The sequence below is a fragment of the Pyrus communis genome, chromosome 17, assembly GCF_963583255.1.
Source record: "Pyrus communis chromosome 17, drPyrComm1.1, whole genome shotgun sequence".
NCBI lineage: Eukaryota > Viridiplantae > Streptophyta > Magnoliopsida > Rosales > Rosaceae > Pyrus > Pyrus communis.
Window position 1 is genome coordinate 16581210 of NC_084819.1, and position 72089 is coordinate 16653298.

Sequence of the window (72089 nt, forward strand, 5' to 3'; positions counted from 1 at the left end):
CGGGTGTTTGATTAGCTTGGATCTGCTTCCTACGTTAATTAGGAAATGATGCATCTTTGTCCTTCGGCTTTGTGCTTTGTTTGGGCTTTGCCTTGGGTTTTTTTTGACAAGCAACGATAGATTGGTATTTCATTGATTATCTCAAACAATACATAAGTGCCAATTAATTATAAAACTTCAGTGACCAAGGAAATAATTTGGTATTTCATTGATCATCTCAAACAATACATAAGTGCCAATTAATTATAAAACTTCAGTGACCAAGGAAATAATCTGGAGGTGAATTTGCTCAAACAAGACAACAATAATAAATCCTTAAACAACTATCACACGTACGAAAACTTCACAAGCCACACATACAAACTGTCATAAGACAATAGGTATAATAAACTTGTATCGACCACTGCAAAAGACCACCGCCGAATAACGAGACCACATAAAGTCATTCCACAAACGAGACCACATAAGATCATTGTAGGTGGACGAGACCACATAACACATGAACACATGGCCCAATGCGAAAACCATATCCAGTCATCATTGCAACACGGCCACAACACTCGCTGGGCGAAACAACAGAACTAACTAAGCAAAACTAATTAAACGAAGCTAAAACAAACTAAACCAAACCACTCCATACTACTTCGAGAACAGAAACCACATGTCGGCTAACTCCGATTGAGGGTTACGAAACTCTGACGAAAGCCACATGAAATGGCACAAAATAGGTATGCACCATCAACAATTCAAAACAATGTGGCAGAGCCGCAACCATTGAAACTTAAGCCGGAGATTCCAAATCTGAAATTCGCAAGCGAGGGGCTGCTACAAGTGGTGCATCATCCAGATTAGCATGCCCAAGGCTATGCAACACTAACTTATGCTCGGCGCAAGGGCGCTGCGACAGGTTTGGGCGCAGAAGGCGTGGCAACCACAAAAAACCTCGATGGAAGTATCACAACACCGAATCAGATAGACGGAAGTGGTTTAGGCGCAGAAGGCGGAGTGACAAATTTGGGCACAGAAGGCGCGGCAACCACAGAAAACCTCAATGGAAGTATCACAACACCGAATCAGATAGACGGAAGTGGTTCCGACCCACCAACAGTCCCAATCCAAACCCTAAACCCAAATCAAGAAGGAGACATTGAGAAGCGCATAACCTGGATCTGGGTAAGAGACACGAAGCCCTAGGATTGCAGTACACAAAATGTTGGGAGGGAAAAAACAGGGAGGGAGAAATGAAATCCTGTTGAAACTGAGATGGGAAAAGGGGATGGCGAAGCGGATGGGAGGAGAAGGAAAGGTGGGTGAAGAAAGGAAGGAAGGAGAAGCTAGGGGGAGATAGGATGGGCTGCCACTGGCCCCAAGCCATGGCAAGGGCCCGGCGGATATGGCGACTGCAACTTAGGGTTTTCTTGGGAGGGAAAAGGGTGAGAGGAAAGGCCGGCCGGACTTTCTCGGCTGCAATAATATTGTTCAGTTTTGCTTTATCTTTATATTTTTTTAACTTTCAATTAGACTTGGCCGATTCTGACACGACACGAAAAAGACATAAAAATAGTTGATTTCAGATCAACATGATAACTAATCGGATCATTATTAGGTGACCCATTAATAACAGGTTCTTAACAGGTATACACGTAAGTAACCCATTAAGAAAAAATTATTTTGATAATTTTAAAGTTTAATTACAAAAAGATTTATTATAAAATACAATAGCCATATTAATATATATACAATATGTTCTATAAAAGTTAAAAAAAAGTTTTAATCATTATTTATTCTTATTATGAGAGTTTATTATTATCAATACTAGGATAAATTTTACTTAACATGTTGTCCAAAATTAAAATAAACTAGTATAATATTTGTATAGGCAAGAACTAAAAAGACATACATACAAGTATGAAAAATGTGAAAAAATATATAAACACTCGTGATTCATCATTATTCCTCTACGAGTAGATAATGGTTACACTTACATTATCGTTTAGATTTTTAAAATCCTCCAAACCCTCATGAATAATGTTTTTTATTTGAGGGCAAAATTAATAAAATTAATAATAATTATTTTAGAAGTGTAAAAATGTAAAAAAAATAATATATATATATATACACACACACACACACACAATCATTCATAGTGACAAGCTTTACAACTTTCATGTAGGGATCAGCTTCGAAATCCAACATTATAATCCATAAACCTTAAATTTATATTTAACCGTCGATTGTTATTTACGCTTTATTCTTCTTACTGAATTTCATTTTTAAAATTTTCTTTTTTGAAAACATGATCATTTGGTGGATGTAAGAAGATGAATGGTTCAGATTTTTGATATCACGTTTCGATATTTACGGTTAATTGAAATATGAGTTGATATCATATAATTTGTAGAAACTTTATAAACATCAAGCAATATTTTTACTAACTGTAAAACTCTGAATATAATATCAATGATCCAAACCGCCGTTCATCTTCCTGCATCATCTAATTGATCATGTTTTCAAAAAAGAAAACCTGAAAAAACAAAATTTGATAAGAACAATGAAGCGTAAATGTAAACAACAATCAACGGTTAAATTTTGATCTATGATTTATATGATTATAGTGGCGAATTTCGAAGTTAAGCTCTTTATGAAAGTCGTAAAGTTTGTCATTACAAGTGTTTATATATATTTTCTGACACACCCCGATCTAGATCAGGGCATGCTGCCCGTCACGTGGAAGTGACGTAACCATGTGCACAAAGCGGAAGCTAATAAAATAGTAATGTAAATAGTACGAATAAATAAAAACTGGTTTTACATCAAGTAATAATAAGTGCAACGTAAGTGCGACGCCTAGTTCAGAGCATAAAGCCTAAAGCAGTCCAAATGAAAATGACGCAACCAAAGTACACCCGAAGGTGGCCCTACGCTGGTGATCGTCTATCAGAAATGCCGAGAAGGTCCTCTGGGAAACCACCAAACCTGCTAGTCAACTAGAACCCGGAGGGGCGCAAAACAAAAGCGTGAGTGGGCAAAAACAAAGCTTTTCAAAAACCATTTAACAAATAAGTTCTAACCCCTCGCCGTAAAACTTGTATACTTCCCAGAAAATAGACATATATATATATATATATATAACAATCATGTTCGAGAATATGCCATGCCATAACCTCAGAATGAAATGCAAGTGACCAGGTATAAATCATATCAATAACTTATAATCTGGCAGCCGGAGTCACCTAACATGACCTGTACGGCTGCATCTAGAGCTCAAATCTCAATCTCACTGACTAGACCTGCACACGAGTCGGAACTACCTAAAGTGGTCTATACGACAGGTCTGGGTGTAATACATATAAACGCTCTAGTGCTACGATCACGTGAAGGCTGTGCGAATAATCGCGGGTCACCTACGAGTCAGAACCACCTAAAGTGGTCTGTACGACAGGACTGTGCACCTAACTTGGATCCAAGATGAGCGTGTGGTGCGGGAGGTGAACATCACGTGAAGGACTGTGCCCTACTCTGGGCGGGAGCACTAACACCGGGGGTGCAAGTTATGAGCTCTCTATGCATCTCAATTCACTACTGAATGTAAACATGAATAACACTTACCTGGCACTTACCTGTGCGTCCGCAGCACCAATATGCATATATATATAACCAACTAATAATGCATAAACAACGATAATATAATGCATGGCATATGACAAAATAACAATTCCAATCAATTTCTGGAAAAATATAAGTATATAGGTATATACGGAAAACCAAAAGCCCACTCACTGGTATGTGGAAGGGTCGTAACCCCCCTACCTCGAGTGACCACGCTCGTCCTCGGGATAGGTATCACCTATATGCGAAACAACTACAAAAACGTTAATTTTAAAGCACATAACCAACCTTTAGAAATAACTTCTCATACAATGCTCAAATGGGGTGTATGAATACACCAACGTGATCTACTCAACCTCAGAAACATCCCCATATTTTTAAAACAATTTTTCACCGTCGCACGCGCCCCCACGCGCCGGCCACGCGCAGGCACGTGCCTGGCACGCTGACGGCGTCAGGAATATTCCGTCAAATTTAACAGATTCCGTCAACGGCATCAGGAATATTCCGTCAAACTTGACGGAATATTCCGTCGTCTTCTCCGACGCCGGAAAATCGGGAAAATTTCAAACTTTGATATCTTCTTCGTTTTTCAACCAAATTTCACAAAATTGGTACCAAAATGAAGCTTAGAACTAGAGGAACACAATCATACTACTTTCAAGGGCTAAAATCCACAAAATCTCACCTGAAAAATCAACCCAACTCCGGCCAACTTCGAAACTAGTGATCCCGACGTCCAAAACCTTCAAACGAACCACCCCGAGCCTCCTCGGGACCTCACCAAGCTACCTACAAGCTTGAAATTCCCTAAAACGTGAGAAATCACGTGTGCATGAACAGTACCAAAATCGGGCATCGTGGGTTAGACGTGAAAACGAAGGTGTTCTTACCTGAAATGGGTATGGTTGGACTCCTACAAGCCTCACGAGTTTGAATATGTGCTTGGATTCTTCAATCTGTGGAGGTTTGATGGGTTTGGGTGTGTGTCCGTACGTGTATGGCGAATGGGATGGGAAAGGGGACTCGGGACAGGTGCAGGGAAAGGAGGAAACAATGAGGGTGAGTGTGGGGAGGAGTGTGTGGTGCAAAACCAGCCACACCAAGCCAAAAAGAACAACTACACAACGAAAAATCACGCTAGGGGCAAAATCGTCTTTTCACGTTACGTTTTTAGAATTTCTCGGGACGGGCTGTCACATTTTCTATATTTTTTACACTTCTACATTAATTAAAAAACTATTAAAGACTTTATTTAATTAATTAAGCTATTAATTAATTTATACCCATTTTGTTTCAGAAGCAATGGATGCTAGAGATTCAGATTCAGTAAACCTTAGTGATGAGGAGTCCGTGGAGATTATAATGGGAACATAACGAGATATTGGAAGCGAAAATATAGACAATACAAATACGAGTCTTGCAAAGAAAAATGCTAGAACAATCAATTTAGGTCAGCAAAAATGTACTTAAAAGAAAAATGTGTTTTTATGTTTTGGATGTGACAATATAGTATGTATATACTTATCTAGTATTATGCTTTTCATTTGATTATTTATTGGTTTAAAATATATTTTCCCTAACTAGTAACAGGTCGGGTCATATTACCTGTTAATATTATCGGGTCAATTTCAGATCGGATCATTTTACCCGTTTATTTTAACGGATGTTACACGACACAACCCGTTAAGATATCGGGTATGACATGAAAACGACAAGAACACGGAAAACACGACGCGAATGCCAGGTCTACTTTCGATGCTGAACAATTTATCTTTTGGTCTTTCTTATACAAAATGATATCTTAACAAGGAATGGTATTCATTTTCACTTTAAGTGAGAGGTTTTAGGTTCGATTTTTGCCAAATGCGAATTTAAATCATATTATTGCTAGCCTATTGTGAGGCTAAATCCACCCCCCCTCCCCTATAGTGTAGATAGTATCGATTGTTTTGAAAGGAAAAAAAAAAAAAAACAAGGGGTGAAAAATAAATTTGGGTTATAAATCTACACTAGCAATAATAATTTAGTACGTATACAACTTATCATATATCAAAGTTGAATCTAAAGTATTGAAAGTAATATGTAGCTGTAGTTCACTGCTACATAACAAATCTTCAGATTTATGAGTGGTATCAACTGGTCTTATTGTGCCAATTTGATCGCAATTGCATGCTCAAATTTCGCAACTATCCGACATTGAAATATGAGAGAAAATGAAGACCAGGGGGCATTACCTAATTTTAGTTGTTCGAATTTTATTAATTTCAAATTAAAAAGGGTTAAGGGAAAGGACCTGGCTTTTATTGTAACATCCCGTCCCGAAACTAAAGAAACGTACATTTAAATTTACGTTATTACCCCTAGTTCGTTCGTGTACAATTAGTTTTGTGTTGTGTGATGTGGTGGGACCACACACACTCATACACTCTCTTTTCTCCCGGGATTCTCTCCCTCATTCCCTCACTCTTTGTCTCTCTGTCTCTCTCTCTCTCTCTCTCTTCCTCCCCGAGTTCACCTTCTTCTTCTTCCTCTACACACGGACACACATACAAACCTAATCAAATCTTCACCAAACAAGAAACCAAGACCACCATCGTGTTCGTGGAGCTGAGAGGAGTTCAAAGGTGCCATTTTCAGGTAAGGATATCGTTGTTTTCACGTCGTTTCAACGAGGTCCGATTATTGCACTGTTCATGCAAACCTAATCTAGCTTGTTTTAGGAGATTCTAAGCTTGTAGATGTGTTTGTGAGGTCCCAAGGAGCCTCGGAGTGGTTCGTTGGGTGAATTTGGACGTCGGGATCGTCCTGTACGAAGTTGGCCGATTCTTGAAGTTGAAGACAGGTATGATCTAGCAATTTTTAGGCCTTAAAACTAGTCTAACGTTGTTCTACTAGTCCTAGGCTTCATTTTGGTATAAAGAACGTGAAATTTGGTTGAAAAACGAAGGAGAAAACAAGGTTTGAAAATTACCCAGTTTTCCGGCGCCGTCGCCGGCGCCGGAGGTTCGCCGGAGAAGAAAGAGGAATATTCCGTTAAGTCTAACGGAATATTCCTAACGGCAGTGGACGGAATCTGGTTAGATTTGACGGAATATTCCGTCAGTTAACGGAATATTCCTGACGGCGTCTGTTGACACCGTCAGTGTGCAGTGCACGTGGGCCGCGCGTGGGGGCGCGTAGGTCCGTGCGGGGTCAGGCGCGTGGGGGCGCGTGCGTGGTCCAAAAATTTTTCTAAAAATATGGGTGTGATCCTGAGGTTGTGTAGATCACATTGGTATATTCATTTGTCCAATTTGAGCAATGTATGAGAAGTTATTACGAGAAGTTGCTTAGGTGCTTTTAAATTAATGTTTTCGTAACTTTGTCGCGTATAGGTGATTCGTTTTCCGAGGACGAGCGTACACACTCGAGGCAGGGGGGCTACGACCCTTCTAATTATCAGTGAGTGGGCTTTTGTTTTCCGTATATACCTATATACATATTAATTCCCAGAAATTAAATAGAAAAGGTTATTGTTTTATGCCATGCATTATATGAATATTGTTTACGCATCATTACATGTATTATTGGTGACATACATACATATATACATGTGTATTTGGTGCTGTGGATGCACAGGTAAGTGCCAGGTAAGCGGTATTCAGGTGGTTATACATTCCTGTTTATTATGCAATAGTAGTTGAAATGCTTAGAGAGCTCATAATCTGCACCCCCGGTGTTAGTGCTCCCGTCCAGGGCCAGGGCACAGCCTTCACGTGTATGTTCACCAGCACCGCATGCTCGTCTTGGATCCAAGTTAGGTGCAAGCCTGTCGTAGAGATCACATTAGGTGGTTCCGACTTGTAGGTGACCCGCGATTTATCGCACAGCTTCACGTGATCGTAGCACTAGAGCATACATATATATTACACCCAGCTTGTCGTGCAGACCACGTTAGGTGGTTCCGACTCGTGTGCAGATTCAGTGATTGAGTTGAGCGTGGAGCTCTAGGTGCAGCGGTACATGTCACGTTAGGTGACTCCCGGCTGCCAGATTATATGTTGTTGATGTGATTTACGCTTGAGCATTTACATTTATTATGAGATTCTATTGTGGCATATTCTCAAGCATGAATAGCATATTGTGAGCATGAATGGCATATCATGGGACATGATTGACATATCTATACATACGTATATATGTTCATTTTCTGGGAAGTATACAGGTTTTACGGCGAGGGGTTAGAACGTATTTTGCTAAAGAGTTTTCAAAGAACTTTGTTTTTGCCCACTCACGCTTTTGTTTTTGCGCCCCTCCAGGTTCTAGTGGTCTAGAAGGTTCGGTGGTTTTCCCCAGAGGGCGTCCCGGCAATTTCTGACAGACACTCACCATTGTAGGGTCACCTTCGGGTGTACATATGTCGTATCTTTTCCTTTTGGACTGTTGTAGACTTGCTCTGAATTGTGTCTCACATACACTAGTACTTTGTATGTTATTAGGTTTTTAATTATTCGTACTTTTATATTACCTTCTTAATTAGCTTCCGCACGCGCACATGGTTACGTCACCTTCGTGTGACGGCCAGCACGCCCTGATCTCGGTCGCGGTGTGTCATTTATGCCCTCTCATTTTCCATACATTTTTATCCCCTCCTATTTGTGCAGTCACGGTTAAGTTACGTTAACATTTTATATCACTATTGTTTTTTGTCTTATTATCTCTATAAAAAAATCAATATAAAATGTTAACGTGGTTTAACTTTGACCGTAGAAAATAGAAGGGCATGAGAGTGTATGAGAACTGGGAGGGCAGAGCAACCGGTTCCTAAAGGAAAACTTAAAGTGGAGTACAAATTCAACGAAAATTTAGGCGCATGACTAGTCTATTGGCATTTTGCTTCATTTATAAGTGAGAGTGAGTTCGATACACATGGATGGTGAGTATGTAGAATATTATTGAGTTAAATGTCTAGTTATGATTACATCATTGTGTGACTTAGCCTATTGTCTCCTCTTCCAAAAAGAAAATGTTTGGCCATAAATAAAAAGAAGGCCTGGTGTGAGCCTTCCTATTTTATTTACGCAAAAGTCGCACGACTTTGACCTACCAACTTTGAAGCCCAAACCAAGGCTAAGACGACCATCTCACTTCTCTCCAACTTGTTCGAGGCTTCGGACATAAATCTCTTTGAAATGTGTTTGCCACACATACGACCAGGGCCTGGTATATCTTGCCCCCTTAAATGTACATGTATGCGTTATCTGACACACTAAGGTCACTACTGAGGTAGTGCTAACCGCCTCAAGACACAATTGAAGGCCACCTACCAAGAATTATAGTCACTGTCATCACCTAATGACTGATCTACCCTGCTTCAGCTTAGCGATATGATCGAGGTTGCTCTTTCTCCCCAGCCTATAAATTAAATAGAGGCTTTCAAGCTCAAGATCTTCGTCAAATTCAATCTCTATGATTAAACAAAATCTTGAATGATTCTTCAATCAACCCAACTGTTTTTCAACACAAACCCATTTGATCTTTAGCAAAACTTTCTTAGCTCTTCAACTACAATCTCAAAGTCTTCCTTCAAAGAAAACACCACCTATACGATCCCTGATATTTAAAACTTTTACAGCTCTGCCATCCCATAGTATGATTCAATTGCTCTGCAATTCATAACACCCTGACTTCTTCTCTGAGACGCATGTTTTGTACTAAGTCATATCAGACACCAGCGATCTTGGTGAATTTCTCTAGCATTACCTCACCTTTATGGGCCTGATCTTGCTAGAGTTTTACTACTTTCTTTATACTTTCAGTTAATTTACATTTCAAGTTATGTAGCTCAATCCATCTGCCTAAATTTTACTTTTGTGAACATTTGTTATGAAATTATATACATTTTGATTCTCGTTCTAGTTTTTATTTCGCTTTCATTTACTTTTTAGGCTAGCATACACAAAGTTATACTAAATTTTAAGTCCTCGTTCGCTCGAGGCACATAAAGAATTTGACTAAACCAACATCCCACTCGGTGCTCAATCATTTAGTTAAGAAATCAGATTAACACACAACTTACACACACACACTCAAACAAAATTTTGTCTGATGGCAGCTCTGGCATGCATATTCTCTATTCTCTCATTCTCTCGAACTGTCTCGTGGCATTGAGATAAAAAGCAACATTCGGAGCAAATATGTGTTAAACCTCGTGCCTAAACATCGTCTGAATTTTGGGCCCCCAGAAAATCCTCTTCTTTTAGAGTACCATGACTTTCATTTTTCCAATTGCAGCCTTCAATTTTCCCACCTTCTAGAATGCCATTAAATTTGACCCCAAAACAAAAAGGTGCTGTAATCAAAAGTCTCAGTTTCCATTTCTTTTATTGACTTTCCTCTATTCCAATCGAGTATGTCCAATATACTTAACACGCTTTGGCGTATATACCTTCATATAACCAACCTCAACGCCAAGTCGTCTCTCCATAAACAAAAGATCACAGGTGTTCATCGACATCCAACATTTCTCCGATCATGAAAGAAGCAGAAGCCGGCGAACGATTATTAGCATACGCTGATCCATCTCCGTCAGCGTATTCTAATCGCGACCTAATAGCGTCCGATAATCCAGCTGCTGCGATCATCAGCCCTCACTTCTGTAGTTCCCATTCTATGGATCTTGCAATTGTCAGAAAAGTTTTAACGATACGTGAAGGCAACTTTGTAGTCGCCGATATCACTGGTAACATGATTTTTAAAGTACGAGGATCTCTTTTTTTCAGCCTTCATGACCGCCGAGTCTTGCTTGACACTGCCGGGTATCCTATTATTACTCTAAGAAAAAAGGTATGGCCTTCTATTAAGGGTAATTTGTTATATCATACATGTCCTAGATTCGCAAATCAAATCCATATACCAACTATATTTGCTTCTCGATTTAAATGATGTATAGATTACTTGTTGAGAGTGAATCTCACATTGGAAAAATTAGAGATCTTGTATGTACTTATAAATAATTGAGTTATTTCATATATTACCAATTGATTTCATGATAGAACCCAACTTTTGTCATGGTATCAGAACGAATTGTCCTTCGTGTGAAGCACAATAGCCACACGTACTCCACGTCTCGCTATTTGTGTTGTGCGTGTAATTCGCCACATAAGGAGACATGTTTAGGATGAATCTCACATCTTAACCTTATTTGCTTATATGCAATTGGACTACTCTCTATGTTGCCAATTAGTTTTATAGTGAAACCATAACTTTTCTCGTTAGCAAAGAATCTGAAAGAGAAGATGTCGAAAGTTTGTTCTTTTTACTGAAGTTGACTTACTGAATTGCCAATTAGTTTTATAATGAAACCATAACTTTCCTCGTTAGCGAAGAATTTGAACGAGAAGATATCGAAAGTTTGTTCTTTTTACTGAAGTCGACTTACTGATTCATAAGTTTTATGGTGTATATATAGTTGACGAGTGCACACGACAGATGGCAAGTTTATAGAGGGGATAGCAAAGAAACCAGGGATCTCATCTTCAGTGCTAAGAAATCTTCAGTCGTCCAATTTAAGACCACATTGGATGTTTTCTTAGCACATAACATTACAGAGGATGCACCAGACTTCAAGGTCAAAGGAAGTTGGCATGAACAATCCTGTTTCATATACGGGGGAAACTCCTCCACCATCGTCGCCCAAGTAATTAAGATTGATTTCATTAATTTTTGTTATGATACGTTAGTATTTTAATTAATGCAATGTTAATTTGGCAATCATATACTTAATTATTTCCTGCAATCACTTTGTAGATGCATAAGAAGCACACAGTTCAAAGCGTGCTGTTTGGAAAGGACAATTTCATGGTGACAGTATATCCCGGGATTGACCAAGCATTCATCGTCGCGCTTATTGTGATTCTTGATGAGATTAACTGGTAATCAAAATTGAGGTGATAGTTAATTTGGATCTAGGATCTACTTCCTATGTTAATTATGAACGATGCATCTTTGTCTTTTGCATTTTTTTTTTCTGGTGAGAGGAAGTTTAGGGGAAGGGAACGCTACGCCACCTCAGGATCAGGACATACTATAAGCCTTTTTAAGGACTTATAAAGTGGTTTTAGGCCTTTTTTTTTTTTCTTCATAGAATGTCCACAAGAGGAATTGCTAGCAATCTAGATCATGATTTAGAGAAGAGAATGATCCTTACCAACTCAACCACTCATTGTCATTGCACCCTCGTTGGTAGCAATACTTTGGCTTATGTACATGTTGTCTATCACAAATTTTGTTTTCTACTAACCAGATGTGGTTTTTCAATTTTCGATTGGTGCGCATAGCATTTTCAAAATGCCATTATTTATGAAATCTAGCTCTTGTAAATTTCATTCTTCTAATTGTGAGAGGTTAGTGGCTAAAACGTGTTAAGCGACTAGTTTCCATTAGTTGCCAGCTCCTTCCTAAGTTAACACTTCAAGAGCCTTAAGAAAGAGTCGGAGCAAAACTAGCCCCTTGAAGAGCCCTGACCTATTTTAACCTAAGCTAAATATGTCATATTAGAAATTAAATTTTATCATTTGGAGGTAAATAACGCTTTTTTCTAAGTTACTTTGCATGCCTTAGATATGCTGTAATATCAAAATACTACAAACTAATTTCCCAATTTATCCTTTGAATGGCTAGAGCATTTTTTAGCACGTTAGGAATTTTTGCCGTTTTGAAATTGAATTTTGGTAACATATAATTGCAAACTGCATTTGCTTGCTGGGTTTTCCTTTAAAATTTGAAACACCAACTCATATTATCAAGAATGAAAATAAAAAACTAACGTGATGTTCTGAAGAAGAAGAAAACAAGGTGACACTGACACCCCATTTCTACAATAAACCAGTGACGTTGTATGTAATAGTTAAGAAATTTAATTGCAAGTGGTCTTTTATAACAATGGTGGAAATGTGTTCTGTCATTTCATGACGGTGTGAATTTAAATTTCGTTAGTGACTATTCTAACATTTAACTTATTAACACGATCCATTGACCCAAAAAAAAAAAAAAGTAAAGAAATTTAATTAAAAATTTGAAATGTAGAGATGTTTGGTCTAAACCACAGCTTGATCAGGGTGGTTTGTCTGAGGGATAAGGCTGACGCGGTATCACATTGCATCATCTTCTAACCTGATAAGGCTACGTGGAATTACGCTGCTAAGGATTGAATTTGGTTGGATTATAGGCTGGATCCAGGATTCTAGTCGTTGTAGGATTCGACGAAGCCTTTAAAAACAAAATTAGTTCCTAAATTAATTAAAACCCGCTCATTACATTCTAAAACTAGATTCGAAGTTATTTTATTTTTTAAATAAAAAATTTGTAGAGTTAATTTAAATGATAAATTAGATCTTAGATTCACAATGTATATACAATGTTAAGAACTTACCAGCAAGAAATTACTCTCTAAAATGTGTGACTTTAATTTTCAAAAAATTGGATAAAATGGCTCTGTTTTTTTTTTGTTTTACACCAAAATAAAAAATAAAAAATAAAAAAAGAAGGAACAATTGGCGACAAATCATAGTTATTCATTCATTCCGGGTCCGGAGAAGTTACGAGAAATTTCACCGTGCCAATGACCACAATCAAGCAGATACTATCAAATTCACCAGAGTGTGCAAGTCATGGAGGTCTCTGATCCGAAGCTCTAAATTCATTCACACCTACCTACGCGGTTCAATCATCCAACCGCAGCGATGGAAATTACAAGTTGCTAGGGTTTGTTCAGTTTTTTGGGTGTTGGGCCCAAAACTTGGTTTTCGATATTTTGCTTTACTTTGGAGGTCCACTTCTGTGTTGCGTGGATATAATAATTGGGCCTCTCTCTTGTAATTATGTTTTTTAACTTACCTTCTATCAAAAAAATAACAGCCAGAACAACGGCGACGAGGGATGACACGGTTGGCACCCCTTCGAATTCGATAAGTATTTCAACCTTATGAAACCCTGCCCAAAATAATATACCAGGCCCAGAATGCGTGTGTCCTCCCTATATACAAACCCAGCCCAAAATAAATATACCCGGCCCAGAATGTGTGTGTATATATATAGGGGACTCTCCCCCAACCCTAATCCCCGACTGAAAACCCTAATTACTCTTTGTTTCTTCCGTCCAAAGTTAGAGCAAAAAATAAGGCACCCGAGTTGGAGTTCAAAAGACAAATATGGAACACGAGACGTTTACTCGTTGCATTTCGATAACAGCCCTTGATTCGGTGAGTATTCCAAACTTACTCACCCATTTTTAGCGTACATGCAAATTAAAACACAAGAAGAAGAAGACAAAAAACAAGAGATTACAGCTGCTGCTACTTCTACTTCATCCCAACCCCAGCATAGAGATCGTCGCGTCTGATTGGTCGGAACATGGAACGGGCTGTATGCCTCGAAGATGGCAAATTTACCACACTAATTTGGAACCCTTATGTGAGAAAGGTTGTAATATTGCCTCCGCCTGCCTTAGTTAGAAGGAGGAAAACTCAACACCCATGGGTGGCAAGTTATGCCTTCGGCTATGATTCGCGTAACAATGACTATAAGGTTTTCAGATGTCTGGCTTGTGATATCTTTGGTACCGCCTCGTGTAAATTTGAGATTTATTCTCTAGCCAGGGGTTCATGGAAGAGGCTTTTAGTGCTCCTGTTCTTCCTGAAAAATTCTTCCCTCGACCTTATACCCGTGATGGTGAAAATGCTTTTGTCCGCGGTGCTCTGCATTGGATTCAGAAAAACGGCGTCCAGCATTTCATTGTGTCGTTTGATCTGTCTACAGAAGTATTTGTCGAGATAAAGATGCCTGAACCAGACTCAAAGAAAATGCGACTCAAAGTTCTCAGAACCTTGTAGTCCTTGGTACGCGAATCACCACAGCAAAAGGCATAATTTACCAGCTGAATAATTCGACGGACTGAATGTACACATAAAGTACATGAATATATGCTATGGCACCAACTCCTGTAAAATAATCCGTCAAGTGAAAGAGGCATGAATACCCATCGATTCGAAAGCTTTTCAATTATCTTCTAAAGGCATCGTAATTTCTCATGTCAATCACATAATGTTAAGTGTAAATTTTTCTCTATAACATATTGTGATTGCCATGAAACGTTACAATTGCAGTATACCTTATTTTTCAAGACTTCAAGTAATTTTTTTTGGGTGAAGAGGTAGGGCGTGGACATCCCTATCCTTATTTAATCGTAGTCCTATCAAAAGGAATTGGATTCCATCCGAATCCAAATTGTTGGAATTATAAGAATTCTCATATCTTAACTATTTATCGTGTATTGTACAGTTAGAAATCATTTAATTTTTTATTTAAAATTAAACACAAATAATATATGACAAAAACTGATCACATGATATATAATAAACGGTTAGAATGTGAGAATCCCTATAATTTCTCCCCAAATGGATACAAAGGGGATCCTCTTCCCTATCAAAATTAAGTAAATAAATACATTAAAAAGACCAGCCTGTCCCGTTGAAATTTCTATTTAGCTGGCAATTATTGACTGACAAATGTCAAAGGCGAGTTTCACGTGTTCATGATTTGAAACCGATCAAAATATTAATACGAAAAATTCCCCTTTCGATTAGTCTTATATATACAGGCCTTTTAATAAGGGGAATTCTCATTTTTCTAAAAAAATTGAGAGATCCTCTTGATTGTTGGATTTAACTTTAATGAAATTGTGTGGTTGAGATTGTGTGGCTTGTGATTTAATTTCAACTGCATAATTTCATTAAAGTCAATCTAACGGTCAAGAGGGTGTCTCCACTTTTTTAGAAAAATAGGGATCCCTCTTGTTAAAGGATTCCTATATATATAAAACAACAATCACACTATTGAGGTGATAGCTGATGTCAGGGCCGGCCCTAAGAATTTGGGGGCCCTAGGCGAGCCTTTGAAATGGGGTCCTAGAGTTCTTTGACTCCCGACCTTTTGTACATTGACATGTGTAAAAAAAATTCACTAAATACATGAAAACTCTATTTCTACATCAAATATCATTAAAAATTAATATCAAAAGAAAAAAGATATACAAACATTATTCAAATATTAGTATATTACTCGTTTCGCATTTTTAGATGCAAATGCACTTATTAAGTTTACATAATCTAATTTTTCAACCAATTCAAACCGAAAGAGAAGTCTCTACCAAGTACGCCAAATTCCAATCATTTTTCTATTGTTACAATGATACTTATTACATTCAATAAATAAATGAATTGTTAGATTACAGAGACAACATCTTACAACTAGGCAAAATACTAGAGTGAAGAGGATAGTAATTTTCGTATACGCGCCTAGCGGACAAAACGGATTTGAATAATTTATTATATATTATATAAACTAATTAATTTGAACATTTAATAATGTCATTTTTCAAAAAGGTGAGAGTTTTAGCCCTTTAGGTACATAATAATGATATATGTGGTGTGATCTTAAAATAGGGTAATAAAACCCCATAAAAATAAACAAAGTGATATTTATGAGAGAAGCCAAAAAGTAAAAATAAGATGGTGGGGACTATTTAAGGGGGAGAAAACGTGCAGATATAAAATAAAAAAAAAGATGGTGGGACTATCTTAAGTAAAATCATGCAATTAAAATGATGTTGGGAATAGGTTTGTCTTCTTTCTCGCACGAGGTTGACCCTGCAACAAAAGATTTTCAAATTCCGGCTTTTACATATAAGCCCGCATAGCTCCCATCCATCCTCGTCCAGACCCACCTAACTTCGCCTAAAAATTAGGGGCCCTTCCGAAGTGGGGGCCCTAGGCGGGCGCCTACTTCGGCTACCCTTAGGGTCGACTTTGGCTGATGTTACAGTGTTTCATTTAATTTTCGTTGGATGTGGCTCTAATTTCTTGAATTCGTAGCAAATAAGAAGTTTTTTTTAGTATCATTAACTTGTTATAGACTAGTCATACGTGAATAAGAAATGATATATTTCTTAGGGTCTTAATCGGTAGATCTGTAACAACAATCACACTGTTGAGGTCAAAAGTCTAAGAACCCAAGGACTAGTGTAGGTTCGAATTTTGTCCATGATCTCTACTTACTCCAATAAAATAATCCTGATAAATATTATAATTATCATAATCAGGATTATATAATTATTATTATTAGAATTATTAATTGGCAGCAAAGATTTGCTAAGCAAAATCCACACACAAAAATTTTAAAAGGGCTGATGATCTCAAGGTTTTTTGTTATAAAAAAAATCCCACCGGGTGGAAATATATGTAAATTAAGCAGAAGCATCTCATGATATGAATCCATGCAAAATAAAAGAAGAAAACCTGAGAGGCTCTTGTGTTTTAAGTCACGACAAATTTACTCACAATTCGTTAATCATAATCCATAAAAGACAAAATCACTTTAGAAAAATTGTATATGATTTTATCAGCTTAATTTACACTAAAAATTCGAATCTTAAAACTTAAATTTAGAATGTAGCTATTCACGCTTTATCCTTATACGCTCCTATACTTCTGCAATGAGAAGTGTGTGAGCGTAACAAACACTTACAAAGTACATATGTTACATGCACCGCATAAAAGTGAATCAAGAAAGAACGACACTTTAGTACACATGTTATATGCACCACGTGAATGTGAATTGAGAAAGCACAAATTACGCTCATCCTAATTTTATTCAATACAGATTATTGAGAATGTTGAGTTGAGAAAGCACAAATTACACTCATTCTAATTTTATTCGATACAGACTGTTAAGAATGAATCTCATATTGATAGGTGGAGGGATCTTATATAAACTTAATTAACTTGGCTATACCCCATATTACCAGTTGAATTTGTAATGGAACTTTGACTTTCTTCCCGACTTTTCAATGAAATAAAATGAATATTGGAATATATATATATATATATATATATATATATATTTAAATAAAAGGATACATTGTTGACGAAGAGAAAATAAGAAAAGAGACAAAGCCGGCCCCCACAGAGACTATCGTACTAGTGATTCTTCTCCTTAATTCTATCCACAAACACAAAAAGGTCCCATTATTCCCTCATGACTTTTCTTACCTAATTATCATCACCACTCACCATTTGCCCACTAAACCCAAATAAATAAATAAATAAATCATATAACCAATATTAAAATAATAAATTAACTTATTTTTATAATAAAATGGTTTCTATATAATCGCTTTTCCCCTTTATATCTTTTTTCGAATCATCTCCACATTAAGGTTCTTTAATTCTTATTTGAGTTTTTATTTTCGATAATGATAAGATAAATATACTAAATTTATGTTATTAGAAAAAATTTGAATTTGGTCGAGAAACATAGCTAAATTCAAGTCTGCATTATTTTTTTTATTTATCCAATTTGAAGTACGGTGGAATGACATTCATCGTTACTTGTAACTAAGAGATTTGAACCTGGTCAAGAAATTTAGCTAAATTCAGGTTTGCATTATTCTTTTATTTATCCAACTTGAATCACGGTCGAACTACATTATTGTTAGTCTATTTTAAGGCTTATATCATCATTTGATATAAAAAATAAAAACAACGTTGCTAAAATTATTTTCTTTTAAATAAAAGTGAACATAAAAAAGGTTAAAACAAAAAATATGAAAGGGAAAAAAGGAGAGAAAAAAAGAGGAAAAAGGACTTTTCCAAGGTCCGACGTGTACAAAAATACAGTATAGCGACCGTATGTGGCGAGCTTTGCGGTTATGCCGAAGCGGCTGTTGGCGCGTTTATTACACGTGGCGCGTGGGCTGGTGGAATTGAACTAGTTCGGAGGACAAGCATGCTAAACTTGGCAACAGCTTGGGAATATATACAAATACAACAAACAAAGAATCCAAAATTCGATTTCTTTCAGTGAGTGAAAAATCCGAAAGCTTTCTTTTTTTCTTGTTAGGGTTTCCAGATTTTGCACCCATCCAAACAAGAAATAATCATGGCGGGGGAATTTTCCGGGAAAGTGAGTTGTGGGTTTTCATTTTAGTTGCGGATTCCGTTACAAACAGAGGGAAAGTTTCTTTCTTTTGCTTCTGCTCCACCGAAAGGTCAGAGAGAGAGAGAGAGAGAAGTCTAGAGACAGAGAGAAAGATGATAGCAGCGACGTCCTCGTTAACGTCGTCTTCGGCGAGTGTGGCTGTGGACAAGGCGACGAGCGATCTTCTGATAAGTCCTGATTGGACTATGAACATAGACATCTGCGATTCCGTCAATTCTCATCATTGGTATGTGTATATGTGTATATACATGTATATATTCAAAGCTTTTGCCTTTCCAATCTTTTGGGTTTTGTTTGTTTCTTCTTGTTTTGGTTTTTTGAGTTGACTTTGCATTTCATTCAGCCTAGGGTTTCTCTGATTGATTGGAAATTTATCAGTTCGATGTTATCTGTGTAATACCAATAAAATAATAATAATAATAATAAAGGGTCCATGATGTTTTTTCTTCTTTTTTTTTTTGCCGTTAGAATTTGCAATTTTTTGTGTGTATTTATGTATGAGAGAAATAGAGGAAGAGATTGATGTTGAAGTTTTTGAATCATTTTATTGTTTAATTGTTGAAACTGATGGAGTATGTCAATTATTTGGAAATTCGAAGAGGCGGAAAGTACTCTTTCAATAAGGACATCTAAATTTCAACATATATGCAGATTTCTGGTGCAAACAATGTTTAACGCTTTGCTATATTAATTACTTCCCCTGTTGCTGGATTTTTTGCCTTTGTGGGGACAGAAACAAATTAAAGGGGCTTCTGTGCTTTTTACGGAATTATATTCATGGTTTTAGTCTTACCAAATACAATTGATTCATGTTCTTTTAAGTTGTAGTTTGTTCTAGTTTTTCCTTATCTTTTTTGTAGAACAAAATTCTTATTTTGTGGTTGTTCATTGATCGGTGTGTGTTAAATTTCTCAGGCAGGCAAAAGATGTCGTAAAAGCTGTTAAGAAAAGGTTGCAGCATAAGAGCCCCAAAGTTCAATTTCTAGCCTTGACGGTATTTTCTATAGGAAGCCTTTTTATCTTCTTCCAATTTTTTTTTCGTCAGACATGGTAACGTTTCCTTACTTATGGCTAATGATGTGCTAATCTACTTTTGTAGCTTTTGGAGACAATGGTGAAGAACTGTGGGGATTATGTCCATGTTCAAATTGCAGAGAGAAATATACTAGGAGAGATGGTTAAAATTGTGAGAAAGAGGGTAAGTCTTGAATGTGTTGTTGGCAGTGTATTTTTGGGCTAGAGAGAAAAATTTTGGTTATGTTTTTTTCTGTTTCTTTTTTGTTAAGCTGTCATTGGAGCCTTTCGTTTTCATCAATGATAAATAATCTTGAGTCTAGGGAGGGCATTCATGTCTTCAAATATATTGCACCGGAAATCTGGAACTATTTTAGAATATCTATTAAAAAGACATATGGCCTTTAAAATGGTTTTTCTGAGGACTTTGTTACCCTGGGTTTTCATTCGCACTTCCTTTCAGGTTTGCGGTCTTTGTTGAAAGCTATTAACCTGTTTATTCTGTTATACCTTAGACACACCAATCTGTATTTTTGAGGGTGTCATTTTGTATAATCCTGCAAGTGGGTTTCTTTTTAATGTATCTTTGGTATTAGAATGATTAGTGCTCAAATGGAAAGTTCTTTCTGGTTTTCAAGGCCTCTCTACGTCTTAGATAAGCTTTGTTCTTGTGGATTTGAATACAAATTTTGAGTTTGATGACATGTTGGCAATGTCTCAATTTAGAGTATTCACACTTTTATGACATTTCTTCTCATGACTTCTTTACTGCATCTTTTGTAGTGTGTGTTTATGCGGTACATCAAAGCCTTTTCGTTTTGTTTAAGCATTGTTGGTTGTTGAAACTTTTTTACCCAAACGATGGACGTATTCTTTTTGTTATTCTGTTTCGCCTATTATCCATTGTTTAATTTTACTCTTAACAAGTCCTGTTAGTTTTTCTTTGGTTAAGTATTTCAATCTCACTTTGAAACATATGTATGGAATTTTAGGCAGATATGCAGGTTCGAGAAAAAATCTTGATATTGCTGGACTCTTGGCAAGAGGCATTTGGTGGTCCTGCAGGAAAACATCCTCAGTACTACTGGGCATGCGAGGAACTAAGGGTATACATTTAGCGATCTGGCTCGGATTTTTTAATTTATGATTGTCGTCTTTCAAGTTTGGTATTGACAATCGAGGTGCAATACCAAATCAAGAGTGCATATAATCAGATACACATCAATTGTAGTACACAATATATTAGAACCTCTCAAGTTCTATTTCCGAGTCATCTTTAATGGATGTACCCTCCGTCTTTTTGCAGTTATTTCTGTTAGGTTGGAAATAGTGGCTGTTGTGTAAAGAATGATTCTTTTGTATATGACAACCTGAAGAGATATTAATGAATTAATAAAGTGTACTGCATGAATGACAGCGCTCCGGTGTAGAATTTCCCAAGCATGCATCAGAAGCAGCTCCAATATTTACACCACCTGTTACACATACAACATTGCGGCATGCTCAATCTGGATATGGAATACCTAGCAATTCCTCAAGAAGGCTTGATGAAACAATGGCTACAGAAATGGAGAATCTAAGGTGAGTTTGACTCTACTTTTGATTACCTATTAGCCCTTACCGTTTCCCCAGTTCTGCATTTGTGAGTGCTCTTGTTAAGGAATTCTGTAAGATCTATCTTCTGCTCATTCCTCTGCTTGATTTTTCTTTTTAATAATTTTAGTTTGTCAAGCCTGGATTCTATGAGGAATGTTATGGAGCTCTTAGATGACATGCTGCAAGCTGTGAACCCTAGTGACCGTTTGGTATGAGGAACTATGGCGTTTTCAACTTATTCCTCACAACTTATGGGTAAAGAGATTTACCTTTTGTTTCTTTGTTTGAAGGCCATAAAAGATGAAGTGATAGACGAGCTTGTCAATGGATGTCGTACCAACCAGAAAAAACTAATCCATATGCTAACTACAACTGGGTGAGTTAACAGTTTCAACATCACTTCTATTTTCTAATTAACCAGCGCATAAAACATACTCAAGCAGTGAATATTTAACGTTACACATTTTTGGTAATATCCAGAGATGAAGAACTTCTTGCTCGGGGTCTCGATTTGAACGATAGAATGCAAAATCTGCTTGCAAAACATGATGCTATAGTTTCTGGTTTGCCTGTGCCAACTCAAGCTACAAGCTTTAGTCCCCAACCGACTGAAAAGTCTCCGTCAAGTTCCAAGCAGGCTGAAGTAAAAGAGTCCAGCACAAGTGACTCTAGTCCAAGACCTAATGCCAATATATCTGCACCAGTTGGTAACATGGCCAGGTTCCAGATTGATGAAGACGAAGAAGAGGAAGATGAATTTGCACAGCTAGCTCGAAGGTTTGTGCATGACTGGCCATCTTTCTCTGCTTTCTGTTTCTTTTTCATAGGTCATAGAACTGCTTTTTCTTATGTCAACGGTTTCAACCATTGCTGGCCCCCCATTTATTTCTTCCGTTTTGTGATTTAATGATAACTTGCATAAAGAACTTTTGGTATACCTAGTATCAATCTTAATCTCATAGTTTGGTGAAAGTTCATTCACAAGTGTTGCACTTATTCTATGGATGCAGGCATTTTAAACCACGGTCCGTGCCTCCTCAAAACACATCTGGTGGAAATAATGACAATTTGGCGTTGGTGAGCACCAGTAGCACAATAGATCCATCTTCCTCAGCAGCTACAACATCCACTCCAAGCAATGTGTTAGTTCTGGCTGATCCGCCTGCACCAGTTAAGACTACAAAAGAGCAGGACATGATCGACCTTCTGAGTATCACTTTATCAACAACTGCTGCCTCCCCTGACACCACCCCTCATGCTGCACCATCTAACCCTCACACCACGCAAGACCCTCACAAAGTTCCAGCATCTAATGGCAACACACATCAGGCGCCTGTTGCCCCCACCGTACAAGGAAATCCCTATCCTTCCCAGCCTTATCCTGGAAATCCAGGGATGGGGTCCTATAACAGCTATGTTGTTCCATGGGCACAAGCACAACCTCAATCTCAACTCCAACAGCCACAGTTCCAACCTCATTCACAATTTCAACCTCAGCCTCAATTCCAGTCACAATTTCAACCTCAATATCCTCAATACACGTCTGCCTACCCTCCCCCACCATGGGCAGCTTCACCGGGATATTCTAACCAAAATCATTTTTCCACCAATAATACATCGACTCCTCGTGCCAACGCCACCACATCTTATACGCCAGCACAATCAGCTAGACCTTTGCAGCACTTCAATTCGTTCCCTACAAGGGGAATGAATGGGATAGATACCAACGGAGGTTCAGTGAGCCCCGGTCCTAGGAGCCCTGCCCCTGCAGCAGGACAAAAGCCCTACATTCCCTCGTACCGATTATTTGAAGATCTGAATGTGTTTGGCAATGCAGATGGAAAGTTCAAGATGACAAACAGCAATGCATCATCTAGCTTGTCAGGAGCTGCCGGCCAAGGTATGGTAGGTGGGAGGAAGTGAAATACTGTCGTACAGATTACGAACCGGGATGCAGCTTTGTGAATATACCTTGTATATCGGTTGGTATCTGCGTCTTCTCCCAGTTTGTGATGCATTCGAATTTCGTTAGATTGGTGCGCTTTATAGATTTGCTGTTGCCATTAGTCAGCAGAATCATTCGACTCAAAGACTTTGTAGCATTTTTCTTCATAAACCAAGGCTTTTCGTTATATTGAAATGAAGTCGAAATGTTTATAGCAGGACAGTTCCAATCTATATGGTGACGATGATGGTGCAGCTAGGCGTATTTTGCGCATTCAGAATTTCAGATTCTCCGCTTCAATTTTTACTTTCGTTACTTTCGAGCAGAGGTGTTAAGGGAGAACTCACCTTGCACGTCTTAGCACTCTAATGTTAAGGCGTTAAGGGAGAACTCACCTTGCGACGCCTTAGCACTCTAATGTTAAGGCGTAAAGAGCACAATTTTGCATGTACCATTTTCGCAACTGAAAAATTAAGCAGGAGGGTACTTAACAAGGTTGTTGGTTTAGGCTTAGGAAAACCATCATAAAACCTACTTCTCGTTTTGTAAATTAGTTTTGACAATGCATGCTACCGGAATCTACTGTCTCAGATCGGTTTGTCTCAGTTCGGTTTTCGCTCCCACGATGGTTAAAACGGGCAGCCTAAGCCCTTTCAATGCTATGAGGGCTAAGTGAAGGGCTATTAGGCTATCTCTAACCGAATGGGCTATGTTTAGCCTCCATCCAGATTATAACCCTACAAAAAATTATTTTTTAATAAATAATATCATACTATATTTATATACCATCTCTACTCATTCCGAATTTTACTAATTACCAATTTACTAAATTTTATAAATATGACATCAACATCAGAATCAGATTGCTAGCGTCACCACTATTTAATTAATACGTCAATCATTTTAATCACTTCTAACAATCCGGCCATTTCCCAAGAAAAAGTGACAGCAGAACTCGGTAACAATTTTTGGCTAGGGACACAAATAGGTACATTCATTATGGCAAAAGTACCTGGCGACTAGAGTCGGAATAAAACACAAAGGAAATGCCTGATGAATTATTTACAACTTCAACATAAGACCGTGACGAGCCATCGAGAGATTATCGAGTTCAATGTATTTCACGAGATAATTACCCGCGTCACCATCTAAGATTACGATCAATTAATACGCGTCGTTTTTACAAATCGAACAAAGGGAAAGGAAAAAAAAAAGAAAAAGAAATGAACACACCAAAATGAGGAGATAAAAAATGGAAGGGATATTTACAAGCAATTACCCTATATAACACATTATTTTCCAGAGCCCCCAATAAATATGCAGGAATTTGTTCCCCACAACTGTGACCCACTACACCGGAGGCTAACGAATATTATATATAGCATACACAAGCGGTAGACAGCAGCCTACCGGTGCTTCAAGATCCACCCGTTGACGTTGAAGAGGAATCGGGGCAGAGGAATGTTATATCACACAATGGTCCAGATGCCCCGAGTGATCTGCAACGGCACGATTGCATTTGAAGTCAATCCATATGCATTGCCTTCCAAGATGAAAGAATGCTCATCTAGCATGAGAGTTGTCGTCAGCATAAATGGATGCGCAAGCATCTGCGGCACCAGCTGCAAGCAGCACTTCATAGGGATGGAAGGCTAGGCTACTAACAGGACCAATCTTTTGGGCCATAAAGGAAGGGTAGTATCTTATTGTGCCCAATTGTTCGCCCTCCAAGCTGAAGACTTTTATGAGCTGTTTGGCCGAGCCACTGGCAATGATTGGGGCATGCCTGTGAACAGCTAAAGCTGTCAGTGAACCGCGGTGAGCTTCAATCGTAAGGTAGGCATCCCTGTCGTTTCTGATATCAAGGAACTGAATGTCACCAGCTTGAGACGCACTTACAATCTGGATGAAGAGAAGAATTTCATCTAAGTCTCACTTTCAATCGGAATAACTTCAAAAACAAATATCAAACAAGGGTCTCCCCACTTACCTTGCCAGGATCAAGCCCAGGTTGAAAGCCAATCCCCACAACTCTTTCCACCTTCTGAGTGTGTGGCCGGGTTGAACAGACAAGCCTAAGATTTACAAACACACAAATAAAACAGCTCAAAGCAATAGCATACACAAATCATCAATATCACAGCAAGAAATCCAAGTTTAGTGAGGAGCTGAACTCAAACCCAGTAGCATGCTAATATGGTTATTTTTTACGTACGGATTGGAGAGACAAATGTATAGTGACAGAAACAGATACAAAAAGTGTATCCTTTGCCACACGTATAATAGGCCTCTTTTGGTCGCTAGGATTGGATTGGAATGGATAACCCACTATATTCAAGACATTTTGGAGGAAGAGATGGAAAAAAAATTGTGTCCATCTTGAAGGTAGAAATGGATTACTCATTAAGGAAACTCATCCATTCCAATCCCACCTACCCACCCCCCAAAAAAATGGCAGGATTATAAGGAATAAGTTTACTTCATCTTCATGTTCCATCCCCTACATGAAAAATCATCCGCCTCTACCTTCAAATACCTTGAATATAGTGAGTCATCCATTCCAATCCAATCCTAAAGACTACACAAGGCCATAAAAGAAATTGTCCATCTAGGTCTGCAAATCTAACTATTTGCAACTTATCATTTGCAGTTAATTGCAACGCTTTGAGAAGTAATACGTCATAAATTTGCCTGAGAAGACACAAAGAGCTTACATTTCAGGAGTTCGCACATCATAAAGCCTGACAGAACCATCCACAAAACCAGCTGCAAAGTGACCAACGTGAACCTGAGAAGCAGACTACACAGACAATGCAGGATCCAGTCATTATTACACCATTCATTTTCAAGATACAACATATTAGACAGTCTCAATAGCCAAATCCACACGGACTATGTCTGTAATTGATACAACTACAGCTGTAAATTGAATAGATGTTGAAAGTATGTTGAGGTGGTAAGAACTCACCAGTGCTGAGATGCTACAATCTGAAGAAGAAGGAATAGAATTAATAAGCTGCTCTTTATCCAGATCCCAAAGCATAATGGATGATAATTCGCCAGAAGCATACTAGCAAATGGAGGGATGAAGAAGCAATCAAAACAGTATTCACAACAAAGAACAAGAATCACAAAAATTGAAACAGAACTTGTTCTATAGCACTAACGCATTACATCCTAAAGAAAATAAGTACCAGATATCCAGATTGTTGTTGCCAATCCACAACAGCATTCAAACTTCGCACGCCAGGTTTATGACCTTGAATTGAAGAAAATGCAGTGACAAGCTTCTGCTTACCCTTCAAAGTGTAATCTTTCCAAATTCGAATGTGTCCATCACCTAATTATATGACCGCAGAAAAGGGGCAAATTAATTAGAAAGGTTCAATAATAGCTCCCTTCCTGACGAAGAAGCTAGTCTTTCTGTAGTATAGAATATTACCTGAAGCAGCAAGAAGCAAGCTGTCATCAAGCTCATTCACAAGGCAGAGCTTGGCGATTCCTTTGTCAGGAAAATCATGGTTATCGAAGCTGTTGAGAAGGGTAGCCTCCTTCTGCTCTTGGTAGTTCCATACCCTATGAAGAAATAACCACCAAAACATTAACACACCATCAAATTTATACTAGACTAAAGAGTCGGAGAATGAGGGTAATCAATATATTCTACCAACATGAACCAAATTCACTCATACATGAACCCATATTCATCCAATAGCTACCCAAAACCCAAACAGCACCTGATAGTTTGACAAAGAGGGTGGCATAGGCCATTTTTTATTTTTCAAACAAGGTACCAACACCCCATCATTCATAAAAAATCAAAAGCATACCTATTAACTATCACACAAAACAAAACTAAAAAACAGGACCATTGTACACAAAGGGCATTGAGCTGTGCCCCAATAAGGTAAAAGGGAACTGAAATCCATCACACACAGGACAAGAAAACAGGCATCCGTTCCAAATTCCACAAGTCATAATAACTTAATGACTATTTCTAGCACAGTTTTTCTGTCTCTGAAAGTTTATCATGACGAACAAAGAAAACATAGAATGAATATTAGCCACACAGTACATATAAATATTAAACAAAGAAATTTTGAAAAAGTGATAACCCACGCACCTGATTCGCTCTTTCTCGTCTGCCGCAACCACAATAGGAGAAAATGGATTCAGCAAGATTGTTTTTGTACCCGTCTCAAATTTGGTGTCCCAGCTAGCAATTTGATTATTAAGCTTGCTCACAGCTGACCACGAACATGGAAGATACATTAATTCCATCAAACAGCCTAAAAAATGGTAAACAAAAATAATAGTTAAAGAGTGAGAAGAAGAATTAGACAAGAAAACCAACACGAGTGCTGGCATTTAGCAATGTGCTCCAAGGCAAATTTTTCTCTCTCCTCTCTTCTACTAAGTACTTCTTTACTGTCATCTGCCACAATGAGAAGCGGCTTGGAAAAGTGCCCGCAACTCCAATTGTAGATGGTTGATTGAGGAAGAAAACTGCGTTCCGAGGCTCCAGAAGTTCCTGCAGAACCTAAAAGTGGATCCGCTAATCCAGAATCTGGACTCATTATATGAGGCCTGAGCTCTAAAGAGTATACTCTCCGCATTCCAGCTAAGTAATTGGGCCGAGGAGGGCTGACAGGAGGAGTTCGGAATGGCATATGACCTGTCAAAAATCGGTTACTAAATAACAAGATTGAAAGTGCAAAGATAGATTAAACTAACCACCAACACCATACATCAAAACATCAAGTGGAGCTGAATATCGGGTTAAATAATAACTTCCAAGTTATTTTTCCCCCTGACATTCAGCTCCTTTTGATGTTTTAATCATACCAATGTTGGTCCCTGCAATTAATAAAAAGACAATGACTGGGAGAAACAGTAAGTAATTCTCAAATCATAACCTCCATTCATATCAAACCATGAAGAAGATCGAGCTAATCCAGAAAAACTGGGAATTGGAGTTGCTGTAATGGATTCACCAGGTCGAACACTGTTACCAGTGGACTTCATGGGTTTGGCCACCACTTGTTCAATCCCTATAATGGCCAAAACCCGCCTACCAAGGCTTGCAATGCGTGGAGATGGATCCTTGGCTAGAGTACACATAGCCAATACACACAGAGAGTAAATTGCATTGTCCAGGGGTTCAGGTGTTGAGTGGTTGACAACACCATTGCTCACTCCATCATTTAATATTCCAGAATCAGAATGATGAGATGAATCGTCAGACAATGGTGATCCATGCATAATTCCAGAACTCGCTAGAGGGCTGCTGGTGGAGACTCTTCCATCTCGGCCCAATGAGTTGTCATTGGTCCCTCTCAAAAGTGGACCAATTTGAGATGAAACAACGTTACCTTTCATATGAGCCAAAGAGGGCAAGGAATTCAAAACAGAATTAGATTGTGGTTTCCAATATGCAGCAGCAATTGACTTGAGGTGCTTGTTATGGCCAAAGGCAAAGCGTCCCAGTGCTGTAAAGATGAATATACAACTTTACACAATCAAAATTCCTACAAGAAATCTCTTCATGACTAATCAAATTTCAGGGTCCCGTAAAAGAATCCTGCTAATGTTTTGAATGGGGGGAAAGATAGTAAGGAAAAACACTAGGGTATGTACTGGTGACAGACAATCTAGTGCATATTTATAATAAAAGTCCAACCAAACGAATATGATTAACTGAATATCAGATGACTAATCACATACCAACAGCAACTTCGGCCCTGACCAGAGGGCTCCCATCTGAAGCAACACTTAGTAGACTTCTAACAATACTAATTTCAGCACTAATCTTTTCATCATCATCATATTCTTCTTCTCCACCAACGCCATTGCCTGAACCCACATCAAGCAGGGTACCCAGTGCGAAAACAGCAGAAGCCCTAACCTGAAATAGAAGAATCTCATTGACTACGTTACAGAACCCAAAAATGTCATTGGTTCATAAAAAAGTCTATACGGTAAAACTTTACCTCTGGTTGGGGCTCAGAAAGTAGAGAAGCACATATTGCAGGGGCATCTGCCTGCAAACCAAATATTTGGGCCTCTGTGAAATCCTCCCACAGCTTCCCAAGACAGAGACAAAGCCACTGAAGAAATAGCGGTTCTGTCTGTGTATCATTTAGAGTTGGACCCTGAAGGTGCTTCAAGCAAACATGTATCAAACCTGCTTCAATACAAGCTTCCTGCCCGCGTCTATGCCCATCGACAATTACAGCTAAAACAAAAGCAGCCATTGCACGCTGTTCTGGATACGCTTCCATACTATCAAGAAACCTGATGAAATATGTATGACCCCCATCCTTCACTAGATCAACCTGACATGACTGATTCGACACAAAAAAAATAAATAAATAAATAAATAAGTGTGATTACTACTGTAGTACTAACTGAAACAAAAGGGGGCAAGTATATGGCACCAGAAAGGAACTTATCAAGCAAAATCGAAAAAAATCATGACACATCAGGAATAAAGCAAAGAAGCACGTGCTTCACACATTGTTGATAACAAACAGTTTTGATATGTAGACACTGATGCCTAAGATTAGAAGCAGGTATCAAGATAATATGCGACAGCAGCAGATTCCGACAAGAGCATGTCATGATGATAGCAATTATAAACATCCGGACAAAGAATGTGCTGCAGTAATCTAGGCATACCTTATCAAGAGCAAGAATTTTTGTCCAAATAAATACAAGAATTTGTCGTAGTTCAGGTGTCATTGTTTGTAACAGCTTCAGAACGTATGGAAATATCCCAACAGACAAGGCCTAAAAACAGAAATGTCATTTTTAAAAACCATCAAAATATTGCTCTCAACCAACATAGAGATAATAAGACGGAACATTTTTAAATGACCACAAATACCAGATCTACAGCCCAGGATCCCATATCAAGGAATCTTCCAAGAAGAACCAAAGCTCGAGATCGGTGGCATTGACTTAGTAACACCTAAAATACAGATGTTATTCAGTCAGGCTATTAAGGAACAGAAAAATCTGGCAGAGAATGAACTTAACACAATGATACATGATGAACGACAAATCAAGTTGAATCAACATAACGAAGAAAAGTAGAATTGCCCTTCAAACCAAATACACCATCACAACTTAGGGACCATGGCACTACTCTGTTATCATCTTTATTGAACTGAACTCAACCAATACTACGTAGAACTACCATGTCATTTTGCCCAATTATTTCACAGCGGGGCTTAACAAAAATGATACTGTTGCCAAATACACGTAATTAAGGAAGCTTTATATCAAATGCCTCAGACAGGATAAAAGCAGCATAAAGGTGACTTTTCAACCCATTTTAAAAACAAACTCAATTAGACATGATATAAAGAAAAGAAAACATCAAACTTATATCCCATAATGCTTTAGCGAACCAAATCTAAAAGTTGAGAAGTATAACACCACACCTGAAGAACAATAGGCAACTGCTCTGGTGGTTTCTTGAGTTCAGACCCATGGTCAAGCCATACCTCAAAAGCAGTCAACTGCTCAGTGAAAAATGGACTTGGCTGGAATAAAGCAAAAATATAATGATAGAAGTAAATGTTAGGCATGTCACAAACAGACAAAACAGGAAACTCATACAAATATCTAACTCCACATAACACCAATAGGAACCTAACTGCATAACGTAAAAAATGCAACAAAGGATAAAAAGAACCCAGAAGCACACCTGGAACTCCGCATTAGGATCCTCAACCAATGATGGAAGCTGAGAAAGGCATATCTCAGCAGCCATGTCCCATGCATCCCTGCAGAGTGAAAATGCAAAAAGATTGACAACTGATTTAGCTGACATATGGCATAACTTAAAAATTCTCTCCTTTAGTAGTACCACATATGATGCTGATGGGTTGGAGGCAACTGCGGGTAAGAGATCGGAGAGCAATTTGCAGATCTCATAATTCGCTCAGCAAGTAAAAAATTACGAAAAAGGCTGGCAACTAGCAGGTCTTGTCTGAACAGTCTCTGGAAAAGATCTGCAACACAGAACTGAGAATTACATGGATGTGCCACCACCAAAGCATACAAATGAAAATTCAATTCAAAAACATTAGATAACAGTACAGCAGACCAGTAAATTGGAAAGACAAAAAAACTACCATGAGGGAGAACATTCCATGCAATCGTATCAGTGACCGCAGTAAAAATCCAATTCAACTCGCCAAGGAGGGTTTTCCGGTCATTTTGGCGGCCAGGTATTTTATCGATTAGCGAATAATCAAGAGACTCATGAAGTAATGATCGTGTGCAGAACCTGAGAAAATACATAACAATCAAATAAGTAAATGATATAGAATGCTAGAACATAACAAGGAGATAAACAAATAGTGAAAACATGAGATAATTATAATCAATGACAGTAATTGTACAGCAGCCCGGAGGATGAAGTACAATAACAGTAAGGCAAAACTTAAGACCGATAATCACTTCTAACAAAATAAGGAGACAAGCTTCACCATCTTAATGCCATCTTAATGGGAGTTGTGAGGCAAGAAGTAAACACATCAGCAGGGAATTCAGCACTTTGTGGCAGAGTTTCATGTGGTTCACAGGCCGCTAGCAGGATACAATCTCTTGCAGATCCAGACGAGCTAGAGCCACCCAAATCATAAAGCTAACCAAAAAATATCCAAACATTACAGTGATTCTATACTATAGAATAACATAATACAAGTTCAGACATCATCGAAAGCTAAAACATTCATAACTGCACTGTAGGATACCTCAATGAAAGAATTGACTATCATCCCAGCAGCAGAACAATCAAACACATATATTGACGGTGTCTTCAACCACGAATCGAGGTCACTAATCGGCAAGGGAATATACTGTGTATAACTCTTCACCCAAAAAATTTAAATAAATGAGTACCTAGAAGGTATTTTATTTAAAGATAGCAAGGGAACAAAACAGCAGGCTTGAAATTGGTAAAAACCTTATTAAAGAGCCAAATTTCACCATTAGCAGTTGGCTTGGGTACACCATGTCCATTATAGTGGAAAAGTACTCTCTCGGACTTGGCGTATTTGCGGCATGTATTACAAAGTTTCTTCACTTCTTCTACTGTAGGATCAAGCTGAACCTTGTAGCGAGCCTGGTCACATATTGTAAAACAAAATCAAAAATTAATTTTAAACAACAAAATCAACAGCGTGCAAAAAGAAAACAAAAACTTTCTCACCCTGGGTTGCCACCTTTCGTACTGTTCACTCAAGGTTCTACCAATTGTTTCTAGAGCTTTTTGTGGAGCCATAGAAAATGGATCTGAAGACACAGAAAAATACGTTAACAGAATGGTAAACTTGACAAAGAAAAGTATATAATTATCCAAACTTTTCATTTTGTTATATTTCATTGCCAAAGGGATGATAAAATGAAGTTTGGCTGTGTCTGAGTTATAATGGTTGTAGCCCTAAAACTGTGCATCATTCCCTCTTGGAAGCATGTGTTTACTTATTATTTGATAACGGGTACAAGATGATAACAAAAAAGAATTCAAACTTTCACTACGGAATATGTACATTTTTAGTGAAGAACTTAAATCAATCTCTTATTATTGCAGATTAAAATTATTAGCCGTAGCATGCCAAGGGTGCTTTGGTATTGAAAAACGGATAAGAGGATCTAGAACTCACGCACACTGTACCAAATCCAAAAAGTAAGAAACTCAATAAGCCAACCCGAACAGTTAAAGAAAAGAATTAATAACCACTACACAACCAACAAACTGAAGGAAAGTAAAAATCAGCAGTGTAAATTCACCTATCCAGCACTCCATTCTGGCACAGGGAGATATCTTAATTACATCAGGCGGATCAACGCTAATGTTTAAACATAATACTAGAGCTACACATCCCGTCTTCATCTGCAAAGAAGTTGAAATTTAAACCAAAGCAAAGACAAATTAACAAGTACAATATTGTGAGCATCTTCAGTTAGAACAAAAACAAGAAACTAAGTTCAACAAAGAAAACAGATAAATTTAATAATTGCTTCAATTTCGTCGTTGAAGAATAGGGTTGAAAGTTCATAACAAAAGGACGAAAAACCTAAATTTGCCATTCTACACGAATGTGCATATTCTAAAAAACCAAACAAAGATCAGGTTTTCAGCAGATAAAACTTAAACCAACATTGACAGTGCCATCAAAGTTTACCAATAGGCTAGACCGCAGGAAGCACCTAGGCATTCTGTGTGATCCGTTACTACCCGTAAACACTAATGTTCACTGATAAAACTGCATGAGTACAGTTTTCAAAATGTCCAATGGTTCAAACAATGATAATTTGGAAATCCAAAATAAAAGCAGAAGTTGAGTCCTTTCTTTGTCTCAATAATAGAAAGAGAAGAACATGGCATTAAATTTAGAAATACCCAAATCATACAAAATCTTTTTTCTCGATCAAAGTTAACCAACCATTATACTAATTCTTTCTGTCAAGTGATACATCATACATGTAATGGTGTGGTTGAAATTCTCGGATAGTCACACATCATTCTGTAACAAATTGGAAAAAGGAAATGTAACGTATTTGTGGGAGGTTTGAATGGATCGCTGCAGCGACAAAAACTAGCAGTAATAGCCAACTGGAAAGGAACCTGGCCTTGAAGAGGGCAGAAAAAAGAAAACTCTTTCTTACAATCAGGGCTTTCCAGCAGTATATGACTAGATGAATTGTGAACAAGGTGGCTTCTTGAGTGATTACTCCTTCTTTAGAATTGTTCAGTTCATCACTTTTTCAAGACCACATGATTTAAGCACCTTGGTTTTTTGTTGGTTTTACAGAGAAATAAACAAATTGAATTTGAGAAGTGGTCTTTGCACTCCCCTTTATTCTGCACTCATCCCCTTATTTCTACCATTAGGATTGAATTAATCAAAGAAGAATAAATGTAAATAAAAAGAAAAAGGGGAGGGTGCAAAAGGAGAAATCTAGGAGTGTGAAAATCACTTCCTTAAATTTTATCTGCTGAAATGATTAACAGACGATAAATATAAGAAATTGACAAACTTTTCTTTCCTATCGAACTAAAAATGGAATTATTCATACAACCCATTAATCGAAACCTAATTCAAACCCAAGTTGTTGGGTTGTATCACCAAAGTACCTGACAATAATGTACTCAAAAGAACAACTAGCGAGGGAACGTTAAAACTTCCTAGACACAACACAAATACCTGGTCTTTACATGCTCAAAATCGATGAGGGAAAAAAATTAACAATCTTTCATGAAATTATAAATTTGAATTAGTGGGATTTTAACTACGGATTTCATTTTCTGAAGAAGTAAAGCCACTGGCATACTGAACTAAAAAATGAGACATTTTTTCTTGTCAAATAATCTAACAAATACAACTTTATTAAGGAATTTATGCCAACGAGAAAAATGAAGAACATGTAATGAAAGAAGGGGCTTACTCGGTCTTTAGGCCGCCATTTCGAGACCAAACCACTATCCGATGGTCCGGTGGGCACGCAAGCCTCGAAAGCATAGTGTCGAAGTTCACCCAATACAACAGTTTGGGGCAAGTAGGCCATGCTTGTGGCGGTGGCATTTCCATAACTACTACTGGCAGTCTCTGATTCCCTTCTCTGGGAGCTCAAATCGACGTCGTCGTGGCTGGAGGCGCAGTCGTCCAACTGACTGTAGACCACCACCGAGGATTGCGAAAACCGGGAGGCCATCAAATCCCCCAATGCCATCCAAATCAAAAACCCTCAGAACACAACCAGAAGAGCAATCAATTGAACAACCATGCCTAGAAATAGCCAAATGGAATCACTGTAACCATTGGATTATAGGGATCGAGAGAAAACTGGGAGGGGAGGGAGCGGCGGCGGCGGCTGAGGAGGAGGGGAGTGATTGGAGGAAAGTGCGGTGGTGATTGAGAGGGGGCCTAATCAACGAAGCCGCTGAACCAGCGGCGCATGGAGATTCGTCTGAGGAAGGAGAGGGAATAATCCAGCTCGGAAAGCCCCAGAAGATCCCTCTGAAAACCCTAGAAACCCTAGGCGACGAAGAGGATGATGGAGGCGCATAAAACAGTGGCGGCGCGGCACAGCGAGGAAACTAAAAACAAACCCAAAAAAACTCAGAACAAGGATTTGTTTGGAGAGAGAGAGGGGGGAGGCGAGTGTATGTCGACTGTGCGTTTGTTCGTCAAATTTTTCTTTATTTCCGCTTTTGTCCCTACCGACCTCTGTCCACTGAACCACTCTCCGGGTCCGGTACGGGTCGTATCAGTTTTTTTGTTATTTCCACTCTTTTAAAAATCTCTGCCTAACTTTGTTGGTTAGACGGCTTGCCACCATTCCAATTAACATTAGGCATTTAAAAATTATGAAAAGGTGTCTAGACTTACTGAGACATCCGTCTAACCCGCCCAAACTCACATAGGCACCCGCTTAAGTTTTGACTCATTTAAATAGAAAATAGATAACTTTTATTTTATAGTTTATTTTTTTTTAATAAATTGTGAGAGACTTGCTAAATAGTTAAATGAACACACATTATATGCTTGTTCCCCATGTTTTGATTATGTTACAATATTTCATTATATATATATATATATCATTCTATTTTGTAGTTTATGATAGAATTGTATATATTTTAAGTATAAACAAACACTTATTTACCCGAAATATAATAGATTTATTTAAATCCGCCTAGTCCGTCTATGCGCCCGCCTAGCCACCTAGGCGCAAGGATTAAAATATCGACCGTGCAGATAATATCGAGCCTCCAATTTACTGATATTTCGGGGGATATATCGTTATCGTTTTAGGTATCGGGAAAAAATCAACAAAAATGACAGATATAGGCATTGAAACACATAATTTTGGTCTAAAACTTTCATAGATGTTATGTACATTATCAATGAATGTATTGAACAAATAAAACTCAAAATTTACTAATAATAAGATATACCTATGATGAAATATAAGTGGTATGTAATACGCGTTAACGAAACGTTTTCTAATAAAATGTTTATTAGAATGAATAAACCATGCATAAATCCATAGTTTGTTTAAACATTAGATTACAATTTAGATAAGTGTCCAACTACATAAATGAAGAGCTCCCATGAGGTTCAAACAATGAGGAACAACCATCTAGATTCATACCAAGTCATGTAACCCGAGTAGTTTGTAAGCCATGTTTGAACATGGTGCACATATGTCTCTCTTGAGCTCCCTACTGTCCTCCCATACATGGGATAGTCAGACCAAGACACGTATGTCCCCTCAATTCATTGTGCATAGATTCTTTAGAGTAATAATTAATGGATACTCCAAAAAATCTTTTGAATTGGATATTGCCATAAGCCTTCACACACATCTAATCACTGCCCACATACCTCCAAAAAATCTTTTGGGTTTCAATTTGCTTCAAAACTTTTGAATTTTTTTGGGTTTTATTATAGATATCGGGAAATATCGAGAATATCGGCAAAATATCGGAGATATCGCACTTATCGGGGATATATCGTTGATATAGGGGAAGATATGGCCTTACCCCCCAGTATCAGTATCGACTGTTGAAAATATCGATATATCGGTGTATCGGCCGATATTTCAATCCTTGCCTAAACACTAGGCCCTAGCCTGTCGTCTGACTAGCGCCTAGCTTCTTTTAGAACTTTGGTTATTTCTAATCGGTTTTCTTTTATGGTAAATCACATTTTGTACTCTTAAGTTTGAATTCAATTGCAACTTCATATAATATATTTTTAAAAATTTCAATCTCATATATTTGTTTATTATTTCATTTCAATATCATACATCTGTCTCAATTTCTGTTAATCCATCGGCACCACAAAATTTGTGCTATGTGAATAGAAACAAATAAAATAATTTGTATTTATAAAATGAGCCCACTCTCTCTTTCTTCTCCATTAACTTTTGACAAGTCATTCACCAATGTCGATTCCAGTAAATTAAGTTAACATAATTTACTGAAATCTTAGTGGTGTTCTTGAACTGATGAACACATAAACTTTTCTAGCTTGTGTGTTAAAATAATGTTTAAAAAAAAAACAAAAAAAACCATATATTCAAGTATCATACCAAAATTTATTTTATTGGGCCGCATACCAAAATTTGTGTATTGGGTGCTACTCCCCAATGGGTACTAAAGTATCATTCCCTTTTTTGAGTAAGATGAAAAAACATTCAACTTATCATAGTACACATCAATAAAACACTAGTCCCCTGCAAACGAGAGAGGATCATCGTCGGATACTTCAATCACATTTGTTCATTGTGCATATTGCGACTAGTTTTTGTTAGGTACTATTTATATTCAATTTTAAATAATAAAAAAATTTACAATGATTTCTTACGCACGATGTACGATGAACAAATGTGATTTGAGGATCCCCGAGATCCTCACTCCCTACAAACATTAATTCAATTGATTTTTTAAGCCAAATATGAAAAATCTTTTTAAGAAAGAAAAAAAAGTCATGTTGCATTATCTTGATATATTCAATTGTATTCTTGATTAGTTAACTTTGAGGCGGATATTGCAGAAACTTATGATTTTAGTGATCGAGTATTGATTTCTATGTATTAGTATTTAAAGTTTAATTGTTCATGCTTGTATGTTTGCGGAAACAAATTTACGTAACGTAATTATCATCACTCTTAGCCGTTAAAGATCTGTTTATTGTTTGCTTTGACGATTCATAAAAATATATGCAAATGACAATTTTTGTGCAAGTAAAAAACAAACTTAAGAGTATAGTTAATATATTTTTGTAATTGAAAATCTAAATGGTAAACCTCAGGGTAATTATATATGGATGAAGGGATTGGCGGATCAATGTCTTGATGGCCATGATAAATGTTTTATTGTGCTCGAAATACATGTAGTACATCATGTATCACAATAAGAATGAAGAAAAATTTTACTTTTTAACGTAAATATACTACTTATATAATGATACATAATGTACCATTTTATGTTCCAGCGATTCCATAAGCATTGAAAAATATCTCGTTGGCCATAGCCAACTCAAAACGAAGGTGTACGCACGAGTATGTTGTGGGAGTGTGTCGGTCCTCTCCTAGCTTGGAACCCCGTGTCCCAATTCATGATTTGATCGTCGAGCACGTGTTTGGTTGTCTTCCATTGAATTTAAGCACTTAATTCCAATTTCAAACACCATAATAATTACATTGAATTCACTATCAACTCATTTGGGGAATTGGATCCTCTCCGAGGTAAATCATCGGGATTATCTTGACTTAATAACACAGACTGTTAGATTTTGATCTAACGGTTATAAACATGAATGTCTCTATAAAGTTATAATAATTGTAGTTGTTGATCAAAATTCAACGGCCTGTATTAGTGTTTTATAATATTTTATTTTTAAGTTATATTTATAGTATTTTATTCCTATCATTTGACTTTGTCATTTAAATGAGATGACGAAGGATTAGGCTAGTTAAATTACTCATAAAGCTTTGTAGTTATACTACAAAAATAGTTTTACTTTCTAATACACACAAAGCGGTCAGAAAGAACTAAGACTCGAGATTTAGTTATCAACTATAAAAGTCAACTATTCTTTGTATCGCTCAGAGCAATTAAAAATGACTAATTTCCTGATAGAATGACTCCTATGGCCCCCATCTCATAAATTTATTTTATTGTTTTTTATTAACAAACGATGTTTTCTCTACTAAAGGGGTAATGAGCTAAGTTTCACAATGAACTAGCAATAATGTGGTTCAAATTCGTCTTTGGCGAAAATCGAATCTAAGATTTCTCACTTACAAGTGAAGAGGAATATCACTAAATCGTAGTACTAAGTGGTGCAAAATTTTATTAATAACACAAAAAATACAAGCAGGAGAACAAAACCAAGATCCGCAAATAGAACAAAAAAAATCAACAAAAACGAAAAAATAGGACAAAATGAAATGTCACAAGCATGAGCTGCAGATGTAAAATATGAAACTATAGACCACCAATAGCAATACTAACCAAAGGGAGTCACACCAAAAGAAGCTAACGCATGAAAATTTGATTACCTTGCCTATAAATATGTGTACAAATAAAATTCATATGACGAAGGCACCGTAAATAATTATTCTAATTGACTGAAACGAACCAAGAAGTTGAAGTAGGGGATTTAAATATTTCAAAACCAATGAGGAATCAGCTTCAACCCAAATGTGTTTTCAATCTAGAACTGAAGCATGAAAGCTAATACTTCTGCAACCATTGAATTAGGGGTGTGATATCCACAAACCTCATTTTACTTCTCACACATTTTTTTAATTTTCGGCCGTCGAATCGGATGAATTGAAGAAGATCAACAGACAGAAATTATCAAGGAATGTGAAAAAAGTAAAATAGGATATGTGGATAGCAGACCCCTTAAATTAACCAACTCAGTATTTGAGGTGAAAGCACCAAGCACATGCCCCTCTGAATACGAAAAATTCCTCCAAAACCGGTACGACCATTAGCGCAAGAACCATCTATATTAGTATTAATCCGTGGAATAAAGAAGAAACAAACAAAAACATACATGAGTTAGAAACCACTAGTACAATCTCGAACAAACACTGAGTGGTGTTTTATTCTTTTACATTGAGGGAACTCGGATCTCTAACCTATCAATATGTATCGCATTTCTCCACCATCCTCCATCGCTATGACCAACCATAGACGGAGACGACATGGGCCTACAATTGCCATCACTAAGATTTCGTTTGGAAATGAATTTACATATATGCACATGTTTTTAACATGTATATAATTTTATACTAATTAATCGAGCTAATTTATTTGTTCTAATCCAGTTTTTTTCAGTACATTACATTATTCAAATTTGTTTATTAAATTTCAAACTTTTCGCTTGTTTTTGTTACTTGTTATTAAAAAAACTAATTGGATCACAACATTAATATTTTTTGCAAAACGAAGAAATTATGCGGGAATAAGATGGCATAGGCAAGGAAAATTTGGTTTTCCATTCAATACTCTCAATTAATTTTGATTATCTTTTTCTCAACTAATAAGCAGAGTCAGCCCTGAAAGTAGTCGGAGTAGATGGGCTACCTAGAGCCCCCAATTTTTATGTTACTTTATATATATATATTATATTAATATTACAAACTTTATGTCTATTCAAATAAGAAGTTTGCAGACTTTGAGTCTTTACTTATAGAATTTTCTTAACCATACCAGTTACAATTGGGAATTGCCTCTGCAAAAGGAAGTTTTTTAAAATTAAAATTGATCAAATCTTATCTTCAATTAACTATGTCATAAGAAAGATTGAATTGGTTAGCTATTTTACCAATCGAAATAGAATTGGTAGAAAAATTAGATTATATAAACTTAATTAGTACATTTAAGTGTAAAAAAGATTTAAGCAATATTTATAATCTTTTTTATTTTGATATAAATTTTTAATAATAATTAATGTAAAAATAAATTTTTTCATGTATTTATCAAACTCTTTTTTATACAAATCAATATACAAAATGTCGAGTCAATAAATTCTAAGACCCTATTTTGAAAGCTCGCATAAGATCTCTAAATTCCCAGGGCGGCCCTTGTCAACAAGACAAGTAAAAAAGAAACAGAGAAAAAGACATATTCCAACCACAAAAATGATTTTAAAAGGCTCCTTCACCATAAAGCTTGAGCTCAACATTTCTGATGTAGATATGCTTCAACAGATTAACATAAAAAGCATATGCCCTGACGCATGTGAAGTGACCTCATTCTGTCCCAATCAATGTCGTGGAAACAAAACCACGCTAAGCTAAATGATTAAGCACTTGATTTCAAAAATAAACTAAGCTTTGTCATTCAATATTATGAATTTATAATATTTCTATTCACTTAAAAATATGAGGTTTTAGATTCAAATATCGTAGATGACGAATTCGATACTAAATTCGATTGTTCGTGGTTTAGTCGAACTCCCTCTATTCCTAATGTAAAAATATGAATGTAATAAAAATAAAAAAATAAACTAAGCTTTAAGTTAATTATATACTTTTACGAATGCTTAAACAGTAAGTACATCATCCACGTGTCGGTTTTTGTATCGTCCGATGTCCACATATGGACTGAGCAATGGAGTTAAAATACATGCCAAATTATCCCGATTAATCGCAAAAGACGACAATAATATATATTTAAGGAGATTTTTTTGAATATATGAACTTGCATGTATTTTTTAATTTATCATATAAATTAAAATTTTAAACAATTTCTCTTATCACCTTTTTAAAATCATTAATTTGTCATCTCTTCCTAACTCTGTTAAATTTTTCATCCAATATAAGTCATGTGTTTAGGGTTATTTTGGTCATTTTAATACCTTACTTCCCTTTTATTAAGTTGTATAACAAAAACTGTAGGGTTTCTCAGGCACTGGAATAATATTTTTGATATGATAGCAATGAAATAATCATGCAATGCTTTCTCTTCTGGATATTCCAAATATGTAATGACACACAAGTGGGAGTTTGCATTTTAGCATGTCACGGAGACATAATTTCATACATGCTCTATAAATGAGAAACATGTTGACGTTTTGTGCTATAAATGGAGTTGTAGATGCATATGTGCTAAAGAAGAGTAAAAAATTTAAGTGTTTGTACTAAAGAAAAGTAAAAAACTTGTGAAAAGATGTTAAAATGACCTAAATAACCCTGAACACGCTTGCACATGACTTCTATTGGATGAAAAACTTTAGGGTGAGATGACAAATTAATGATTTTATAAAGTTAGTATGACAAATTGCTTAAAATTTTAGTTTATATGACAAATTGAAAAATATGAACAAGTGGCCATGTTTTGCTTTGATTAAAAAGTAGATAATCGTGGTTTGCCAATAATTATCCGTTTTTGCAAGAAAAACATTCATAGGACCTTAATTTTGCAAAATGTCAGAGTCCAAGTAATGCAGTGGAAATGCGCATTGAAAATGAAAGGGTAGTGACGTCTCTTGATTAAAGAAAATATTAAGAGTGCCGCTTAGAAATGAGTTTTTCCTTAGTCAACACATACAAATCCAACAAATCAGATAAGTACAAGCTCTCTCTTTACAAATCCTCATTGAAATTGTTTGCCTTGTTCTCAAAAAAAAAGAAGATAAGTATAAGCTTTAAATTTAAAAGGTGAACCCGTTATTTCAATGGTTGTAATATTGTTCTCATTTAATGAATATGAATGCATAAACCCCTCAAAAATTTCTATTACAATGCAATTTTGAAAAGAAAAAAAAAATTGATAATCACATCCTTTACTTTATTATTATCCTCATTATTAACAGTTTGATTCTTGAAGAGTTTCTCGCACACAATTTTTAGGGAAACTACACTAATGAAGTTCATAAATTACAAGAAAATAAAAAATATATAAAGAGAAATCAATTGTTAGATGAGAAAATATTGAAGTGAGAAATCATTACCTAATTAATATTGCGAAGTTATTTTTATATGCTATTTTCTCTTTTAGTATACCTTATTAAATTTTGGCTCTCTTTTAAAAAAAATAATAATTTATTTACGTGTCATTCTTTTTTTTCTTTTAGTGCAAAAATATAATATATTTTTACACTAAAAGGAGAGGAGTTTGGCTAAGCCACACAATAGGCAACCTAATTTCATATCGAATTCGTCATCTACGAGATTTAAACCTAAAATCTCTCACTTACAATTGAAAAGGAATATCACTAGACAATAGTACTGAGTAGGATTTATGTGTCATTCTTACAATGGAGCCATATACTAGTCGCCTATGTGTCATTCCACTTCCCATTTTATCGAATGTCCCGAAAGGAACAATTTAATATTTTTCAAACATACGTATTTAAAGAAAAAGAAAAGTACACGTAGAAGTCATTTGCCTTAATAATTCACCAACAGAATACATGAATTTGTCTTACGAGACAACGCTATATGGATAGGAAAATAGGAATTACGGTTCAACACTCAATCCTATGAAGCTTAATCCAAGGCGGGTACGTATGAATACCACGTGGAGTTGATAGTAACATTTGCGATCGTCTTTGCTATGAGTGATTGAATAAGACAGAAATGTAAATGTGTGATTAATTTTAGGGACATTGATACGAAACAAATATTATCTTGTTTAACTAAAGAGAAGTACTAAGAAAACTCTTTTAAAGTAGAATTTTTTATGAATATTTTGTCATCTCACATTTTAACATCAACTTTCAAGTTATTATCATAAAATATTTTGTAAAAAATATGAGATAACAAAGAATTTATGAAACATCTAACTTCTAAAGAGTCTTTTTAATATTTCTCCGAGCTAAATACTTAGGGCTGGTTTGGTATTATTGTGCTTTGAAAAAAAACTACTTCTGCTATGCTGTGAGAATAAGCTCATTTTTGCTGCTTCACATTTTCATCTTTTTTTCACCTAAAAATGTGAAATTAAGTTGTTTTTAAGTATTTACCAAACACATTTTTAAGCTCAACAGTTTGATACCCACTTTTTATAAAAGCACATCAATACCAAACCAGTACTTAACCATGCGCATGCCAATCAACGTCAGTGAGCTAAAAACAGGCAATTCTATTCATTTTCTACGGTTTGCAATATCTGGAAGTCTATCAAATACCCGAGAGATAAAAAGATAGCTTGGAGTTACGTCGTTATGAAGGCATGCAAAGTAATCAGGGTTGGGTGGCCATGATTGGCTGTTCTTGTATTCCAAGCACAACACGCGAACCAGTTGGGATGAACTGAGTTGACCGGACGATTGGTGTGGTAGGGTTTGCTAAAACGGGGGTTTTGAGGATGGCTGGCCCCAATACAGTAACAGTACTATGCATGCGGTAATTGCTTGAGTACTGATCAATGAGTGTTCAGTCACCAAAACGTTTTCTGATTTTTTTGTATATTGAGTGATATGACGGTTCCTTGTTTACAATGGTGTGGCTATATTTTGAAAAAAGTTGGCCTCATTCGTATGGAGTGGGAACGTGGAGAAGATGTTATATCGAACGAGAACACTAAAGTTTTAGAGTTTTAAATTAATCATGCGACATTTTATGTGAAAACATTAAATTATGTGGTATCGCATTATTAGCCCGTAATGTCATAATGATGTCCAAAGGATTGTGGGTAAAGCATTCTCAGAAATGTGAGCATATATCGAGTCCATATATAAGTTCAATTCTATGTCCCTAATATCGTTCATATTTTAGTATATCAAGTTCATAAGTTCAATTCCCCATCCCTAATATCGTTCATATCAAAAGAAAGAAAAAAAATATATGGCAATGTTTTATTGATTTAGATTAATGATAAGCTCATATCTATATATATTTTACATCAAATTCACTTGTCTTTTCTTAGTTAGTTCCTTATATTTTTGAGCTATTTACTTTGTTTTTTTGTTTTGTAGGATTTGTCAAGTAAAGAAAAGAAAAATAGCACAAGTGGAATTTTAAGTAACAAATTCGTCAAAACTGCCTGTGCATGTCAGCTGACTTTGGAAGCAAGTTGCGGACAACTCAGAATGAATTAGAGAATGAGCCTTATATGCTTGGAAAGCTACGGATGTCTATTTTCTGGAGCATTTCGCGGATTGTTAATATAATTTTTCTAGAAGAAGTTATGGTCGTTTTAACACTAAAAGGTTCCCAAGAGGCTGAGCAGTTTGTAACTGACAAGAAAGTATTGAAAGCAATAAATCCAATAAAACTAATAGCCAAAACTGATGCAGCCAAGAACAAGCCAGCTAACACCTATTCAAATATAAGAGGAAATGGAAAATTAAGTGAGAGTAATGGGCATAAAGGCTGCCCAAAGAGTTACAATTGTTTTAGCATTTCCTCTCACTTATTGTCATCACTAAATGGCTGTTAGTGGGGTGAGTTATGGAGAAAAAACTGTGGCAGCAGAAAAGAAGAAAAGACCTACAGGTTGCAGAAGCAAAGGGGGAGAAAAAGTGTGAAAAAAAGATAGAAAAAAAAGAAGGAAAACAAGGAAAAAAGGCAAGGTTGCTGCGTTGGGGAAGGAAGGAAAGGAAGGAGGAAATCTTGGCATTCTCTTCTCTCGGTTTTATCTTCTCAAACTCATGTCTTTCTTTTGGTTTAATTTGAGAATTATGTGTAACTAATTTTTAGTAGTTAGGGGCTGTTTTGAAGCCCCGAATATGATTGCAAGTTTGTTATGACATTTCGTTTGAATTACTTTTACGAATGGATGAAAATTGGTTCACTACTTGTCTCATTGATGAATTCTTTATGTGTTTACTTAGTAAGCATATCTAGGATTCTAATGCTATGAATATGTGTGTGCCTGCCCTTGTTGAATGAGGACCTACATATGTTCTAGATTAGTACTTGTTAATTGCGATTAACATGTGAATCAATTTCTAGGCTAAGTAAGACAACGCTAGTACTTACGATGCATTGTGATGACTCAAACTCTTTTCGTTTTTAATGATTTCTACTTGTTAAATCTATGAACATACCGTTCTAGATTGCATGTTAGGGACTAAGTTAAGTTGAAAACGCCATTCTCTTAACATACTACATAAGAAAGAGTAATAGGTTGAGTTCTAACATTGAGCCAACTTGAGCATCTTCATCCAAAAATGAAAGGAATTTGAATGAAACATAACATGTTTGCATGATTATTTCGTGGTGGATAGCAATTCCCCTAACTCGTTTTTTCTTAATTTGTGAACTACTTAAAAATCTGTTTTTGTCCTGTTTTTGTTCGATTTAATTTAAATAGCAAATCAACTCCAAAAATCCCAAAAATTTGTGTGAGTGTAGCTCTGTGTGTCTAGTATCTGCATATAAAATTTCGTAGACTTTAGATAAGTGTAAGTCGGTCTAATAATTATTTTTCGGTGGCTGGTCAGTAGGGACAGCAACACAGTTTTTGTGACATTTTAAGTAGTTAGATAAAACAATCTTCTGTTGGAAAGACCCTTATTTTCATATGCTACAATTGACAAATCTTAGTGTTAATAAGGAAAATCAATAGGACATTTGTGTGCTACTTTGTGGTGTGCCTTTAATCCTATCAATTAACTTATTACAATGCTGACCTAAGTACTATTGAACATTTTTGAAAGCTCAATACAAAGTAGCTATTGGAATGCCCCAACAATTCATCATATAACCAACTAAAATACCTAAAACACAATTAGACGATACCCCATAATTAAGTTGCAATGCTCTGAGGGCTAGAGCCCCATTTTAATGGTTTACCTCAAAGCCTAAGATTGTTAAGGCTAGTCCTAATGTTAACGTATGCGTTTGCGGATGACTCAACTTATTCTTAATTTAGTAGTATCTTGCTTTCAAATATAATTAAGTTTGAATTTCCTACTCGATAAAAATTAAAACGAGGGATGTACAACTCCCATAATTTTATGCACAATCTGCTGTGAAGTTATTAGTAATATTTGTGTTGGTGGAACGGTAAGTGGGGTCGTAACTCTCATGGATTGCTACAATGCAGCGAGGTCATTTTGCTGCATAAACTGAGCCATCCGTGATAAACCACTAACATGCAGTGCAGCATTCGAATTATCAGCAAAGGCATTTCATGGGGTCCTACAAGAATGTTGACAGAGGACAACCAACTCAGTGCCATCCTTCTTCTTCTTCACTCTCTCTCTCTGTTCTCTCTCTCTCTCCATATTATAAAATAGAAGGACAACCAAACCGACCAATATAAAAACTCCTCAAAAGCCAAAAGGAGAAAGGTTGGGAGGAGGATTCTCTACCCTTCTAATCTCTCTATCCTTCCATACTCTCTTATTTGAACGGTCATAGTTAAGCCACGTCAACATCATATATTGATTTTTTTATAGAGATAATAAGACAAAAAATAATGTTTAAGAAGAGAGGATGGAAGGGAATGAGAATAGGAGGGTAGATAATTCTCATCCGAAAGGTTGACCTACGAGTCTGCAGTTTTATACAAAAAAATGTTAAATACATAATGACTTTACAATCACCTTTGTTCAATGTCCAACTTTGTTCTCATTGCTTTTTGTGCATCACACAACACTGAAAGAAAAGAAAAGGCCTTTTATTTATAGTGTTTTGGGTATCATATATTTCAAACCTTTTTTAACTATTAGATGTGTGGATAAAGACATAAAAACTAAAATTTAGCTAATGCTAAGGAAACTAAATTGTTGGACAAAATTTTGAAAACCAAAGGATATGAAAATTGATGATTAGTTATTACTTAAGTATTGATAAACATGCACATTCTTATTGGTGACACATCATTTAGTTTGCAAATTTAGTCTCCTTAGCATTATCCAAATTTAGCAGTTAAAAGCATCTCCAAAAGACTAGAGGCAAATTAGATTTACTGCCCCACATCAGCAAAACATGGTTCCACGGGATTAACATTGTGTTTAGATGAGAAAATTTAAGGTTAATAAGGAATTCTAAAATGATGGAAATAGAAATGAAGAAATTTTATTTTCTAGAATTTGTGAATTTTTTAGTTTGATTAACCTAAAAAATAATGAAATTTGAATACGAAATGTGTGTATAAAGTCATTAATATATAAATGAAAGATAATAATTATGAAATGTGCTTGTGGTGGTGGTGGCGACATCGGTGGTGATGGTGGCGATGGCGGTGGGTGGTGCCAGTGGTAACAATAAGGACCACAAGGTGATGATGATGGTGGGTGGTGTTTGTAGTGGTGGTTTTGGTGGTGGTAGGTGGTGGTGGCTACTCATGGTTGAGTTTTTTTGTATTTTTTATTTTTAAACTCTCACTCATTGAAATTTGAAAATGACAAATATTTACATGAAATTAAAACTTGAAAATTGGAGGTCCCAGATTCTAAGTTATGTTTTCACGCGAAAATTCTATATTTCTATATTTAAGAATCAAAACAAGGAAGTTAATGTTAATTTATAAATTCTGACTTTTGTCATAATTTCTAGTTTACTTCCTTCATTCGAACACAATTAAAGATTTCATGACGCAACATAGCCTTGTTGAGGGAGATGAGGCAATTTGAGGTTGCACTGATATTTTATACACACAATTACACTCCTACTCATGTGCATATTATACTGCTTTTCTTTAATATTATTGAAAATGACTAAAAGTAGAGAAATAATAAGGTAACAAATTGCCTTAAGGGGCGTGCTTGCTGGATCATGCATCTGTATTATATATATACAGAATAGATGGACCTATAGATTCACACCCAATATCTTTCTATAGATAGTAATGGTATCAACTCATATGTCCGTGTTCTATGAGGTGGAATAAAAATAAAATATGGGATAAAAATAAAATAGAAATGATCTTTTAGAGAGATGGCTAAGTAGTTGATAGCTCCGTTCTTGAAAACCGGTATAGTTCGAAACAAAGAACTATCAAGCGTTTGAATCCCCTTCTCTCCTTTATACTTGGTGAATAGATTTGTTGCTTTTCTTTATTTTATTGGCTTTGCCCAACCATCTTCAATCTTGAGGTTAAAATCTAAAATTTAGAACTCAAAAATAAAATAAAAAAAAACCCAACCCAAAATTTTGGCCAGAGTTAAAAGGCTAGCCCACCTTATGTTCGTGGACGCACCCAGAAAAGTGAAGGTCGCAGCAAGGCGAAGCGCCTAAAGCGGAAGACATGCGAGGGCTGACAAGAAGTGGGGCCCGCCCTTGACGAGAATGTTGACCACTCAAAATGAGCCCAACGACTCTTTTTTGATCCGACAGTTTTAATTATTAGACAATTAGTTGATCTAACCGCTCATATTCAAGCCTATTTAATTTTAAATACATTAGATCCAACAACTAAAATCGAATATGATCAAATCTAACGGTTAAAAAAAAATTTAATCGCCCAAAATTAAATCCAACGCCTAAAACAATTAATAAATTTATTTAAATCAAAATTCACCTAAACTCTATAAATACATATTTCATGGGGTCGGTTTAGGGAATTTTTAACTTATATTAGAATATAAATATTTTTAGGTTAAAATGTTTATGAAAATAAATTATTATAAATTTTATTTTCAAAAAAGTTACCAAAATAAAAATATATTCTAAGTTCATTCTTTAATAATCTCAAGCTAAAATTTTAACCTAGAACTATTGAAGAAGAAAAACTGTTTTTGTGCTAAAGCCTAAATTTTATGGGTTAAAAATTTTAGGTTTTAACCCAAAGGTTAGAAATGATCATAGAATTTTTGTCTCATCGTTTGGAGAGATAGTTTTGGCAAGACAAATATTGAAAAAAAATTTGCCACATAATCCATCAAAGTACATTTTTGCCTGTTAGTCGATACATGCCTCTTACATTCTCATGGAGGCTTATAACAAAATAAATTGATTTATGCACGTTTTATTTCTTATTTTACTTAATGACACATATATTCTTAATTATGAATTTTAATTATTAGTTTTATTCAACAATGCCCAAAAAAGTGTATAAAAAATAAATGTACAGAAATCATTTCTCAAATAAAAACCTCAAGTCAATATGCCCTTCATTTGAATACCTCACCCCAAACCAGTATTACTATCGTCGGCCCCCCTTTTTTATTTCATTTCATTTCTCCTGTATTTGGTTTTATGAAATTTTGAGAAACCACGCGATTTTGGAGCAATCGGCGACGGCAGCACGGTCAAGATTATCTTAATTTAAAGTTGTGATATCCCGACGTGAAATCTTCGGACTCGAAGGGTCTCTTTGGAGATGTCATTTGGCCTTAGAATTGATGAAGTGCATGCCATTGTGGTGCAGAAGTGCAACTGAACAAACTTATGGCAATGCTCAGGAAATTGTACATAAAGTAAAATTTTAACGTATGCATAACACTAAGCAAGTGCTTAGACTGACTGGTGAACGATTAATTAGACACCCTTTATCTACAATTAGATTAAAGCCTTCAGTGTTTCGACGTCCTGTAGAACATTGCATCCAGCAAAGGAAAAAAAAAAAAGCGACACAATTGGTACTAGAAATTTTTGGAATGGCATGTCAGTCAATATTTTCTATGATTGCTAAGATGGTAGGAAAAAAAATGTACACCTTCATGTTCATTAGTGAAGCACAGAGGAGGTGTGATTCCGAAAACATTTTTATAGTAAACCTACTCCAACTCCAAGTATGAATCCTCTCCGCCTCACATCACCAATAACTACATAAGCAACCATCACCAGAAGTTGAGATAAAGATAACTAGTTTACGTTCATATTTATCCTTAAGGGCAGCGAGCCTGCCTTTCAGATACAACCCCACACAAACGCATTCTCCTGCAGTTTTCTTTTTCAATCACCTTCAGAACTGACCCCCACCGAAGGTGTTCAAGTAATTGTCGCGAGTTAGGACCTCTACCAACCTCAGAGGCGGTTACACCAAAGGGGAATGCCATTTCCATTTCCCTGAAACGTTCAGACGAAGATTAAGTCAAACACCGAAAACCGGCTTGATCATATATATATTTCTTGGGGTTGAAGAAAAGAATGAAGAGATTAAGTTCGTCTTCGGTTAACCTTTGCCATTTTCACAACGCCAGACACAAATCTCTATGCGAGCGAAACAAGACTAAACCCCGTCAGCAATGAAAATGCCTCCTAAAATACTATTGATCAAGTTAAATCATACTTGAAAATACGATTCAAAACCAGATCCTAATTTACAGTTCTGATTAATAATTTGATAACACGATATGATTTATGATTTCAAAAAAGATAATATACGTAAGATGGCAAAGAGACAAAATTTCCAATTGGCTTAGGCAGTGGACCCCATGTTGCCATTGGCGTTGCCATGATATGCGTTGTTTTTTCAGATCATGTCATGACACTCAGTGTACAACCTCGCTATAAACATCACCAACACGTTTGCCTACCAATATGCTTCCAGATCCACCCATTGACGTCGAAGAAGAATTGGGGCAGTGGACTATTATATCATGACGGTCCAGGTGTACCGAGTGATCAGCAACAGCAAGATTGCAATTGAATTCGTCTGTCTACTTGCACTGCCTTCCACTATCAATGAAAGACTTATCAAACCATGAGGGTAGAATTAGATTTCTCATCTAAACTTGGGAGTTGTCATCAGCATAAATGGATGCAAAAGCATCTGCAGCACCAACTGCAAGCAGCACTTGGTAGGGATGGAAGGCTAGGCAACTAACAGGACCGATCTTCTGAGCCATAAAGTAAGGGTAGTATGTTATGATGCCTAACTGTTCCCCCTCCAAACTGAAGATTTTTATGAGCTGTTTGGCCGAGCCACTGGCAATGATTACTAATATTTGTGGTGGTGCAATGGTACGTGAGGTCATAACTTTCATGGATTGCTGCAATGCAGCGAGGTCATTTTGCTGCATAAACTGAGTCATCGACAATAAAAATATGCAATGCAGCAATCGAATAAGTAAGGGCATTTGAAGGGGTCCTACTAGGATCAAAGTGAGGTAGACAAAGGCTTATGAGAAGAATAATGTTATTCATACTATGTTTTTATATCATATTTCTATACTATCTTAGGTGGCATCTGATGTGGACAGCCACATCATTTGAAAAATTTGTAAAACCCAAGGAAATGAAGGAGAAAAACTCTTCGTATACCACAATCATCATTTAATTAACTAGTTTTTCATAATTATTAGTTTATTAAATAATAAACTAAATTTAAAAATCTGATTAATTCAAATGATGTGGTTATCCACATCAAATGCCACCTAATATGGTATGAATCAACTCATCAAACTCAGTGCCATCCTTTTTGTGCCATCACCTTTTTCATTTCTTTTTCATCTCTTTTTGTGCCATCACAATTCACATCACCGAAAGAAAATAAAAACTAGGCCCAGAACAAGCCTTGTGCAATACTTTCCCAAGCATTGGGGTCATATTGTGGAATCGTGCCCTACAATGCGGGGGTTTATGCACACAACAAATCTTCACAAGATAAAGATTACAAAATTACACTCGCACAGTACTTCACATGATTTTGGAACGTACATTTAAAAAGATGCCTATGACTCATGTTGCACTATTTCCCTAGTGCTGGCTGTTGTGTCCTTCAATTCTTATTGTTCTTTGACTAACAAACAAAGCTAAAGTAGGAGAACAATTTATATTATACAGCACGGGTACATCATTACGTGACGTTCTGTGTCAATGAAAGATATGTGAACAAAAACTTACATTTGTTTTTAGTTCATACATGTAACAAAAGTATATCTGTGCCATGTAAGTTATTCTTTCAAAGTAAAGATATTTTTTATACTATAGAAAATGCTAACAATCATAAATGCATTTCAGTATCTAAGCATAATAATGACCTATTGATCTGATGATGTTGAAAAACCATTAGGAACGTATCTCATGTATGAGTTTTGTGCAACATTTAAGAATTAACGAAGAAAGTTGAAGTTTCAGCCTAATTATAACTAATTAACTATGACAGAAATGATCATAACACATTTCGTATTCTGATCTGACGATGTTTGTGAATAGTCCGAAAGTTATGAGTTCAAATATCATGTACAATAACTGTGCAAATTCGAAAACCCCAGATTATGTTTGATACGCAGTTGCTTAGGTCAGTGATGATGCTATACATATCAGCATACTCGATATGATTTAGAGCCGTTAAGGCAAAAGACTGACATGATTTTCCCGTAACAAATTGCAATTTGTCGACCTAATTGTGGAAAATCAGCATACATCCCGATGATATTTTGGCAGAGATTAAATATGCTTGTTTCATTGAAGAGATTTTTCAATACGATCAATACACCGGATGGTACACTACATGTCATCATACAAATGGTAAAATATGTATGTTAAAAAGCTAATAACTTTAAAAATAAAATTTCTCACAACTTTTATAAAAACACGTGGTGTACCATTTCTGTTTTGGTCACAATAAAAAATTTCCCTTTTCATTGACTCTGAATCATGCTTTGAACCTGTTTTCTGCGTACGTGTCACTGTGTGATTTGCAGGTACATGTTTATGGTGCATGCATCAGATTCAATATGTATTATAGCAAATATAATAAGTAGAAAAATAAAATGATAAATTGCAGCTGCTGCGGTTCTCATGTGTTGGAAATTCTTTCCTGCACATATCTCTTTTCGAGTGAAAAATTAAAAGTTAACTATATGAGATTTAGTTAAATCTTAATCATATACTTTTACTTTTTCAAATGCTTAGGAGAGCAACGGTTTCAATTTGAACCAGGCTTCTTTATTTCAGCCTGAATTGCCACTTACAAATCCAAACAATCTCATAGCAAGATGTTTACTTATTGGGAAATCAAATATCATTGGGAAAAATATTTCTCCTTTCAACGTCGATTGTGATTTTCTAGCCAAGTGCACTCACTTTCTTTGGAAAAAAAAAACATTTAAGATAAGAAATTACTTATTCATGATTGACAATCACGCACTGTCACGTGAAAAGTTAAATACTAACAATATACGATTCAATTGGATATCACATAAGTGACACTAGATATGCATGTAAGTTATATGGGAAAAATCCAGGTCCAAATGATAATGTTTGACAAGGGCCCACCCTGTGTACTGAGAATGTCTCTCATTGGTCGGGTAGATGCCATGTCGGTGTTTCAAAACGGTAAAAATTTGCAATGCAATGCACATGAGGACCATGAAAGTGCCTACAGCATGCTCCTCCCACATGAGTTGTGCTTTACAACCAAATGATGGGCTCCCTTTCTCTTGAGTGCTTTGCAAGTAAAATGGCAGCCAAACCATGCATTTTTAAATTTCCACCCACTACCACTTTACAGTGCATCGTACATTCATACAACAATAAGGATAAATAAATACTATATCTACTGATTGATTAAGCTAGTTAATTGGGACAGTGTACTTCACCTTATACTTGAATTGGCTTTTTACCCTAGTTTAGTTGCATTACATTTACGGAAGCGATTTTCACCTCACTAGTTTTCTCCCTCTAAACATCCCTGTTTATTAATGGCTTTGAGATTTGAATAATTCAAAGGAAACTCGATGAATTGAATAAACAAGGATGTGCACAAAGAGAATAAGGGTGCGGAAATAATTTTTCTAATTTGAAAAAGAATATAAATGAGGGAAAACTTGATATAAGTCTAATTTTTTAAGCTAATAGTAGGAATAGTCCGGTTTATTAAAATAAGTCTAATTTGTTATATTTAATTATTTAATTATCAATAGTTATCTGTTCAATGATAAGATTTATTATAAAAATCAAATTTCTTCCCAATCATCTCTTTGCTTATTTCTTTTTTATTTATCTTTTTGTTATTTCTCGTTCTTCCTCCTGCTTTGAACCCCATTTATAGATTTTATTTTTAATTTTTATAATCAACCTATATCACATTGTTAATTATTTTATCTATCTATATGACAGATTCTTTTTTTATAATTAACTGTCACAGATTAATGTGTCTTATTTGTAGGTATGTTATGTTTTTTCTACCTTTTAATTGGGTTTCATATCGGTATTATATACATTCATATATTTGTTACTTGAGTTAGGGTAGAATGTTTTGCAGATAAATTTATGTTAGTATATTAGTTTTTTTGTTATAAGATATTAAATATATTCTTTTGGAGTTCTAAAATGCATAATATTAGAAGATTTTAATTGATTTTTAATATTTTTAGAAAATATAAAATGAGTATAAAAGAAATAAAAATATATAATTTAATAACTGGACTCACTTCTAAAAACATTTTACGTTTTTGGACCTAGATCTAAGAGCCCCTATAAATTAATACTTTTTATTCTATTTTTTTTTGTTTGGACCTAATATAGCCCACCTCTTATTGGAGCACCGACCTAAGGAAGCCCAACATGAAGCTTCCAACTGAGCTCATTATTTCACAAGCTCAAGCCCATTTTGTCTCGTATTCGTCCCACTCTCGATCTGCGTCCACACATTCAACGCGGCAAAATTGCAACGCTCAAAAACTCCGAAACGTATAAAATCGAATCTTCAATCTTCCAATCGCCCCCAGAAGAGAAGACGACGCATTCCATAGCCCACCTAGCCATCAACAGCAACAAGGTAACTTCTTCTCTCTCATTTTTTTTTTTGTATTTTTGTGATTTAGTTGTTGGGTTACTTGAATTTGGGTGTTTTAGATTTTGGGAATTGGGGATTGCGAGTTTTCTGATTTTCTACGATTGGGGAAATTAGGGTTTAGGGTTCTGGTTAGTTCTTGATTTGGAATTGGTTCAAGGATTTTTGTTTCGTTTCGATATTCGAAGAAGGATGATTATCCTTACGCTTGCAACTTAATTTAGTGTTAGGAATTAAGGTTCTAGCATACTGGATTGTTTAGGGATACAATTGCACAAGTGGTTCAAGGAGTTTAAGTTGTTGCTTAGGGTTGCTTGATCTCCATTTTCTTTACAATTTCACTTTATTTCGTGAGATTCATGTAAGAATTCTATGATGTCTATTTGTTTGAGCTTTTTGGTTAGATTATTAAGTTAATTTTGTTTGTCAGCAGCCCCTGTTAAAAAGGAAGAGTTGCTTCTCAGAACCCAAATCCAACCACTCAGCTCCAATAGCAAGAGTAGCGGTGAAACCATCCCCTCGGCAACCTTAATTTGCTACACTTGCTTTGGTTGCACGTGTCTATATGGCGGATTCAGGTGGAAATCCGGAACCTGGAAAAGGTATGTTCTGTACTTGTTTGAGTTTTTTTAGCTATCGTTGTACATTGTAACATTGATCTATTGCCTTTCCAGTTTGCAACTTCATCCCAAAGTCATCAATGAAGCAAAACATTAGAAGGCGAAGGCCTCATGAAGATGAGGAGGAGGACAACTCAACGTATGGGGGCACATCATTCCCAAGTCAAAGAAAAGCCGCAAAGCCTGATGGCAAGCTGTATTTTTCTAGTGGACCGGCGAAGAGCTCTACATCTGATGGCAGTGCAATCTTTGAGTTCAAGTCTTCGAAAGAAATCCAAGTAGAAAATGATAGCAGAGCAACAGCGACTCTGGAGACTGAGACTGAGTTTTCTAGAGATGCCCGAGCTGTTCGCGAGAGAGTTCTTAAGCAGGCAGAGGAGGCTTTGCAGGGGAAGAGCAAAGAGACTGGGAATGAAAAGTTATATAAAGGGATCCATGGTTATACGGACTACAAGGCTGGGTTCCGAAGAGAGCTAACAGTGGCCAGTGAGAAAGCGGGAGGTTCCCATGGGCCTCTCAGAGCTTCTGCGCACATCAGAGCTACCACAAGATTTGATTATCAGCCAGACATTTGTAAGGACTACAAAGAGACTGGTTATTGTGGTTATGGAGATTCCTGCAAATTTATGCATGATCGTGGAGACTACAAATCTGGGTGGCAGATGGAAAGGGAGTGGGAGGAAGCAGAGAAAACACGGAAGAGGAATTTAGCTGTGGGCCAAGATGATGTGGACCAGTCTGAGGATAATGATGACGACGACGAGGATGGCTCGTTGCCATTCGCATGTTTCATCTGCCGGAAACCCTTTGTTGATCCTGTTGTAACCAAGTGCAACCACTACTTCTGTGAGCACTGCGCGCTCAAGGTAACCCCTCTGTTCTTAATGCATCATCTCAACTCGTTGCAATTATAGAGTTTACCGTTTTCCCATGCCGCGTTTCTTTCAATTGTTTTGCTAACCTTAGTCTGATTTTAATTCACAGCATCATTCGAAGAACAAGAAGTGCTTTGTGTGCGACAAGCCTACTCTTGGCATATTCAATACAGCTCATGAGGTACGGAAAAGGATGGCAGCAGAGGGTAAATAACAGAGATGACACTTTACTTGTTGATTTCAGGCATTTGAAAATTGAAGGCATGTGGGAAGGAATGATTCTCACTTTTGACAGAGCTGGAATTTCTTCATGCAAATCAATTTCGAGCTTTCTTTCATTAGGGGTATAACAATGTCCAAAAGTTTTAGACTTAGGAGCGGCGTAGACCCACTTTAGTTTGTCACACGCAGGCAGTCATCGCTTTAAGATGGATGTAAAATAATTTGTTGAAGAGTTAAAAAGCCTAAGTATAGTCCTTAGAATTGTATGTAAATTGTAATGTGATGGATTTTTGTAAATCAGAGATGCTGAATCGATAACCATTTTGTTTTAGTTTTGGCTTTCACTTTTATGTTAGGGATATAGGGGAAGTACAATTAGAAAATGGGGATGAGCAAAGGTGGAGGAATGATGGTAGAAGGGAAGTTGAACAAAGCACATGGAAGAGTACAAAAAGTGTTAATTAAACATAATGGGGCTAATTAAGCATTGTACTAACAATGATCAATAACTAATTAAACAGAAACTTTCTTTCAAAATGTATTGGTGGCAATCAACCACACCAATACCAAAAATGAAAGTTTCACTAATAAGCGCCTCAAATTTTCTTTTTATAGTAAAAGAGCACTTCAAGTTCCCTTACGAATAAAAAAATTCTGAACACAATTGTTATTGCACCCGATTATTATCACATTTGGCATTAACAGTTGATAGGTGACATTTTATGTATTTTGTTTTATAATTTGACCTTTGAATAGTAATGATGAATTAGAACTTAAGACATATTTCAATATCGAAAATATAAAGTGTTTTTCACTGATATTAGTAATTATTACCGGCTATACTAATTAAAGTACAAAAAATAAGATGCTAAACCCATTTTTCATTTCGAAGGTGGTAACTCGGAAGTTATTAGTCAATTTTATGAGACCTCACATCTCATAGTACATGAAACCCTCGTTCATGCAATCTAGACTCCCAAGCATATAGGAAACCCTCATTCCTTAGCTTTTCTCAATTGCAAGTCATCCTTCGTTGGTTTACGAAGGTATTATGGTCCGTAGACAGTATGGATGGCACGACAGAATCTCTTGCAAGACTTTAAGTTGTTGTCTCTAATACCTTTAAATATTCATCAAGGGAATCGACCACTGCTCTGTATACTGCTCTGTATGCAAGCATTCAGAATGCTGCTGTTATCTTGACACATGGTGAAAATCCAAGCTTTCCAGGTGCGTCACGTCTTTGAGTGAAATAATTGTCGAAATTGACAACTCTCTCCATGATCATGTCAAACAACTCACGCCTCATGCAGAACCTAGCTCGGAAGAAGCGAGGTAGATAGAAATGAGGGTTAGAGAAGTAATCATGCATTAGTTCAACATGGCTCTCTTCCCGATCTCGATTTACTCTTTGTCGGCATGACAAGGTGCCACCGTGTGTTAGCTCATTTTGCACTAACGTAGCCTCCAAATGTCTATGGAAATGCTGATACATGGCTCCTACCATTGCAAAAGTAGCATTATCCTCATTAGATGAGTAGTTATCATTCCATGGTTGGGCCATTACAGTTTAGCGGTTGTAAGGTATTTGAGAAGAAAGGGTTTGGAAGCTTATGTGTTCTCAAATTAGTGTGATACCATTTATAAAGAGTGAATGATATTAGAGATAACGATCCAATGGGTTAGCTTGAGGTGAGAAATCTAATCTAACGATTAGTAGAAAATGAAATCTTAGCTTGTTTGATTTTGGAGAATATGCCATTTAGAGATATAAACCAATGGATGAGATTGATATAATATAATCTAATCAAAATGTTGTTATGAAATGAAATTTTATCTTGTTTGATTTCGGAGAATATGCTAATCAGAGAAATAAACCATCAGATGAGATTGAAATAGGATAATTAAATCCATTGGTTGCTAAGAATATGCTAATTACATCCCTAATATTAGATTCGAAGCTACTATATTCAATTTTCCATCGATTTAAGTCACATTACTTGCATGTGATACACATTAAAGGGTAAATTGGTAAATTTTCATAAAAAAATAATGTATGGAGTTAACTTTGGAGGGTAAATTAGACGTTAGATTCGCAATCTATATGAAATGTTTAGGGCTTATAGACGAGAAAATGACGGTATTACACTCTAAAATGTGTCAAGTGACTTAAATTGATGAAAAATTGGATATAATAGCTTTAAATATAATAATAGAAATGAAATTAGCAATTTTAATGAATTTAGGGATTTATTTTACTGAAAAAATAATTCAAAGACTAAATCGGCACTTCATCCAAATAAATATATAGCCCCAAAGGTACAGAGCCCCAAATTAGAAGATGTTATTTTTTAGAGCCCTAAAAATTTATCGAAGCTTTAAAATAAGTTATATCCATCACTTTTTAGCCCATATAGAGCCTCTAATTGGAAGGTTCTAACAAAGTAGCTTGATTGAATGCCAGTGAAAAATCGGAAGAAGGCGGGTATGACGTCAAGTTTTCATAGCCCTTATGGCCTGAGACCGCCGGTGGGGAGTCCACCCTCGGGTGGTCGCTGTGCCTGTCCTTTCGCCACCTTTGGGAGACAAGGAGTGCTGCTTTCTTTGTCCAAATTTTTCTTTTTACCATATCAATAAAACAAACTCAACAAAAGGCATGGTGTAAAGTCTAATCTTAAATAGTCCCATGACATCGAGTGTCGACATTTTTAAGCAAGTTATTCGAAATTTCAGTACGGACAGTAACACGTAAGCTTGCATCTACCGAAGGGATGAGTCCACAATGTCCTCATTTTTTTCAGCGCTTTGCTTCTCTCACATGCCACTCGTCCAATTACGATAGTGTCCTTGGACCTTTCGACTTGAAAGCAACAGTGTTTGAACTTTTGTTCGCATGATTTTTGCAAATCATAAAAAAAAAAAAAAAAATTAATGTTAACGAAAATTTTTTGATACTGTTTATTTAAAAAAAAAATTATATTTTTACATTAAAAAGTCAATCCTCGCTGGTACTATTATCGTTAAAACTCAAAATTTTCAAACCATTTTCATTAGTTTTTCTAAAAAAAAAAAAAAAAAAAAAAAAAAAAAAATGAAAGTTCTAATCTCAGGTGGTAAAATAAGGAGGTGGATTGTGTGCTCTTCCATTTCCATACTCTTCCCATCCCCTCCTGTTTGTGTGTTCACGGTTAAGCCACGTCAACATTTTATATTCCTATTACTTTTTGTTTTATTATTTCTATAAAAAATTAATATAAAATGTTGAATTAGCTTAACCGTGACCACACATCACAAGAGGGTATAAAAATGAGAGGACGGACAATAGACCTCCGTAAAATAAAGGGTATATCTGTAAACTTCGTATATATATATTATTTTTTTGGTACGACTAATAATACAAACATAACATAATCAATGTTTGATGTAACATCATATCAAATCTAAGTTCTGTCATCACAGAGAAGGAACAGCTTAAGAGCATAAGCCTATAGGAAGCAGAAAATGGCTAGATTGAAGGATGCCATGTCGACGGTGATGGCTGTAATATTTCTCAGGAAGAGCATACAAGTGTACGAGGAATTCGGGGTTTTGGTAATGGACTTTGTTTCGATTCTAACATCAACGATTCAATTTTCAGGCTTCGTTTTCATTCGAAGTACAAGGGTTTCTGCTGCGGGAGGCAGGCAGTCTCCGATGTCGTCCATGTTCGCTCGAAATGATCGGTAGTGTTATCTGCGGATTAAATTCATGCTTCAATTTTATTGAATGCAAGTGATGTGGTTTATATATCATTCAAGTTTTTGGTGCTGTTGTTTTGATTCAGATTCAGTGCTTATATATAATATCAGTTTGTTTTTGGGCTAATTAAGCTGAATTTTTCTGCCAATAATTATGGTTTATCTTAGTAGATTAATTATTACTTTTTTTTATAAATGGTTTATTTAGATATTAATTTGTTAAATTTTCTCATGTATTTTTATTTTTATTTTGAGTGCATGTATTTAACTTCTTAATATGACTGGTGAACCAATTGGCTCTCCATTACTGATTGAAAATCAACATGCATGCTACCTTGACGGTGGTTTATATAGTTCTCCATACAATGTATTTATTTAATTTTTTTTTGTAAAATTTATTTATTTTTGTCAATGGTTTATACAGTCTTGTTTTTGTTTTGAACAAATCATACGGTACAAAATATTCCAATCTCAAGCTTCATGCTTCAAAATAAAATAGAATTTGCATCCATGGCAAAAATTAAGCATTCGTGCCCAAACTTTTTTTCAATTTAAACGAAAACTCAACTCTCAACGACGAATTTAATGAAGAATAACATGCTGAATGAGTTATGGCATATAACCTAAGAAATAAGTCGATATATATATATATATAATTATATATATATATATATTCTCAATACACTCAAACCGCAAATTGGTTGCAGAAACTGAAACAGCAATGGTGCAAGGTACAAATCACAATGATATTAGACGAACAACAAGAGGAAGATCGATTAACTTAGGCGAAGAAATCAAAGCAGAGAGAGAATACAAGAAGAATAGAGAAATAGAGCCGATGAGCTTGTATATTCCAGAGAGTGAGTGATGCAAGTGAGCTGGGAATGCTTTTTTATAATCATGCCCCTGGCTAACCAATTAGTCTCTAAGTAATTAACACTTACGTTAAGCTAACATGATATCTTTATAATCTCAACGCTTCCACGAATGCAGTTAAGCTAACATGGTATCTTCATAATATTGTCCATTTCAAGTTTGAATTTTATTTTGAATTTTATTTTTGCTTGAATCAATGTATTGTTTATCAGATTTACTTGCAAATTTCGTCAGCGAGTAATGTGAATAGATTTAATCTTATCATACATGCAGTTTCACTGTCATTGGAATTGACCTGACTTCTCAATAACTTATAGACCAAATTTTGTAGATTGTACCTTTGTTCGAGAAATTAGGGGAGTGGATGTGAGATATAATTCCTCCTGAGAATCTCTGTATTTATATGCAGGAATTTTTTTTTTTTAAATATCTCTGTATGATCTCTTGTTACCAACTTGTTGCTCTCTACAGACCACTTTCATCTTCACCGTTGGACCAGTGTGGAGATGGTGAAGTAAGCAGCGGCCACAGGAGATTCCACTGTTTCCTCACTTTCCTCGCAACCATCCTTGTGTGTTGCCTTAGGATATTATTCATAGCCTTTAGATAGCTGCATGAGTCGTGATCGTGTAAGATTGTACCTTCTGAACCATAAGCTGTTAGATCACTAAGGGTTTCTAGTGGATGTGGGGAGTTCAAGAAGGCCCTAAAGATATCGGGAGAGAAATCGGATTGCGTGTTGTCCAAGGCATAGAGGGCAGTCCCCATGGGGAGTAGAGGGTGTGGAAGAGATAACTTTTCATCAGGTTGGAGAATGAACAGTTTTCCGATTGGATAGTACATCATCTTCTGCATAAAAACACATCAGAAAAAAATGATTTACTAACGTGGAGGATTTTATGAGTTAGACAAAAATCTATTTGCAGTACGTCCGTCTTTTATTAGGCGACGGGTTTTAGCGATATTTATATTTTCGACAACATATCAATAACCTGTGGGCGCGTTTTACTATTGGCATGTTATTGACAATGGTATTGACACCTTGTTGACATGATATTGAATTATGTTCGCCCATTTCTATGAATTTATCAAACTGGTACCTACATTTTTTATCAGACAAGGGTGTGACTGAAACGAACCATTTAAATGCTTGAGGAGAGTAGCCACATGGTTGGGGTAGTTGCAGGAGAAAGCTCTAGGGACAACATCTCTATGCATCATCGTACAGTGGATGTGATCATTCGCATCCAACCCTAGTGGGTCAAGTAACTTGTAGCCTCCGCAGAACAGAAATGGTGATCCAAATGTGACAACTGGCAGAAGAGTAGAGGGTTTCACAACCTTCCTAGTGAGGAGCATCATGTGGACTGAAAGACCAATGCTTCCTCCAAGACAATGGCCAGTAAATTGAAGCTTTGCGAGTTCACCGTTTCTATGGAAGTGTTCCAATATTTCCGGCATGAATTGCTGGTACATTGCCTGTGCCGCTTCATAGATTCCTCTGTGAACACGTATATTCGTCCCCTACATAGGGACGGTGCCATTAGCTAGGGCTAGTTTTTCAATGGTTAATTTCTCATTTTCTTCCCTTTGAAGATGTAGTATAAGAGTATGTATTGAATATCCATGCTTACCTCAAATTTGGTGGGTTCAAAAAAGAGGTATGCCTGCTGGGATGCAACGGAGTCCATTCCCTGCAAGTGAAGGATGATTACCAATTTACCATTCTATGCATTTACCAATCTGCGTCACGTCATCTCTTTGTTTTGAACATTTGAACCGTATGTACGATGTAACAAATGCCATTGGAGAGCTAGCTAGTGCTAAATAAAGTTAGTAAAGACTTGTCATACAAAGATTGGAATGAAGGGCTTATAAGAAATAACTTGAATCACAAAGCAACGAGTAGAAGTACTGGAGTCATCACAAACAAACCACTCACAAGGCGAGGAGCAGTGGAGTGATCTAAGGTCATTTTCCATCTCTCGTCTTTCCATTTCGCTTGCTGCTGCAAGTACTTTTGTCATTGTTGAACCTTCCATAAAACAAGCTACTTCTGCTTTCTTTTCTAATGAAGATGTTACAAATTGTAGGCCATAGTATATCTTCAAATCCTCGGCCTGCATGCGCATCAGTATTGCAAATGGAAAATGCTTAAATGCCCGACTTAAGTAAATTTGGAATGTAAATCTGTGTGGAAAGTACATGATTAACGAAAACATACCTTGATCTCTGGTATCACACTGGCCATGTTGCACAAGATCGAAGGCTAGCTTAGAAAATAACTTAGTGTCTGACCATGGTACCCTAACCAAAAACCTCGAGAAAGATTCAGGATCGTATGATCTGTCTATCATTTCTCCTTCATTTTCTTCTAAACTACAACTTTCCGCACAACTACCCTCCTCTCCACCACTTCCACAACCATCGTTTTCACCCTCATGGTGAGCGTTGTCTTTGCCCGCAACCTCTTTTTGCTCCAAAATATTGTTCCACAGTTCACCAAGTGCCACAAGCCCCTCCATCCAATTCGCTCACTTTATTTCTGGCCCTTGATCACTAGTACTCTCACCAAACTACCCCATGGCTAGCCTGCATTTTCATATACTTACTTGTGTTCGAGCAAAACAAAAATGATCTAAGCTGATTTGGGACAATGGAACGGTTGCTGTTTGGTAATTTTGAAGGCACGGCATGGATGCGGTTGATGCAATGACAAAGATGGTTAACTGAGTAAAATCTTCGGACATGAATGCGCTCTTTGAAGATGTCTTTTGGCCTTAGAGTTGAGGAAGGAGGAAGGGCCGGAAAAGTAAATGAAGAGCACTCCATGGTTGTGCAGAGCGGGAACTGAAGAAACATTTGGAAATGGACTTTTATAAGCAGTTAAGCACACCAAGGTCAGCTACTTGCTCCTTGATTACAACGAAAACATTAGAAAACAACTAGCGTTGTATACAAAGCGAATTAGTAAGCTATGGATAAGACGATCAATTCAAAATGAACAATATAATGTCAACGATTTGGTGGTTGATTTCAATGGATTGCCTTGGAGCCATCCTTCACAGCTTTGTCTAATTGCTTTTGGACATTAGCTTTTCGTTTCCAAGTACAGCAAGGGGAAAAAAGTTATTTAACCACGAGTCCACATCAGTTTTGTTTCTTCTTCTTCGTCTTCTGCCCTAACGCAGTAAATGCATCATGCCATCGAAAAATCAGCGGAAAGTGCATCGTTGCTTCTCCTTCGCCGTGCGGAAATGGTCAGTAAATAGTCTTGAAATCTAATTTCAACAAACTTAGCTAAACTTGTGTGTACATAACTGAATTTTCTATTTTCAAATTACAATTCCAATAGATCAAATTTCTAATTGGACTCACCTGCAATACATTACACGTTGTGGAAACATGAATGTGCAAAGCTCACTTGATATTTGCAGCTTCAGTTGCCAAAAATCTAAAAACCTGAAAAATGGTGACAAAAAAAGTACATACGCTAAACTAATAACAGATGCATAAGAAGTAAACCAAACAAACGTCAGGAGATATGCTGGGTGAGAGACGAGTAGTTGACTCTTCGTGATCTTAGTCGAATTATTGAAGCACAAACCCTACTATATTTTGATAATTTCTTTTTCAAGAGAGGACAGTTCATCGGTGCTTAGACCGATTGGTGAGTGATTAATTAGAGACCCTTTATCTACACAAAGGTCGGTAAAGACTCAGAAATGCTAATTGTCTCCATCTATGTTGATGATGTGTTTACTGGAAGTAGTGAAGAAATGATTGCAGGGTTCAAGAAGGATTATAATGAAATAGTATGCAATGACAGACTTGAGAGTTGAGACTACTTTATCACTTTATGGGAATTCGTGTGGTTCCAGAACTAGTGGCATTTTTATCCATCAGCAGAAGTATGCTCAGACTTTGTTTGAAAGATTCAATATAAAAGGTTGCAAGTCTGTGGCAACACCCTTAATTACAAAAGAAAAGTTGTGAAAAGAAGACGAAACTGAATCTGTAGCTGAGAAATTATATAGGAAAATTGTTGGAAGTCTACTTTATTTGACTGCAACAAAGCCAAACATCATGTTTGCAGCCAGCCTTTGTCAAGGTTTATGCATAATTCTACAAGGACTCACATGGGAACTGCAAAGAGGCAGGTACATCTTAGGAACATTGGACTTCGGGATCAAGTACAAAAAGGGTGAGAAAGCTGTTCTGTTAGGATTCTATGATAGTGATTGATGTAGAAGTGGGGATGACATGAAGAGCACCTCAGTCTTTGCCTTCACATTTTGTTCTGGAATATTTTCTTGGGTTTCCCTCAAGTAACAAAGTGTTGCATTGTCTATTGCAGAAGCAGAATATGTAATTGCTGCAGAAGCAACTTCTTCGGCTATTTGGTCGAGATTTATGTTAAACAAGGTTCTAAAAAACGCTAGGCGCTAGTAGGGCGGCGGGCTGGCGCCTAGCGCCTAGGCGGGTAGGCGGGGTCTAGACGGATTTAGGTAAATTTCTTGTATATCTTGTAAATAAGTGTATATTGGCACTTACAAAAAATTATACTTTTATGAAATTCATGGATAAGAGATAATTAAAGAATGATAAAATGTAAAAAAAAAAAAAGTATCCAACAAGTCTAAAATTAAAAAACATATTAAGCATATATGCTAACCATAGTTAGGAGTACTGTGGATGACATACAAGAAAAATGTATTTGGGAAAAAGAATGAAAAAGAAACACAAAATAGCCACCATGAAATTGAACTCGTGACCTGAAATTGATAAAGATGCGCTGACCAACACGTACAAGGCCACACCTCTGTCAATCTTTTGCAACAACTACAATATAACCTAGTGTAGCAGTATCATTTGACATTTGAAAAACCCTAGCAGCTACACCCACTCTCATTTAAGCTTTTGATGACCTCAAGCCCAGAGCCTAAACCCTATATCTAATTCAGACCGTTGCTCCTCTCTGGTAGCACAGAGGCGCACACGTGTTGTGCATCAGGAAATAGAGCTCCCTAGGATTCCAATTGAAAGGCTACCCTTATTTCTGAATGCCTTCCCTCATTTCTGAGTAAATTGAGAAACCCTAGGTCTTTCTCTCATTTCTCCAAAAGATGAGAGAAGTCTTCCAAGAAAATCAGAAGCCTCTCTTTTTAGAAACCGAAATTAGTCTCTCATTTATCTTCACCATCTCTAACATCAACACAAACCTCAAACCTCAGACCTCAGACCTCAGCCCAGCTCACCTATTTCAGCCATCACGGTTTGCCGACGCACAATGGTAAAACACATCGATCTCTTCTCTGTTCATTAATTTCTTATTTCCAATGTACTACAAGTTCACAAAATTACACTTAGATAGGATTTATTTATTTTTTTTAATTTCAAGAAAAAAAAAACCGCCTAGATGCCTAGCACTGCCTACCCTGCCTAAAGCCTAGCCGATTTGCAAGAAAACGCCTCGGTGGTGACCTGTCCAGCGCTTAGGCGCCGCCTAGGCCGTTTTTTAGAACACTGGTGTTAAAGGATTTTGAGGAAATTCAAATGGATGCAACACCACTGACTTGTGACAACACCTCTGCAATATCAATGACTAGGAACCCATAAAAGACCAAGCATATTAAGAGTAGGTGTCATTTCATAAAGGAAGCACTGCAAGAGAATACTATTGAGCTGATATATTGCAAATCACATGATAAAATTACAGATATCTTTGCCAAGGCTCTTCCAAAGGAAAGATTTGTCTACCCCAGAAGAATACTTCGAGTCAAATCCAGAATCCATTTAGAGGGGAGGGTTGGAACTAAATACAATTTGGTCGTTGTCCAAGCTTGAGAAGCAAGAAATTAGTTTGTGTTTATTTTTTAATTCAAGTTTGATCGGATAGTTTTCTGTTTGTTGTCTTGTGATTAAGTGTAGATTTAGTCTTATAGGAGAAGTGTATGTGTTCGGGCAAAGATTTCTCTGGAGAAGGTTCCTGGGACCTTAGCACAGCTCCCTAAGGGATTGACACTTTGGACGTGTAGTCGGGCTCTTGCTTGTTGATGTGCTATAAGAAGAGAACAACGTTAGTTTTGAAAGGTGCATTTGTGGGGCCTTAGGTGTAGGCCTTGAGGCTCGCAATCAAAACTAACCAAGTGCTAGGCGTGCCACTGCTTATTTCAGTATAATAGATGTAGAACAAGTGTGTTTTAAGTCGATTATTTGCGCCCCAAGTTACTCAAACTTCTTGTTATCAAAGGATTGTCATGGATGGGTTAAGTCCACATTAAGTTCTTTTTCTTGCCTTGTAAACAAGGACTTTTAGTTCATGATCTTGTATGCTTGGATGGAAGGAGTCCAAATCTTATTTAAGTCATTTGTCCGATCCTTTATTGATTTTACTGAAAACATATCCATTAAACTAACTGGATCCAAATGCAAATGTGACTTTTAAAATAAGGAAAATTGATGGAAATAACTTGAATGCATACTAGAGAATGCATTAAGTAACATATCTACTAATTCAGAAAATAAACAAAGAGCTTCGAGCAAGATTTCACCTTGTCTGGCAAGGTTGAACTTCTTGTAGTCACTTCTCTTTGTATTTACAGGGTTTGTATGATAAAAAGGGATGGATGGTAAACAAGTTTACACGAGGGAATCGATGCTACACCACTGAAGGAGATAGCAGAGCTTTTAAACTAGACAAGAGATAGCTTTTCAGAGAACTATAGCTAAAAGGATTGGGATTGGGGCTGATTACAGCTTTTGTATGCAAATCTGGCTTGAGAGTAAAGTTTGTATGTTCGTTTGTTTGATTAATTGAGTGTCTTTGTCTCTGGGGCATCTTCTTTCTTTTATAGGCAAATTAGCCCGACTACTGTAACTTTGTTCTTGCCCGGAAGCACTTGGAGGGTAGTGAGTCATCAACTTTTTACTTGTAATGCCACTAGAAAGTGTCTTTTGGCTGGTCGTAAGTTAGTCTCCATCACTTGTTACTTCAATTATAGCCATGTGGCCTGTAGCTTGGCTAAGAAAGCTTTAAACTTGCTTTTGGGCTCGATGCTAAGCCTCAGGCAAGTCCCTTTTTAATTGGCACCTTTGCGTTTCCTCCTATTTAAGCCCAATGTTCAAATATTAACCCAAACAGTATGCACTAGATTAGACTTTTAATTTCAAGGGATTAGATTGCTCTTAGGTAACTGTCTTTGTTTTTAGTAAAAGATGATGAGGATAAGACATCCAATTTTGAGGTAATGAAATAGTGTGGTGTTGTACGATTTGCACTTGCAATTCCTTTGAAATTCTCTGTTTTGTCCTTCAGTTACATCGTCCAAACACAAAAGCAATACAGAATTTATCAATTTGCAGTTTTAGTTCCCAAAAATAAAAAACCCGAAAATATGGTCACAAAAAACTACATACACTAAACCAATAATATACACATTATATATAAGGCTTATTTACAGCTACACATTCTAAAATTTGATTTTAATCTCACGTTGCCTTTTATAACCAAAAGTCACCACTTTATTCTCTGAAACTTAAAATCTACTCCACTTTAATATGTTTTCATTTCTTCTGGCAAATTCGCTCTATTTTGATCCTACTTTACCCATGGAACTCGATTTTGATCTCAATTTGCCCCTGAAACTTAAAGGTTGTCATTTTACTCTATGAAACTCAAAATTTGCTATACATTGCCTTAATTCTGTTAATTCTGTTCAAAACCATCAAATATGCTTACATGAATTAAAATGCATATCTGAAAAAAAGAGGAATATAGTAAATGATGAACCAAAATTCAAAATGAGGAGAACGACTTTCTGACACTCCCCAACCCCGATATTCCCCAAATATCAGGATGGGAAGTGCTGGTCGACACTCGAGGGCGACGAAGCCATTTTAAACGTGCATATAACTTAAATATATGCAATTAGAGCGATTATACTAAAGTAAGAACGTGCTCAGAACGTACAACTAACTAAGAATAATATGAAAGAATTACTAAGAAAAGATACAAATGTGGAAATGATACCTATGCTGAGAAGACTTGAGGATAACTAAGCCGAAGCGCCCTGAAGCCGGGATCATGTGCCCCGATCGTAACTCCTGAGGGGGCACAAAACAGAAAAGGTAAGTGGACCAAGTTTATAATAATGATACTAATAATAGGAAAACCATTTTATTTCAGAATAAACTAACCCCCTGTTTTGAAAACACATATAATACTACGTATAGGTTTTATGAAAAAAATTTATAAAAATTCAGTACGTGTAAAACCATGCTCAAAAATGCTGAAACACCGCCCGAAGACAAATCCGTAAATCTCATCGATGATATACTCAACTAGGGGTATCATAGTGGCCACCAAAGGTGAAGCTGTACGACACTGGGTTATGTCAGTGAAAAAACCATGGTCCATCACTCGAAGGTGAATCTGTACAACTCCAGATTACGCTGGAGAAGAGGATATAACATATCTATATGTATATGCAGTGGGTCCATCACCTGAAGGTGAAGTTGTACGACTCCGGGTTACGCTGGAGAAGAAATATAGGGTCCATCACACTCAAAGATAAAGCTGTACATCTTTGGGTTACGCCAGAGAAGAAGTATATACATATACATCACACACCAACACTAACCCCGGGCTAGTGAAGCTGGGGGTATAATCATAATCTCTCACTACTCCTCCACTGTGTCCTATGGCCATAGACATATATACCCCTGCTTTGTGGATGTGCTGTATGATAACCTGCTAGATAAGTAACGAAAACATACCTCAAGAGTCTCACATCAAATCCGGAGCTCACAAGCTCAAAATCTCATAATCCATGGTAAACCATATTTGTAAATCCATAACCAAATTATACTCGAGAGCCATAGGAATTCATAAATGCAAATCCAATAATTTATAACCATTCATAAAAACATAATTTCAATAAATCATAAATATTTTGTAAACCATAATTATAGAAATTCATAAGCATAATATAAAACATACTCAAATTAAGAAATATGCAATGCATGGTAGGCTAATATTTTATAAAAATACGCAAGTGATGAAAGGGTCTACTCATAGATATTTTGTTGCCCAAGAGCCACTTGAATGAGTGAGATTTGTGTCACTTCCCATCGACGCACCTAAACGCATATAGGGACCGTTTAGTAAAACTCTATTAAAATGTCAGAATTTGAGAAAACGGACGACATATTCAGATGCGGCACGTCGAAAAACCTAAGGAGAGACCTCAGGTTTCCCCCACGCGTCACTGCACGAGCCGGCAGCCTGGAAGGCCACGTGCAGCCGCACGCGACTGCCTGCTGCCCTGACTCATCGAAAAATTCAACGACTCCAAAAATTCTCAAATTTTATAGGAATGAATATCTCAATGAGAGGAACAACTTTCATGTCTGGGCTGAAGTCCAATTCGGCAGAGAAGTGGCCTGAAATTGCCACAAACCCCCGAAAACCCCAAAATAGGTGAACCCCGATTCATCGATTCGCAGCTTCGCCACCCCCAAACTCGTTTGGGCTTTGTTCCTAGGCTTAAGAGGAGTCTTATGGTGGTGGTCATCGACGGTGAAGGTTGTTGGAGTGGTGGATCGCTGCCGAATAACCTTCTGAGCACATAGGTGGTGTTCTTCATGAAACTAGGGCCAAAGACCTTCGGGTTTGGGTGAAAATGGAAGATGGGAGGTCATGGAATGTTTTCCAGGTGGTGGATGGTGGCTATTTGATGGAAAAACCGACGAAAATCACGTCGGAATAGTTGTGGAACGGGTCGGGTCGGTGGGGAGAAATCGGGTCAAGGTGATCCGGTGCTCATTCTCTTTCTCCTTTCCCTTCCTTTCTTTCTTCTCCCATTGGTTCATTCCCTCACCTTCCCATTTGATTGGTCTGCACCCCTTCTTTTGTCTCATTTCCTTTCCATCACAGCCACACAATTAGCTTAACAAATCTTTGCTCCAGAAATCTGGAGCCTCTTAGATGATGGTCAAATGTCCATTTTGCCCTCGACTTTGTTCGTTAATAACTCCAAATTACGTTCCGTTTACGCCCACGCATTCGTAGCAACGAGTACTATAAGGATACGCCAAGAAAACGGATCTTACATAACACGACAAGGCGATCAAAGAAAGTCAACACATTTTCCTCGAAGGGCATTTTCGTAATTTCACATTTAAAAATCATAAAAACCATAAATTTTGGGGACGGGTTGTTACACTTTCTGATGTCGTTTATCCTACCAATACCGATCCTATCTCAGCGGTGAGAATTCCCTCATCTCTTGCTCACTATCAACCTAACCTCTGCCTCCCACTCTTCCCACTCTTTCTCTAAGATTGGTTTAATATCCATAGATTTGGAGCAAATTCTATTATGTGGAATGTTAACGCATAGTGGAGATTTATAATCAAATTCATAGTGAAGAT

At 36.6% G+C, this 72089-nt stretch overlaps 5 protein-coding genes and 1 pseudogene across 6 annotated transcripts in view; 4 read left to right on the forward strand and 2 right to left on the reverse strand.

Annotated features, from left to right (window-relative positions):
* The window catches only part of LOC137723470 (protein LURP-one-related 10-like), a 2820-nt gene extending 1370 nt beyond the window's left edge, over window positions 1–1450 (forward strand). Inside the window, exons 3-4 of one of the 2 annotated variants that reach the window (XR_011066918.1) lie at window positions 1–913; window positions 992–1450. The exon at window positions 1–913 is cut by the window's left edge and continues 148 nt beyond it. Coding sequence is in view for 1 of the 2 variants with exons in the window: in XM_068462665.1 (XP_068318766.1) it covers window positions 1–11 (11 nt within the window). In the remaining variant the exon portion in view is untranslated. The other variant, XM_068462665.1, reaches the window with a different exon arrangement.
* An 8605-nt stretch (window positions 1451–10055) lies between these two features.
* On the forward strand, window positions 10056–11892 carry LOC137723368 (protein LURP-one-related 10-like). Its single transcript, XM_068462551.1, has 3 exons — window positions 10056–10437; window positions 11063–11290; window positions 11401–11892. Exons 1-3 carry the CDS (start codon window positions 10126–10128, stop codon window positions 11527–11529), a joined length of 669 nt encoding a protein of 222 aa, XP_068318652.1. The 5' UTR covers window positions 10056–10125; the 3' UTR covers window positions 11530–11892.
* A 6572-nt stretch (window positions 11893–18464) lies between these two features.
* On the forward strand, window positions 18465–23425 carry LOC137723138 (TOM1-like protein 6). Its single transcript, XM_068462308.1, has 9 exons — window positions 18465–18874; window positions 19564–19642; window positions 19748–19846; window positions 20655–20768; window positions 21080–21243; window positions 21386–21467; window positions 21549–21634; window positions 21739–22035; window positions 22269–23425. Exons 1-9 carry the CDS (start codon window positions 18741–18743, stop codon window positions 23179–23181), a joined length of 1968 nt encoding a protein of 655 aa, XP_068318409.1. The 5' UTR covers window positions 18465–18740; the 3' UTR covers window positions 23182–23425.
* A 641-nt stretch (window positions 23426–24066) lies between these two features.
* Window positions 24067–35443, reverse strand: LOC137723137 (regulatory-associated protein of TOR 1-like). Its single transcript, XM_068462307.1, has 23 exons — window positions 34667–35443; window positions 33008–33110; window positions 32427–32509; window positions 32181–32339; window positions 31969–32085; window positions 31702–31859; window positions 31345–31499; window positions 31077–31221; window positions 30915–30993; window positions 30649–30750; window positions 30090–30173; window positions 29882–29992; window positions 29194–29547; window positions 28928–29108; window positions 28120–28692; window positions 27558–27878; window positions 27327–27450; window positions 26646–26779; window positions 26398–26543; window positions 26172–26273; window positions 25918–26003; window positions 25194–25278; window positions 24067–25105 (listed from the first exon to the last, which is right to left on the reverse strand). The coding sequence occupies exons 1-23, from the start codon at window positions 34949–34951 to the stop codon at window positions 24767–24769; spliced, it is 4026 nt and encodes a 1341-aa protein (XP_068318408.1). The 5' UTR covers window positions 34952–35443; the 3' UTR covers window positions 24067–24766.
* Window positions 35444–55178: 19735 nt separating this feature from the next.
* On the forward strand, window positions 55179–57373 carry LOC137723611 (zinc finger CCCH domain-containing protein 1-like). The gene is made up of 4 exons (XM_068462810.1): window positions 55179–55310; window positions 55759–55927; window positions 56000–56811; window positions 56930–57373. The coding sequence occupies exons 2-4, from the start codon at window positions 55891–55893 to the stop codon at window positions 57032–57034; spliced, it is 954 nt and encodes a 317-aa protein (XP_068318911.1). The 5' UTR covers window positions 55179–55310; window positions 55759–55890; the 3' UTR covers window positions 57035–57373.
* Window positions 57374–62047: 4674 nt separating this feature from the next.
* LOC137722107 (phospholipase A1 PLIP1, chloroplastic-like) lies at window positions 62048–64180 on the reverse strand (annotated as a pseudogene).
* Window positions 64181–72089: the final 7909 nt, after the last annotated feature.

Excerpts from the sequence above, each read along its gene's own strand:
- LOC137723368 (XM_068462551.1), top strand. The coding sequence starts at position 10,126 with ATGAAAGAAGCAGAAGCCGGCGAACGATTATTAGCATACGCTGATCCA. Across the intron at positions 10,438-11,062 it reads TTATTACTCTAAGAAAAAAG|TTGACGAGTGCACACGACAG; the intron begins GTATGGCCTTCT and ends GTGTATATATAG. Across the intron at positions 11,291-11,400 it reads CCTCCACCATCGTCGCCCAA|ATGCATAAGAAGCACACAGT; the intron begins GTAATTAAGATT and ends ATCACTTTGTAG.
- LOC137723611 (XM_068462810.1), top strand. The coding sequence starts at position 55,891 with ATGGCGGATTCAGGTGGAAATCCGGAACCTGGAAAAG. Across the intron at positions 55,928-55,999 it reads AAATCCGGAACCTGGAAAAG|TTTGCAACTTCATCCCAAAG; the intron begins GTATGTTCTGTA and ends TTGCCTTTCCAG. Across the intron at positions 56,812-56,929 it reads GTGAGCACTGCGCGCTCAAG|CATCATTCGAAGAACAAGAA; the intron begins GTAACCCCTCTG and ends TTTAATTCACAG.
- LOC137723137 (XM_068462307.1), bottom strand. The coding sequence starts at position 34,951 with ATGGCATTGGGGGATTTGATGGCCTCCCGGTTTTCGCAATCCTCGGTG. Across the intron at positions 29,993-30,089 it reads GATCCTGGGCTGTAGATCTG|GCCTTGTCTGTTGGGATATT; the intron begins GTATTTGTGGTC and ends TTCTGTTTTTAG. Across the intron at positions 26,780-27,326 it reads GACGAGAAAGAGCGAATCAG|GGTATGGAACTACCAAGAGC; the intron begins GTGCGTGGGTTA and ends ATTTCTTCATAG.
- LOC137723138 (XM_068462308.1), top strand. The coding sequence starts at position 18,741 with ATGATAGCAGCGACGTCCTCGTTAACGTCGTCTTCGGCGAGTGTGGCT. Across the intron at positions 21,468-21,548 it reads TGAACCCTAGTGACCGTTTG|GCCATAAAAGATGAAGTGAT; the intron begins GTATGAGGAACT and ends CTTTGTTTGAAG. Across the intron at positions 22,036-22,268 it reads TTTGCACAGCTAGCTCGAAG|GCATTTTAAACCACGGTCCG; the intron begins GTTTGTGCATGA and ends CTATGGATGCAG.